Below are 59,432 nucleotides of genomic sequence, written 5' to 3' on the forward strand. Positions count from 1 at the left end.
TTATGGCATCTTTTTGAGATGGAGAGGAACAGAAACTTAGGGACTTAAAGCAGGGATGGAAACCACTGTTCTTGCACTTCATTTCCATAAGCGAAAAGCCTATTGCTGCTGTACAGTGTTATACAATGAACTGCCACAGTTCTCACGTCACTAGTCCATAGAAAACGTGTTGCAACTATCATGTTTATGCCTGCATGCCGAAAGAATGTACAAAGTTTCACTAAGCTCTTTTTTTCTTCCACTTTTTTTTTTTTTTAATATTTTTAAACTTGGACTTTTAAAGCATTGCAGACACTTCTGTGTGTAATCAGGTACCGCACACCATCCTGGCTATGGAAGTTCGTTGCCTCAGATTGGAAAAATCAAATGCTATGCATCTCTCAACCCATCATCAGAAATGTAAACCCCCAAGAAAACTTACTCTCTTAAGTAACTTTGGAAAAAAAAAGTCTTTAAAAAGTCTATGGACAAGGAGATGTTGCTACCAACAGGGTTTTCAAAATGGCATGAGTTGTTTCTGGGAGTTGTCCAAGCATTTTCTCTTCACTCAATTTCTGTTTTTTATAAAGCTAATTCTGTATAAAAGGGCTTTTGAACTGTGTGGCCTTCATTTTGCCATTAAAAAATGAAGAAAAAAAAGGAATTAATTTAGAAACATTTTGATCTATTATGGAAAATAGCTGTCTTACAACAGAACTGCTTTGCTTCTTATATTTTCAGTATGAAAGACATGTAAATAAGAGACCCTGCATCTTCACAGTCTGGCACTCATTGGAGCCACTTAAACCCATGCAAAGTAGGTACAAAATACTAGGGGCCTTCCTGCTTGGGTAGTATTTTAGCTCCCCTCTGCAGGAGTGGAAATGCCCAGATCAGCTCAAAGGCCCAGTGTGAGGAAAAAGTCCAGCATAACATTAAGAGCCAGATGCTGGTTTATACCCTTATGGCTTCCAAGTTAAGTTGCACTTCAACTGGCAATGCTGCAAGATTTACGTAATAATTTACCGGTGTTTTAAAAACAATGAAGCTTAAAGTTGGTTTTCATGCACAAGTGGGATATGCAATGGCTGATTTAATTGATCAAATTTGTATAAAAACAGTATTTGGCTTTTGGGTTATATGGTGTGAGACTACCCAGGTTCATTATGATGTGTACTGTTGATACCAGAGCTCTAATTACTCCCAGTTATTAATCCAATCACTTGTAAACTCAGGTGTCAGTAAAATGACATTAACACATCTGACAAAAAATACTCCCTTGGATTTCCCACTTCCCATCATTTTTGTCGAGCCTTCATGTGCACTTCTGCAGTACTGACCACTATTAAACTAAATTTTTTTTTCAGGAGAAACCTCTCAAAGTTTGGTGCTCTGTCTGGTAGTAGAGAGTCAAAAATCATAGCTGTTAAACTAAAAAGCAAAGCGTGGCTTGCATCTACTCTCTGCACCGATTTCCCCCGAGAGGTTACGTGTGAGTACTCAGCACCCCAGCCCCATGGTTCCTACATTCAAAGTACCCTACATTCGTGTCAGTGAATGTTACTCTCGAACACAAATCAAGGAGACAGTCAGCAACGAAACTACTTCTAGACTGGCAATGGCAGAATGCTACCAAGACAACTCCATAGAAACCCCACTCAAGCAGGAGCAAAATTCAGGTCGCTTCTTAGCAAAGCTCATCACAGATTATTATTATTTCTTAAAAAAAAAAAAGTAAAACTTTTATCCTGGGAGCCAGATATCCCCATGTAATGTGCTAGATCAAACAGGCTAGCGTGGGACCACCTGATCCCACCTGGTACCAAAAGATTCCCCATTTTTCAGCTTCTCTGAAAATTACTGCTGACTGACACCCATTTGTTGGTGATCGGCTTCTGGTTCCTCTTCTTCCACATCTGCATTATATTCTTCAAATGCATCATCATCAACATCTGGAAGCCCAAGTAGCTACAAAGAAGAGAAAATACCGTGTAATAGCGAGTTACCCACTCATGCAGTTTCGCTTTAAATCTTCCCACAATACCTAGATGTCACTTCTTGGAAACCTCAGATCCTAGAATAACAGCATTACATAACAATCTCAACTCTCTTTCTCTCCCTCATGTGATAGAGAAAGGTTTGAAAATGCATCCTCACACCAAATTAAGTGCTCAGAGACCAGAAGATAAATAAAACCAAAGCAAAGCACTTTCAAAAAGCTCTGCCTTTGTCCCTGAGGTCATATCACAATTTTTTGAGTGTTTAGACCTGGCAGTGGTTTAACTTCAGAACAAACCATGATTATACTGTAGCAGTAGTTAACTTGATTTAAGATTGTGTTGAGTAACCATCCTTAGTCCAAAAAATAAAGCGTCCTCATGCAGAACTGGCTAGTGGGGAGTAGGCAGTGTCCCTAAAATCCTAAGGATCTCACCATGTTAATTGCTTTTTCCTGAACTCTTCACTCCACCACACCAGATGAAGACTTGCATGCTGGGTGAAGCAATCTCTGTAACAAATACTGTGTGTTCAAACGAAAGTTGCCCAAATCCCTTTACATTTCTGCAAATTAGATTTGGGCTTCTGAAGAACTGCCAGTTCATCTTCCTTGGACCATGTTTGGATGCCTCCATCTGACGTCTCAGATCACTGCCATGGCATTTGTCTGCCACAGGAGAAGGAGCAAATAACAGTGCTTGAACTTCTTCCATCTCCTCCAAAAGGTTGCCAAGCCAACAGAAGTCAAGAAGACAGACAAACCAAATAATAACCAAAATAATGTATCTGTTCTGGAAATCTCATATTAGAATCCTATACTACCAGCTGCTAATATCCACAAGCAAAACCACATGCCAGTCATTACTGGGAATACTATGTATTTAGCTTGCCAGGGCTGGAAGAGCAGCACAGACACGTGTGTGCAACACCCTGTTTGGAGTGCAACACAGCTGCTATCTCTCAAAGGAGACAAAACCAGAAAAATCACAAGAGTGATGCTTGCTCGGTGGTAGTATGAAAAAGGTTGTGACGAGGCAGATTTTTAGAGATCTAAACTAATTCAGTCCATGATTAACATTCAAAATTATCTGGTAGACAATTACAGAGAATTAGCTTCCAGGTCCATGTATTCTTCACCATCACTGTGAGAAAAACAGTTTTTTAGTTGCAGGGTTTCTCAGCAGCAAAATGGAAGGAGAATTTGCTGACTACATCCCTCCTTCGCATTTTAAAAATACTTACAGAGAGACCCCAGCTGAAGTGTTCTTGTCTTCTGAGCAGAACAAACAGAAAAAAATACTCCCATGCATACGCATTTTTCAAATCTTATGTTGAACTGCATAATGTGAAATGACACGGTTCATTTTCAGGATGTGGGGGCTTTCTTTCATTTTTAAGCTAAAATTAAAACAGTTTTTAAAATGTAAAAGCAAGGCCTCTAGACTTCTCTCTTTTTCCCTCAGTATTATTTTCGCTCAACTGATTTGGTATATTCAAATTAGATTTGTGTGTCGTACTGCTCCGTTTACATCAACCGGCAGAAAGAGCTTTGATCACTTTTTTTTTTGCCCAGCTCCACTAATAATTCCTCCCTGATTTGCAGGGAAATGAGCCACAGGATTGAGAGCCCCATTTTCATTTTATGGGATGCTGGAAGCCTTTTATGTGCAAAACTAGCACACACACAAAAAAAATCCACAACATACACCGCAAGAACCAAAAAGATTCTCAAGCCTACAGGTCTCTGTTTTCCACACATCCCCCTTACTTTCACTCTCAGGACACGCAGCTCTCCTCTCCCTGGCATGGCGAACATCAGGATCAAAGCCAACACCCACCTCAGGTAAGTTTTACGGAGAGTAGGATGGATGGGGACAGGGTGAGATGCTCCTCCAAGGGAGGCACAGTTTTGCTCTCTCGTGGATGCTTTCAAGGTAGGATTTTCCAAGACACCTGGCACCTCTGCCATCCCTCACCACCCTTAAACACTTACTGGTCTCTGCACTGCAGTGGCAAATCAGCCAAGATCTTGACCCCAAGGTGGAAGGATCAGGTGCAGAGAGAGCTCTGCAAACATTTGGGTCAAAACAGGAGGAGGTAAGATAAAAGTTGGGGACAAAATAAGATGATGAAGGTGTGAGCTGACCCCAGACCAGCTCTCATGTCTACTTCTAGTCCATATCTACTTTGTACACTGAAGTATCATCTCTGTGGCAGACTGGAAAGGACTTTAATAGAAAGAAAAGAGAGAGCTGATCCATTAGCCAAATAGGCAAAGGGAACAAAACTGGCAGGTGGGGATGCGGTGAGAAGGACAACAGGAGGGTGGTGGGGAGGGAAGAAGGACAACCAGCAGCTGCACAGCGTGAACTACATCTCCTTATTCCTGCTGGCCAAACTACCCATCTGCTAGGTATTGTTAGAAGTAAAGGGAGGCCAATGGGACATATATGAATCCAATGAACTTGGGGTAAATGGCTTTTACACTGCAGACTCCCCACTTTGGATACAGGCTTTTAGACCAGAGGTAAACTCAGTGCAGGAATCCTGCTAAGTTTTATGACTCACTTTCTGGTTCTCTGCAAACTCTTAAGGTTAGTGCCATTTCCCTCAGGCATTTTTTATTTTTATGTCTTTCTTAACTCTTTCAAAGTGCCCTGATACAAATAACCTAGTACTTTCAAAGTCACAGACTCATGAAACCAGTGTGTCAATGCCTCCTACCAAAAGCTGACATACAAACACACTGAAAAATAAACCAAGTCCAAGACAGAGCTTCAGCAGCTGATGAGATACCATATGAGAGGTGATATGCTGTCATATCTCGGTGTGACAGGATTTGTCTCCAAGCAGATATGCTTAGAAGCATGGACACCTCTGCCTGCTTCCAGGCACAGACATGGCACCACTGAGACAAGGGCGTTGGAGGAGCTGGGATGCTCTGAGGAAAACAGTGTTAATTCTTCAAGAGGCACCAAAAGCCATTAAAGGAGTTAGTTTGGATGGAAGATGGGGGGTGTTCACCAGAGCCAGGTTCAAAAGTTGGCTGGGCTGTGCATCCAGGTGAGGGGCAGCCTCAAAATCAACATCGCTGGCATTTACCCTTTCGGTGTCTGGTAGTTTTGGAAATCCCCAAATAAACAGATGACAAGGCAAATGGCACATCTTGGTGGAAACCAACATTTCCTGTGCTGCCTCCAGCAAAAAAACAGCTTGACCTTGTCTAGAGCAGGGTTTAGAGGTGCAGTTTAGCCGTCATGGGTAAACCAATGCTTTTTGAAAGTCTTGTCTAGACTTTTCTCTCACAGTAGGTTTGTTTGGATAGTGGGGAAGAAATGTCCTGCAATTGCACTATTATCTCCACGCTCACAGCAAGGTTATTTCATTAACAAAACAAGTCTAGCACAGAAAGGACAGTGCAATGGAGTTCCAAGGAAATAATTTCCCAATACTGATCAAGAGTGGTTTTGTTCTGATAAACGCATGATGGTGTAAAATAACAGTTTCTATATATCTACTGTACCACTCTCCACTTCTTAAAATCTATCCTACCATGTGTGAGCTGTTTTGAATAATTACAATACAGGAAAAATGTCAATACGTTTCTCATTAGACTTGTCAACACACAACCATACACTGAATGATAAAACCAGCTTCATTACAACCAATGCAAACCCCTCGGTACTAAGTCAAAGGAGACTCTCATAAGCTATCTTTGTGGTACCTCTAAGAGAAAATGAAGAGGAACTTTGCGGTCTGCAGGAGGGCTCTGATAATTGAGGATGCTATTCTTGAGCAGACAAAAGCACAATGAAATTCAACAGATTAGAAGCAAAACAAGAAAAAATATAAATAAAGTTGTAAATAAAAGAGTTTTCCAGAAGAGTGTAACTAATGATTTGAAGAAAAACTGCCCAGTAGTGTTCTACTCTTCAAGTCATCTGAGGCCTTCACATCCAGACTGGATGTCTTTGGTAAAGATATGTTCCAGCTCAACCACAGCTTGTGTGCTTGGTTACAGGAATCATTGTGTGGAATCTGACATGTTAACGAAGCGCCCAGACTGAATTAGCATAATGGTTCCCCTGGCTTTGAACCTTTTTATCCTGAAGTAGCTTAACTTGGTTTGACTGAAGCCAATTTCTCAGCAACGTAAGCTACACTGAAATAAATGCGGTTTAAAATGAAGTAAGTGATCTGTACCAATTTAATTAAGTCTTTTTGAAGTCCTCTTTACTTAGACCAATGGAAGTCTCTCCTCAAAGACACAGCTTTTCTGAGTGGGAGAAAACAGCTATGAAGATCCATGAGCCGAATATTGTTCTGGGAAGCATATTTATATTTTTGTATGTTTTCACAATTACAAGCAGCTGTTCTGAAGGATCAGATTTCCAGACTTTTCTAAGAAAAGTGTGCATCTGTTCTATTTATTTCCAGTCTCTCAGAGGATTTTTAAAATTATGTTCTTTCATGTCGACCAGCTGCGGCTTTCTGTGGCAACGCAAGGGTGCAACGTGGGGAGGCCCGGTGTTTTCATATCACCACTCCCTTTCACTCCAAATACTTGGGATAAATTTTCAGCCTTCGTGATTAGTCAGCCAGAAAAACACAGGAGGAGAAGCTGTCTGCATGTTCACTTAAGTTTTTGGTCAGCTTTGCCACAGGCATCAAGGGAGATGCAGGGAAGAAGCATGGGCCTAGTGATGAAGCTCCGCTCTCCTCTGCACCAGCCTGTCCGTCCAGCCCGGGTCATGTCAAAAAATTAATGAATTACGAGCAGTCAAGCTTCAGTTATTGTATTTGACTATTGCATTTACTGTAATTATTGCATTTTAGTAGTCCTTTCCAAAGGAGAGGCTGTGCAAGAGGAGGCTTTGGCAAACCAGATGGAGCACAATGGCCAGCCCAACAAAGTCACCTCACCCTGACAAAAAACAGGTTTCCACCCAAATCTTAGTGTAAAACAAGGACAGAGAAAGCTAAGCAGCCACAAAACAGTGAAAGGCAAGAATATAAGCCCCCCTCCCCACCAAATCCAGGTTTGGCTCTGTCCTCTTCCCAAGCTTTAACTAAAATGGTGTTAGCAAGTATCAGGCGGCAGCCATCCTAAGAGCAAAAGCTGAACCACCACCGGGGTCCTTGCAAAATTCCCAACTTACAGCACCGGGAAATCACTCTGGTGCAAAGTCCTGACTCGTGTCACATTCCTGGGAGGCAGCGATGCCATCCCCATGCAGAGACTGTGTGCCACCGGCTACAGCACCAGTTGGCTTCCCACCCCAGGCAGGCATCTCATTCTCTCACATGCATAGCTGGAAATAAGAAGGCAGCTGGCCTCTAAGAAGCAATCTGCAAATGCCTGATAGAGACTGATGTGCTAACACCCCTGCACATGGGCAACTGATTGCAGAAGTAAGGAGAAGAACTGCTTTGCCCCATCCAGTACTACTGTAGTGACAGTCACAGACAACTGACAGCATTTAGAAGTAAAAAAGAAGCACTTACGGGTCTGAAGGACTTGAAGACTTTTTCCAGTATTTCATGGAGCGTCTTTTTCCCACAGGAGGAGATGTAGTCCTGCGCGAGCTGCAGGAAAGGTAAGCAGTCCTCGCTTTCACTCCACACGTGCTGAAAGCCAACAGCAACACAAGAAAGAGAAGGTGTTAACAGGAACCCACGCTGACCTCTCCACATGGTTTTATAAGGTGACAGGTTGTAAACATCTGCCAAAGTACACTGGGCCCCCTTAGGTTCGGACTCGCACTGTGGGCTGTTTCAGAGGCCAAGCTTCTGAGGAGGAACTTTGATGTTACTGACACCATGAAACGGAAGGCAGGGAGGGAAATCACATGCACGTTTTACAAGTAGAGGTGTTTTTGTTTGATACTGGCCCTGCTTAGACCTGGAAGTCACGTTGGGTTTTCTTTCCTTCTGCATCATCTGCTGCCATAAAGCCCTCAGGAAGAGCTAAAGCATCTCTTTGTCCTCCCAGTGTTGGTGCAAGTGCTATGTGAACCTGGAGGTGGAATTTGGTGTCTAACTCTGCTGATGATGTAGAAGAAAACACGATGGAAAATATAACCATGGAGTGGACACAGAGCCAAGGAGAGACATTTGGGCACCCACAACATCCGGACATTTCACACTTCCCTCCCTTCCTCTCTCTGTTTTGAGGTTTGCTCCTCCTAGACCTTGGCAGCCACAAGTAAACTCATTTGGGATATTTCCTCTCATCTTGCTCTTGCTTGAGAGAGGCCATTTCCCCAGCCTGACTCTGGGAAGCCTCTCCCCAAAATGATGCTTCTTCTGCTGGCATGATGTTGTTTGAAACAGGGAGCTGGTGAGCAATGGGGGAAGATAACAGATAACTCAGATAACACTGCTTCTTGCACAGAAGGGCAGCACACAGCACAATTTAACATGCACTTTTAAAGACCTTCTTTTTGGAGACATGGTGCACAGGACTGTCTTAGACAGCCTGCTAAACAGAAAAGCCTAATGCTGCAAGAATGGTTAGAGACTCTTATACCTCTGTTTTTGCACAGCAATTCTTTTCCCCAAAGTGCTGTGCAGCTTTTTACTGTGCTATAAACAGCAAGTTATGCTTCAACAGGGACAGGGGAGGGTTACCCTGAAGCTTAACTAACATTCAGGAAAAGAGTAAGAATAACAGACATTTCCATTCCCAACATAAGGCTTCCACGTTGCCTGCCTGCTCAGTGGTGAACACCTGCCAGTGATGCAGTTTTACATCTGGCTAAAGGAAACACTACTTAATACCACCTAAGTTGTGTCTTTAAGACAAAAACTGTCACTGATGCTCTACTAACCTCACTTAACCTGCATTTTCTTTGCTGCTTGTTGCATTTACAAGCATAACCATAGCAAAATGTTTTGCTCAGAAAAAGCCCTGTCTTACTGAGCAGGTTCTGCTCTTTCCATGTACCCAGAGTAATCTCTTACCAGTCTGGAAATAAAAAGGGGTTCTTTACAGCCTTGCCAACTCTGAAAGACACATACCACAAGTCTCATGGTATTTCATGCCATCTTACAGCCATGGGCCTCGTAATCCTATAAATATACAACCAAATCTCGGCTTCTCTTTAAAAAAATAAATAAATCTGGCTTCATGATTTTTATGGCCTAAAAAGGCAGAAGGTACATCAAATGGACTCAAATGAACCCCCTTTAAAATACCAGATGAACTCTCTTCAAAATCGCAGCGTTGTAAGAACAGCCTCAAGATTTTGGAGGTCTGGCCCATGATCTCTTAATAAGCAGGGTCAGCAATAACCTTTTTATTACTTCTAATCTTTGTGCCAAACTTAAGGGCTGGATGTTACAGATTGGCAATTCATGACTCATGCTAATCCTGCGTTAATTGTTTATATGTATGAAATGACCATGAGTGTTAACATCCTGATTCTTGTTTAAATTGTGGCCTCTTTCGACTATCAGAGCTATACACAGGGGCTTCCTTGCAAATGAAAATCAGCCTCTGAATGGCTTGACAACATCTCCTCGCCCCAAGGAAACACGTCACCTGTAATAATGGCCAGCGTTATAACACCTATAAATTCAGCTGCATCTTCAGATTGCTGTGGACGTTCAGTGCTGCCCTGAGGCAGCACAGGAGCTGCAAAAGGAATTTTGGATTCTCAAAATCAAACAAGGAAAACAACTTGAGGGTTCAGCTCCTGCTTAGAAAGCCAGAGCAGGCAGTGAGACTGCACGTACGGAGATGCTTTTCCTGGAAAAACCCTGGCGCCTGAGAACCTCTTTGCAGCAGGCTGCTGGCACTCTGGTGGACCACAGCACTCGTCCGTGGCCATGCAATTAAAAAAAAACATATTAACCTCATCACTAGAGTATGTGTTTTCCAAGCTTGCCCAGTTTTGCTCATGGTTGCTTTGTGTCACTACAAAAGCCCATGCAGTCACCAGCATCCACCTCGGCTGACCCCGGGTCGTGGCTGAGTTACTTCGTTCAGCATCTGTGCACAGCACAGCGCTGAGGCTATCCACGGGGCTGCACCTCGAGGGGCTTGTTTCCCCTCGTGTCCTTGGATGATTCGGTGATGCTGGATGACACAGCCACTTGCTGGACCACCTTGTTCTAGCCTGTGGAACATGCCAGCAGAGCTTTCTTTTTTCTTTCTTTTTTTTTTTTTTTTAATGGAAAGTATTCAGATTCACTACCTCTGTTATAAAATATTTTGCAGGAAATCTTGCAACAAGGTGTCATAGTATTTTTATTTGCCTTATTGATTACTTTGAATACCAGCAATAACAAGATGACAAAACAAACGACAGGCTGTAAAGAATAGCACCTCAACCCTCACTGGCTATGGCTATACAAATCCAATTAATCCTTTGGGATTATGAACCTCCATGAACCTCAGGATCTAACCTATACATAATTCAGCTATCCAAAATGCTGATTCAAAGAGTTTTAGTGTCCAGGTGGTGCTGAAAATGGCAGTAGTCATCTAGACGGGTCTTCTGCATTTTAAAAGACCTGGCCCAAAGACACCTTCTCAGGAAATTAATATTATATGATTGTTGTGATCTGGAATCTCTGGTATTATACAAAATTCATTTTTTATCTCCCAGATTACTTCTTGGCAACCTTTCTCAGTCTTTCTCCTCCTCCCTTTTAAACTCACCATGCTCATCATTTCCTCCTTACGAGGGAGTTATCATGGACTACTCTGGCACCTCCTACATGGTTTTTTTAAGTCACATTATTATGAAATAGGACATAAAGAAAGAGAACAGGGTACCAGGCACCAGATGCTTATTAAATGTGAGGCTCCTTTATAAGACTTACAGGGTGCAAAAAGACCATAAAGTGTGCCACTCTGAATTCTAGTTACATTTCCTTTTACCTTCACTCTCCTCCATGTTAACAGGGCCACACAACAAGGCTCAAGTGCAAAGGAGAATCGGTCCCTTGGCTTGCATTAAGTCTCCTTAAAATAAACTTTAGCCTGTAATTGCATGTAGAAAGTAAACTTATCTTCTAAGGAAATTAAAAAAAAAAGGGAAAAAGAAAATGACTGCATAAAACAAGATAGCCAAGCTGGGACCATACATGAAGCCTCACAGTGCACTAGGAGCAGAAAAGATGATGCTGGTGAACCAGTTCATTAGTAGTTCTTAATCACATTAGAGACACCTTCAACAGGAAAAGAATTAAGAACGACACCTACCTGCCTATCTTCAAAGTCTTATCACTAGAGAAAAGTGCCTCAAATAATAATGCCCCAAAGGACAGAAGTTGGCCCTTCTACTCAGTTTTATTACTGGTGGCTTTGGGTGGGGAGTCCTTCCCGCAGCAACCCTGGAATGAAAGTATTTGCCAAACAAAAAAGGGAAAACATGGTTGCAAACCCACAGAAATTGGCCTGTGATGGAAGCATGGGTGCAGGGTCTGAAACTGCTTGAGCTTTTGGTTTTTTTTTATCTAACTAGGTTTTGTTTTGAGAGGGTTCTCTCGGTTACCAAGCAGTATAGAATGAAACAAGGTACGTCTAAGAAAAATAATGAGCTTGCTTTGCAATTTCCAACACCATTAGCACCCAACGACAACTTCAGCCTAGTCCTGCAGGTGGCTTCACGCGCATCCCTGCCCAAGGGTCCAGCGGGCACAGCCCTGTCTGGGCAGGGGCATCTCCAGAAGGGAATGAGCGTGGGGTTTGGTGCAGGGATGCGGGTACTGGGCTGTCCCCCTTGCCCCGAGGTGTCCCCCTGGCACATCCAGGCCTGTGGCTGAAGGTCTTGTGTATCCCTGGGCAGGTGTGTAAGCCAGCTGCGGATCCCTTCCTTCATAACTCAGCCTGACACAACAAACGAATGTCCCGCTCGCTGGGATTCATGGTCTCGGGGTTGTCCCTTTGCTGCTCTTTGTTCCCATTAGCCCAGCTCTCAAATTGCCCTCCGCTCACCTGCCATGAAGGGAATTACGAGGCACATTTCGAGCGGGTCCAGGGATGGAAGTTGCTGCAGGAAGGGCGCGAGCCACAACGCCCCAGCCATCACCGATGAAGGAAAGCCTTCACCAGCACTTCACCAGTGCTTTGCTCCTGCAGCCCCCATGGCGAGGGGCCACTTTTGGACTCGCTGCCCTCCTGCTGCCCACGGGGGCAAGGGGAGAGACACCCCCCCCCCTTGCTTCCTTCTGCACAAACTTGCTGCTCAACTCCTCCAGGAGCCCAGCGGGGAGGGCACCGGCACCTGCCCACTCCCCCCTGCCACAGGGGGGGCCGCCGGCCGGGTCCCCCCCTCCCTGGCCCTGTGTGGAGCTGCGCGGGGGGCCCCTGCTGTCATCCCGACTCCATTTTATCCCTGCCCATTCTCCATTTGCCGTGACAGCCCTGCAAGCCCCCAGCCCCCGGGGGGAGGCTGGGGGGAGGCAGCAGGAGCGGCGAGGCGGGGAGCATCGCGCCCTCCTCCCCCCGGCCTCACCGGGCCGGGTGATGGGGGACAGAGGAAAAGGGGGGTCCGGGGATGGGAGGGGGGTCCATCGGCGGCTCCTGCCCGCGGGGCCGCCCCGCACCGGCCGCGGACTCCATTTTGCGGCTCTCCCTGCGCGCAGGGGAGGCTCCGGGCCCCGCAGCCTCCGGGGCCGCCCCCAGCCCCCCGGAGCCCCGTCCCGAAGCCGGCAGGACTTCCAGCGGGGGGATCCCCACTCCCCTCCGTGACACCCCCCCCCCACACCCCCCCCGCTCCCCAAGCACCCTCCCCACGCCCCCGCGGGTCACTCACGAAATTGTCGCCGCAGGCGGCCTCCGGGCAGAGGACGTAGAAGGAGACCCCGGGCTCGGCGTAGAAGTCCATGCGCCGCTCCGTCTCCTCGGCGGCGATGAGCTGGAAGGGCGTGCGGGCGCACCACCGCTCCGCAGCCTCCGCCAGCGCCTCGAAAGCCATCGCCAGCGACCCGAGACCCGCGGAGGAGATCCGCGGAGGAGATCCGCACCCCCGCCCCGCGCCCCCGCCCCCGCCGCGCCCCCGCCCCGGCCGAGGGGACCGGGGTGGCCCCCGGAGGCAACGAGCAGCTGGGGGGGGGGGGCACCCCCAAAAACAGCCCTGGGTGGAGAAGGAGAACGCCCGGAAAGCCGCTTCCTTGCTCTTTTCCTTTTTTTTTTTTCTTTCTGTCGTTCCAGATTTTTTTTTTTCTTCCCCTTTCTGTGTTTTAAAGAGAAAGCCAGTGGAGCGGTCCCCCCGTGCGCCCAGCAGATCTGCGCTCCTGGCTGCGAGTTGCTGGGAAGCCACCCGAGCGCGACACGCCGTCCGTCCCGTGACGTGGGGAAGCCTCGGTGCCTTGGCGATGAGGTTGGGTTCCCCTCGCCAACCCCTAGCCGGTCCCAGGTGGCCGTCTGCACGTCTGGCGAGGCGCACGAGATGCGAGAGCTGAGCTGCGTGTTGGAGAGCGGCCTTCGGTTTGCATCGCAGCCGACTGCGCCGCGAGGAAGAACGAATCCCCGCAGCACTGGGTGGGTTTTTGGCTCGGGGAGGTGACCTGGCAGCACGGAGCCCGGACCCGGCAGCAGGTAGACGTGTCTGCACCGGCGAAGGCAACGCCACCTTCTAAATACCGCCCAGCGGCTGCTGTTTGTCCCTGGAGTGGTGTTTAACTGCTTTTCATAGTGGGTACCCAACGCCGAGCCAACGGGGTCGGTGTCACGCACCACACGCATCGGTTAGGTGACAAATACATCATACAACCACTGCAAAATCAACTGATGAGGCCAAGCAAGGCAGCAAAACCCAGCACTGGCACTTTCGTGAGGATGCTCTGAGGCACTATGGATGTCTCTCCCTGGGTAGAAGGCGCCAAGCGCTTCTCGTCCACCTGGAGCTGTGCTCCAGGCCTCCAAAGTGTGGTGAAAGCACTAAATCTCCCCAAACTCCTGGCCTGGGTGTCAGCTTGCCTGCAACCTGTGGGCAGGGTGCCACCACCGCAGACCTCATTTTGGGTCCCGCCCAAAGGTTGTGGATGCAGGGTGCGAGCAATGCTTGGCCTTGCCCCTGCATGGTGTTAGCACCTGTGATTTATGTGCATTTTCAAAGCCCCTCGTGAATGTCTTTTTAGCCCTTAAAATGCCTCTTCGAAGAATGCATTGTGTGTTATCTCCCTTCTGTGGGGTAGGGAAGCTGGCAGGTTTCGAATGAGGCTTTAAGTATCTTATTGCAGCAGATTCTGCAGAAGCCTTTGTCACGTCTGCCAGCATAGCCACTCGAATCCAGTGGCCTTGCTTATTTATTTATGTACGTGTGACAGCTCTCGCTGCCCTTCCCACCTGTACCCCAGCAGCAGGCTGTACAAATAATGATGCTAGGAGGAGGCCTGCGAAGGTGCTGGACTGCGGAGAGGTGGCAAAAGTATGGTGGAAAGTATTTCCCCCCACACTACAGGGACACACGGCCACTTCCACCTCCCTCCAGGATGCAGCAGCCCCAGGGCTTTCTATCACCCCGCGCCAGGCCTTCGTGAAGTCAGGGCAATGCTGCGAGGTTGTCCTAAAAGGATGCTGCTCACCAGTAACTATCTCCTGCTGGAAACAGCATTTCGCCCTTCAACAGCGTGTGGACAGTATTAGGAAGGACGAGCATGGGACTGCTATAGCCATGCCAGTTGGATCAGAAATATAAATACTTGCATTTTATTGGTGAATTTTGGTAATGCACAGGTTTGGTGTCTCTACAAAACACTGAGCCACTGCTCTCCTTTACGGCAGGTCTGAAATCTGACAAATTTCGCCTGCAGACTGGCCACCTTCAAGATTATTTTTCTTTCTTTCTCTCTCTCTCTCTCTCTCTCTTTTTTTTTTTTCCTCCTGAAGAGCCCTCTTTGGTCTGCTTTTGGTGAACTGCCAAGTAATTCACTTTAATTCACTTGACCAGCTCTAAGAACCCGATTGTCCTCCTGTGGCCCTCATTATGCACCCTTCTGCTGATCTAAATGCAGAAAGGGCAGTAGGGCGAGCTCCAGTAAATTATTAGAGATGGGACCCATAATTGCTGTGCTGTGTCAGATTGTTCTCATATATCTTTACGCTGCCTCTGCAGTTTGGTCTCTTAAGGAAAGACTGCTACCCTTGCTCCAAAAGAGAAAATCCCATGGGGAAAAAAAGTTGGTAAGGGAGGCTGGTCCCATTATGGCTCATGGCTAACCCCTCACAGATCTTGTTCACACCACGGACCTTGAAAAACAAAAAGTTCCTTACTGTCGCTGCTACAAACTCATTCTCAACATGGTTTTCCTATGTCCAGAGTCTCATTCACCATCACAAACACATTTGCATCAAGTCTGTAAGAGCATTAAATGTCTTACTGCAGCAATGCAGTGGGTCTTCCAAGGGTTCAAGCTGAGTATTGCCCAACAGATTGCTTTTTAGCTGGTGTGCATCTAGCAGCAACAGCCAACATCAAGGTAAAAAGTGAAAAATCCCTGGCTGGTGTCTTGCGGATTGTTTCCCACCTGATTTCCCTGCTCCTGAGGACACCCAGCTTTCCAGAGCATCTAGACAGTGGTTTGTGATTTTCTTTCCTTATCCCATCGCCATGGTAAATGGAGTTGAGGAAAGAGCAAGAAAACTGTGAAGAGTGATCCGAGCCAAGAAGCTGTTGTGGAGGGAAAGTGAATTAGAAATGCATGGTTTCCCAATTAGGTTTTAAACTACCCAAAAATGTTAGTTAAAAAGCTGTATGGAATAAAGATCCTGCTGCTCCCATGAGTCCTGACATCCTCCTTTTGAAGTCAGTGGCTGAACTTCTTACTGCTTTGGCATTAAGAAATCAACATGTAAATAGTGAAGAAGGTCTGGGCTATGAACAATCCACTTGCTAGTTAGAAGCTCTCCCCAGTGGTATTGCCTTTTCCAGGACAAAAACTTAAATTAAAAAAAAATCATCAAACCCCCAAATCTGTCCTCATCCAAGTCCCTGTTTTTCAGGACTAGGAAGATCGTGTGCTAAATATGAGAGAGAATGCGATGTGATGCATTGTTATCTTCCTGGCCCTGCAGGCAGGCAGTTTTCAAGGCTCTGCTGCCCTTGACATCCAGACCAGCAGTACCATGGTAAAAAAAACCCGCTGATTTTAAAGGCATTCATTTTCCTTGAAACTTTCCAGAGCACAGGCTTCACGCATTTAATGCTCATGACAATATGACTGTCATCTCAAATATGAACGTGACAGTAGGAACGAAGTGCTGAGTTTTGTTTCAGGCTGAGGGTCAGCAGGCAGCCAGCTGGATGTGGCCAGAGATCCGTCCCAGCCTGGAGGCAGGGACAGGAGAAACCAGGCAGAGAGCACTGGACAGCCTCTGCCCTTGCATCTTGTCTTGCTCTCTCTTACTGTTGGACCTGTGTGGCTATGTGTAGGTCGTGTGGCCAGGCAAGCCAAACGGGGTTATATTATCATTGCTTTGTTAAGAGCTGGAAGTTGATTTTGTAAAGACCTGAATGTCATAAGACACCGTAACCTCCTCAGGCAAACAAATAGGATTTCTTGTCGATTTGCTGTCCTTTATGATATTGAAAGGGCACAGAGATGCGCACTGTCCCTGTTTTTCAGATGAATTGCTCCACTAGTATAAAAGATATTCTCATAACAGTCCCAAATTAGTTGATTGCTTGAAGTGCCAGAATACTTAATGCTCTGCTATTTTAAACATATGGAAATTGATTCAACACTTATCATCTATTTAGAGATGTAAATTTATTGAAAAAGATGCCACTTCTTCCTAAGCTTCAGGCAAGCTCCGACGCTTAGCTTTCTCGGCACAAGCAGGTTTTTACGAGGACTTGTGATTTTAACTACAGAGATTTATTTTCCTTCTAAAGGCTGGCAGAAGCAGAGGAAAACTGGCTGCATTGTCTACAGAGGGAAAAAAAAAAAAAAGATACCGATATGAACACTGGTGTGAACTGACACAGATACAGCAGGATCTGGCACATTGTACCCTGAGGGTCTCCTCCCAAGCACAGATGCTGGCCCAGACCTTGGCCAAACTTGGGTTGCTGTTGCTCTGCCAGCAGGGTGATGCTAGAAATAACATCGAGGGCACGGGCATTTGCTTTAGAGGAGGAGCAATGGAAAACCGAGCACCAGCAGCGACTGCCATTAAATTTGGCCAGGTGAAGACAGGGCACCCCATGGAAAAAGGAGTTGCGTCCCCCCACAACATAGCCTCAGCTGCTGAAAGCAAAAACCATCCATCATTTATCTGTAATTGAAAGCTCTTCTCTTAAAGTCAGACAGGTTTGGTAACTTAACTCTGTTTGGAAACCGTCCTGCGCGGGCCAGCCCTGTGCTGATGTCAAGGGCACGAGGCTGGCATTGGGATGAGAAAACCTGCAGCCTGGTCCTAGCTCTGCCTTTTGATTTGCCACAGTCACTTCAGGTCTTACTTAACCGTCAGATGGAGATTTATTTGTGTGTACTACATAGGAACGCTGTTCATGCCTTAACATTTGTGGAAATATGAGCTTCTCAGCTCGTTGATGGTGTGCTATTATTCAGCATGATTCATATATTAATGCCATAGCTATAAAGCTTAACATTATGCTCATAGGATTAAGCCGTATTTCTTAACGTGCTTCTTATCCTGGTATTTTTGCAGAGAAGCTGGAAGGGGGCCAGTTCACAGAGGGTGCCTACACATTAGTGTTCAGCTCAGGTCAGCAGAGCACTTACCCCATGAATGCCCCAATCATCCCCACTTACCCTGCTTTGGTTTGCATCACGGAAAGGGCACACAAAGTGGATTCCTCTCGGGTGAAATGCACACGGTGTGAGCAGTGCAAACTCAGCACCCTTCTGCGTTATGGTTCCACTCCCGGGCTGTGCTACTTGCTAACATAGGCACAGCTACAGCACATTTACTGCACCTCAAAATCTCTTGTGGTATCTGGGGAGTGATTGGACTGGCTGGATTAATTAACCACCAAACCTGGTATCTTGACTGGTTAATATTTAATTAGAGGCTTTATTTTCTTGTTGACACCAGTTTATATATGATCCTGCCTCCAGCCTCAGTAGGTCACGCTGAATCTGTCTCTTGTCTTAAGGCAAGGCAGAGCACCAGTTCCTCCTGGGGGAAAAGATACCCATTGAATCTGACTCTCAGAACAGTCCCTTCCAAAAGACAGCTCTATGGTAACCCTGGTTTACTGCACAGATTAATTCATTCAGATTTATGCAAAAGACAAAGATGCTTTACGTATATGCTTACAAAATTTTGGCCACCTTTGTTAGGTGTGATGAGTGCCTAGGTCTTGTATGGCCAGAGCCTGACAGAAGCTAGGACACACTGTGTGTTCCTAGCAGACCGTGACAATCCTCAGACTGACCCGAACGTGCTGCTGACAATGGTATTTGGTAGCTGTTTTCCTGAGCATGTGCTTGGTTGTTTTTGTTAATGATTATGAAGTGTGACGGTAGGAAAATGCTAAGGAAGTATCGGAGCTGTGGAGGAAAAAGCCAAGCCCCAAGTTACGAAGGGGTGATGGCAGAGTTCAGAGGCTGGCTGGGGCTGCGCAGAAGTGGATGTTATATCATATTTGCAGTGTGCAGGGAAAGCTTTCCTTCAGCCCAGGCCCTGTACAACAGTGCCTCAAAGGTTTTCATGTAGGGACCTACCACAAAGCTAGCTGGTCTGGAAAGAAATTCAGGTCAAAATTTTCATGCAAGATTCATGCATGAATCAACATTATATTTAGTGCATTTCTACTCTCCAACGTTCGGAAAGCCCTGTTTTTACAGAAGTTCAGGAGAATTAAATAATAGAGGAAATACATCCAAATTAATTTTCTGAATGGAAATGCTTCTCAAGAGACACAGAGTGAGATGGTCAAGAGTGCCCAAATGAATTGGAAGCCCACATTTCTCTGAGTGTCATATACTCTTAACTTGCTGTTTCCAAATGGTACCCAGGCTTTGTTCATGAGGCCATGAGGCCAGAAGATACAGGCTCCTGGGTACTAACCTCAAAGCTGCTATGAAGTGCAAATGCCACACCCCCTTAGCAAGATATTTTTAATGACTTTCTCCAGACTTCACTTCTCTCCTCCCAGCCACAGCACAGTATTAGTAACGAGTTTTATTTACAACAATGACACTTGGTGAGAGAGCACACTCAATACAAGCAACAGCAGCTTGAGGTATTTCCCCCTCACACCTTGCCACTTTTTTGTTGGTTGTCCAGCATAACACTGTTTAGTCCTCATAAAGGCAAAGCCAACAAGGGGGAAGAAGATGGGTCCATTCATGAAGTCTTGGTCATACACATTTAATTTAGAGCAGGCGTAAATACAGCTAATGCATTGGTAACACTTCAACATCCACCCCTTTTCCTGCAAAATTCCTGCAGGACTTTGGCTGCAGAAAACACACGTGCTAGAAATAATGGAATTACAAAACCAGGAAAGGGAGTGTAAGCAGCTGGAATAGGAAGAAATAGCTAAACAGATGCCTTCCAATTTATATGCCCACCCTTCTCACGTAAACCAGAGCTAGGATTCAGTCAGCTTATCTTGAGAACAGGATCTGGGTGTACAATGTGCACTGACGTTCAGCTACTTTACATTTATATGCCTGTCCCAATGGTTCCCCAACATCTCAGCTTCTGTTTTTAAGGCAAACAACACCACTTTCATTTTTCCTTTCCTATTTATGCATTTGTGTGTGTAGAAAAAAAAAGTGAATAAGCAGGTAGATTTAATGTTAATCATTCATCATTACCAGCTGAACACGAGACCCTCGGAGTTGCTAGCACAAGCCTTCATCCCATCAAGATCGCAACTCGGCAGCTGCATTATCCATGCAAACTCCATGACTCAGCTGCTAGCAGGAAATGCATAACACACTGAACAATGAAGCACAGGCAATTACTGAAAATAAGTGTTCTCCATTACAAGTAATTCCAAGCTACATTTCTCTTAGCTTCCAAATTAAAAAAATAAAATAAAATAAAAGCACACATGGGTTGTTGAACTTCATTTTTATTCAGATAAATGGACTTTGAAGGAGGGGGAAAAAAAAGTTTATAAAGATTTGCAGAGCAAATTAATTTTATACATAACTACAAACAGGCATATGGCCAGTCTGTGATAAAGCAAACTGTGCAAATCAACCTGGGCAAAATAACTTCAGAATAGGTGTATCACTCATTAGTGAAGCTTGGAGCTATTCCGAGCAATGCTCAACAAAACTGACCTTCTCCCATCAGCCTGCCGCCTCAACAAAATTGGCACAGCCAAGACTTGTGATGGCAGGGGGATGCTCTGGTGGAACAAGCAAGGGTGATGTTGCATGTTCTTTCAAATTCATGGCTCTCAGCTGGGGCCTGGGACACGTTTTGCCCAGAGTTCAGCTGCAGGGACTGCAGCCGTGTCTGCTGGGCTGGGCGGCTTGGCCCTCAGGGGGACAAGGGCAGGTGGAAGCCTTTCTGTCCATGACATGAGGTTGGATGCTGGTGCGATCATATTTTAGGGCATCTGAGATGGATGAGATGAGTGAAGTTGTCCCCTTGTAAGCCCAACTTTTATATTAAAAAAATAGTAACTATATTGTAAATTATGACAATCTAATTGAACCACTTTAAGTCATTATTGACTATTAATACAAAAGCAATTGTAAATACGGGAGAAATCATAAGCAGGCCGTGTTTGCTGGTGGAGCTTTAAGGCAAGTCAAACCACTGCACTGGATGAAGTCACTGAAGAAGAAACCATCACAAACCAAAGCTGTCCTGAACCACTAACCTCACCGCAGCCAGCAGGCAGCTTTCCCTTGAATGTGAAATATTTACTTAGTTCCAGTTCATTCTGATAATTGCATTCCACACGCACTGTTTATTCCCATTTAAACTAATTGGCATATAAAAAGTGTTCCTACTTTGTGTGTAAAAAAAAAATTAGCCTAAGGTGGTTAAGATCAGCCAGCGCTAAAATCCTGCAGGAGTAGAAGGTACCAGAAACTCAGGAACGCTTAGTTTCATTAAGAGGTTTTATCAAAATATATTTTAGTCAACTTATTTCTCCAGCATGTTAAAGATACTGCCAGTCAACTAATTAAAAGAATTCTAAATAACTGCTTTTCTGCAAGTTATTTCAATTCCCATTTCCATCTGAATAGAACTTGCTGCAAATCATGAACAACAACGAAGTAACATTTATAATTTCTCAGCATACAAAACATCAAATTTCAGGAGCCCCCAGTCAAAACTTCAGGCTGGCAATGGCTTTACCACACACTCACATTTGTTAAGAAAAAACGTAATGGAGAGGCAGCCAGACTTTGTGACTCTACGAGTTGCCTACTGGTCTCCACATGGCTGACCTTCACCAAACATGCACCACGTACCTGCGAGAAGGGCAGAGATCCCAGAAAGCTTTTCATGGAGGATGCCAAGAGCCACTCGTGTCACAGCGGCAAGGAGGGGACAGGCTGGTCACACACAGGGACTGGCTTGCTTATGCCCACGAGCAGGCTGCAGGACACCATGTTACTCACCAGCCCCATGCCAGAGCCTGGGTGAGCAACACGTGGCTGAAGAGCTCACAAACCAGAGGTTGGCCACCCCTGACACGACGCCTCTCCAGGGGGCACAAAGGATGACCAAATGTCCTTTAGAAGCGATATGCAATCACATAAAAGTTGGTTCATTTGGTCACCAACAGATGTGGAAGGGAAGAAATCTTTTAGGGGGGGATAGCAGGGAAGCATGACCTCAGTACAAACAAGGCAGAAACTTACTGTGTGAACAAAGCTTGCCCACTTGCTGATTTAAACCATAATTCACATGGTGATTTGAATCAACGTAGCCTGGTGTTGTCTTATCCTCTTAAGAATATTCTGTATATTTTATTTACACAGAATTAGTAACCTTCCTATGACTTGTCCTGGCATTCAGAATGCATGTGAAGCCAGTGAAGGAAGCAATGAAAACATTACACTGCTGCTTTTCCATTTAAGCTCAAGTAATAATGTCAGCAGAACTCAGCAATAAGCTTCAGTAATGGGGAAATGGTAACAGAAACGCCTCCCTACTCATTCTAATCTTAAACTGGGAAGTCAGGAGCAGTAGTAGCATTAATTAGACTGCCAACTACCATGCACATCTCCTGCACCAAAGTGTAAAATCCCAGAGTGGTACAAGCTTGTTAGAGCACAGCACTTTCACTCTCAGAGAAGGAATGGGGAAAAAACCAACGCAAACAACACAAAAGAGATCAATTGTGGCTTTATAGCAAGTATATTTCATAATTGTATGTTAAAATATGTACCCACATCATAAAACACTTTAAAAAAAGAAGTATTTTTAAATGTATGTACAATAATGCAAAAATATGCCTAAATATGTATCGAATGCAAAAAAAATAAACCATTTAATAAAATCTCCCTTCCAATGTCCCCCTGCTCTTCAATACCTTAAAAAAAGGAAAGTTTCCTGTTTCTTTTCCTCATTAAAGAAACAGGAGCTAAAACACAAATGATCAGACGGACTAAAGCAGTGCAAAGCAGACACTTAAGAATGGAGAGGCATCCAATTCAGCTTCACGTCCCCCCGGATTACACCACAACTGCGGTGTCACTTGGCCTATGTCACTTAATTTGGGGTTTAAAAAGTCAGCCTTGTGTTCAACCTTAAGAGGCTGCCTGTGGCACTCATTTTCCATTAGAGCAAAAAAATAAGTTAATGATAATCCAGCTAAGCACCCTTTAAACCCCCTTAAACAGGGGTGAATTTCATCGTAGGCAAATATTTCTTGTTCTGTGTCATCCTGCCAAGCATGGAGATCACATCCAACAAACGATACGGACTGAAGTCTACCTGGACAACTGTGGTGGGAGAGAGACTTCTGCTGTTACACAGTTGCTTAGTCATCTCTTCTTTCTGCATCCTTTAGGAAACTGCAAACAAGGCTCTGGTCCTACAATTTCATTCAGTCCAATATCTCGTATTTGTGACCTTGCAATTTCACTGGCAATCAGGCTCCTAAAATTTCTGAAGATCTAGGTCTGAAGGTCTGGATTAAATGAGATGCTTCATTTGCATGAGAAAATGCTGATTTGGTTCCTGTTCGGTATGTTCAGGTGACTGATGTAGATCCTTTATCTTACTGGAGTAACTGCCCTCAGAGTACAGTTGGCCCGTACGTGAAATATAGCTCTTCTCTGAGAAAGCAATCTGAAGGGGTTTCGGTATTGCTCCCCTTACAAAAGATGGCAGGAATTGAAGCTCTGTTTCAAAAAACTGCTTATAAGGCACTGGTGCAGCAAGGTTTGTGACAAACATGGTTTTATGATTTCTCCTTTCCAACTGTTTAAAAGCATGTCCATTAAATCAATCATAAATAGCAATAAAAACACATTAGAAAAGTCCCAAATCAAATAAATCAACTTAGTGTTGAAACTTAATTTATAACAGTCCCACTTCAGTGCACACTCTAGCTCCTGCATTATTATTTTTTTAAATCTCACTGTTGGCTCATGCTCACCCTATATACAACCCCCTCGCCCCCCTCCCCCCTCCCTGAAGACACACTGGGCTGATTATCTTCTGAATATCTTCTATAAACAAAAAATTTTTAGATGACATGATGAAGTTACACATTAAAGCTTACAGATGATGAACAGACTGGAACATAGCGCCATGTATTGGCTTACCTACTGTACATACCTATTTAAAGCTTTTAAAGAATAAGAATATGGACAAAATATACACTTGATTCACAAAGTAAAACAGACCTCGACATCCCATATTTTGCAGGGTTATACATTCCTTCTACTAAAATTCCACGCGTGGAATTATTCCTGTGCCAGATCCTCTTTGTAAGCAATTTGATCACTTCAAAGTAAATTAGTTCTTCCATGTATAAAACAGCAAAAGTTCAGCCTCTAGTCATCACTGTCGCTCCCAGACTCACTTAACTGCAAGTCATTTCCTTCGGAAAACAAAAAAACAACAAAACACAAGAAGCAGGTAGGCGTTAATTCACATTTCACTGCAATGAAACCAAAGAACAGTCGCATGTACGCTGGAAGATTTAAGAACAACACAAGAACTGAATGCAAGTGTCACCTCAGTCTAATGGAATTGCTCTCCATGCCCAAGAGCACCAAGAGCTGCATCATGGCCTGATCCAGGCCAGACGGAGCCTCCTTGGCTCCACAGTCACTGAGGCTGCTCCCTGTGGGAGGGCAGCACTCCCCTTGCTAACAGCTGCAGGAGGAGTTCACGGCCTCCACCCGGCCAAGCTCCTGTGCATGGCTCCAGGATGAGGCACTGGGGAATTCCCTGGCTTTCTTGACCCTATTAAAATAGATTTTTGTTGTTGTTGTTGTTTTAAGGAGGATTGGGTAGCCAAGGCAAGGCCTCCATGTGTCTATAAGGCAGCAGGAATGTTAAATCTATTGCAACTCAAGGCTGCTGGCTGAACTGAGCTGACACAGGGTGTGAAGGTAAAGGAAGGCCAAGGGCACCCCTCCAAAGTGCAGAGAGGACTGGATGTGGACCAAACCTCCAGTCTCAGAGCCCATCCTGCAGAGCATTTGTGATTTGGGGATAAAGAGGATGTAAAAGGGTGCAATAATCGTGTTTGTGTGCTGGTAACCGAACCTAGCCCCTTGAGTGCTCTCCCCTGACCCTGCCTCAAACACAGATCCTTGACAGAGCAGGTATGCAACAGCTACGCCCTGGATTTCTTAATCTCTTCTCCCCTCCTGGGGAAATTTGGGTTAGGGTCACCAGTGACTTGAATACTCAAGGTCAGGCAGAAATCACTGCCTAAAAAGAGAAGTAGCTACCTCAGGAGCTACCTCAACAGCTCCCAAATCCTCCTGGGGTCAAAGGTTTCTTGAAATTTAGTGACCTATGCAGTATTGCAGTCATGGCGAAAAGAAGCAGGGTAGGCGCAGCTCACACTCAGAAACAGGGACATGAAAAGAGTCCCACTGACGCTGCTGAACTTTGGAATTCACCCAAGGGTCTCCTCTAGCATACATTACTGATGGAAACACTGACTGGCCCCTCCAGTTTTCCAGCAAGCCTTTTCAGTATTGTCCATATAACATCTGAACTTGTCCTCTGGAAGCTTGAAACCCTCTATTTATCTGCATTTAAACTCCACCAGTTCACTGAGCGTGGATGCCAAGAGATGTACTCAAAAATGCCTCAGGAGGAATTAAGAACAATTTATGATAACTAAGTTCTAGTTTCATGTAAATGCACTGACCTGATCTAGCAAAAGGGAAGAGCAACACAGATGTATACCGTCTGCCCAGAGGGAGTCCAATATGACAGAAATACTTTTTAAACGATGGAGTGAGTTTGTAGTGATTCAGTGCCTTCAAACATTAGAGCTGTGATGTTTTTAAGTGATTATTTGGCAAACATTCAAAATATTCAAAATGTGGTATTCGTGAAAACACAACTGAAACCAGCACATTATAGAGCAAATACTCTGACAAAGCAACACTGCTAATAGCAAAGCCAGAGAGTCTGTGCATTTGCGATCACAGGACAGCCTTGTGTCATTCACAATTCTCCACAGGCCTTTCACTGACACATGTGGCAATCCCACTATTTATACCTAATCTGTGTTTTCACACTAAAGTAATTCCCATCCTCCAGTGCCCCATATCCCCTGCACTGATGCTCTGCTAACCACTCTTTGCAGCTGGAGGCCTGAATCAAGGCTCAGCATGGTCGATGGGGGCCATCACACTGGTGCCCACAGGCTCTAGATCAGACTGAAGCAACCTCCACACCTTCAGATAGGTCTCAGCCTTCTGTTCAAAAAATCTGTCCACATATTTCAGCCAGCGCACCTCCCTGGGACTACTGTTTGGCCAGCTGCACTTCACGGAGTTAGCTTAACGTGCTAAGAAAATGAGTGCTCTCAAGCAGCTTCAGCAGCGATAGGACGCAAGCCTTTACTTACGGAGCGTGTTCATGAGCTGATTGCTTCCTTGTGGCCTGCTGGTGCCGTTAGCAACAGCATTCCTGTTGTTATACTGCTGGTGCGGTGGCTGGGAAGGGGAAACATGTGCTGGCTCTTCCCCCTCACTGCTGGAGCTTTCATCTTCGCTCCCCGATGAGCTTTCTGAATCCGATGAGCTGCTTCCACTGCTGCTGCTCATCTGCTCGATAATTTCAACCTCTGCTCTCAGCTCTGAAAGAAAAGGACATTCATCTGGTTCAAACCATGAATAGGGCCCCATGGAATTTGGGCAAAGAATGTGAAAATGCAAGAGTTTTCTTGAGCATAATTTATCACATCAAATACCTCACATGAAAGAGCACATTTAAAGAGCAGCAAAGGTTAGTATTGTAAAACCTTCACTTACTATCTATATACTTTACGCTCATGAAAGCGCTTCCTGCTTCATTATTTTCCACAAGTTATATGCTCTAAATACAAAGTAAATAAATTTTCTGATTGAGTTTTATAGGCCAACAGCAAGCCCCTTCTTTTTTAAAAAAAAAAGAACAAAAAACTTTTAAACATGCAGGAATCTAAATTCTGTTAGACATCACTGACATTTAGGCTTTTGGAAAATGCAATGAGAGAGAGAGGCCACAACAGAAGCTGCCTTAAGATAATGTATGAAACTGCTCCAGCACAAAGTCACACAACTCATTCTAAGCAAACTTGAGAAACAGATAACATCAGATACACTTTGCAGTGGAGCAGATGAGAATACATGAGAATATTCACATGTTGGACTGGTAACAATACCATAACCTGTTACAGAGCTTACATGTAGCCAGGAAAAACAGACTATTCTGAAACTGGGAAGTCATTCAAGTCAGCCACACCTCACTTTAGGGTTGCCAGTGCAAAGAAATAGTGGAATACCACGACAGCCTCATCAGCAACAGTTGATGCTGGCTGAACAACCAGTTACCAAACAGCCATTAAGGTAAGTCACTCCAAACCAATCCACATTGTTAAATTTGTCATAATTACAAGTGTCCCAGACACTATTAGAGGACATTTTTTGTATCCACCCAAAAAGTCAGGTATCTAATGACTCAGTTCACCTAGGCAGGTTTCCAAGAGGGAACCATATCCACACGCATGCCATACAAAGTATGAGAAACACTCAAAATGTAGCCCGTCATTGTGGCAGTAGCTCTAAACCCACATGGCAAGAACTCAGTGCTTGCCCTGGAGAACCCACAGGCCAAAGAGACAAGAATGAGAGAAGTGAGAGACAACACGTGTACTATCGTCTCTACCCAACAAATGGGGAACTGACACCAGGCAAAATTCACCTTAGATCTGGCCTGCGAGTTATTCAGAGTGAGATGAACCCCAGCTTCTCAACTGGGGATATCCTTCTTGATATGGCATAACCAGATCCCTACAAAACAAATTCTTCCTTTATATAAAAATGGCACCAATTTCATTCTTATCATCTTCAGTTTGTCCAGGAGCAAGTCTGAGCAACTGGAACTGGAACTTTTTTTGTTCTTTTTTTTTTAAAAAGATCTGTTTTCCTTGGGCTGCTTAACACTTGGGAGTAACAAGAGAGTTTTCAGCCTCCACATTGGAGAGAGTTCCTCTAGCTTAGCATGTATTGGTTTGAGAAATGAAGTTTTCTTTTGCCAATTTTAAAACTCCAACTTTTCAATTTCAAAGTTCAGAGCTCAATTTCAAATGTTATAGTTATATTGAATGAGAGGCATATTGAAAAGGAACAACCATGTGACTAACTCTGGCTGGGTATGTAGGGATAGTGGGGCTGTTCATCCAACTTACTTCCTGAAGGTAGATCCCTGACTAGACCACCTGTGTTTTTTGTGCTTTATTAGTATGCCAGACAAAGTTTACCCTTTCATCTTTAAGACATAACATGAGAGACTACTAGAAGAGGGAGGAAGAATATATGATTAGGCCAACAGAAGATACGATTTTGTACTGTAATGCCTTTCTCCCTCTGTCCCTCCCAACACAGCCTTGCAGGCCTTAAAAAATCCATTTCATGGCTAGAATCTGATACACATACAAATGAGCACTTGTAAGTCACTGCTCTCAGCCTAACCATATCTAAGATTTAAAATTATAAACGGTCTCTGAGTTCAGGACTAAGAAAGTCATAGGAGAAAATCAACTGGGGAAAAAAAAAACTCTTTCCCTTTTTATATATATATTTTTTTATTAAAATGGTGGCGAAAGGGAAAAGATGCAACAGGAAATGCACTCCAGAGAACTAGAGGGAAAAAAAAAGTCTGAACAACAAGTTTGAACTGAATACAGTAGGTGAGGAGGTAACTGAAGGAAGTGATGCAGGCCGATGGGTGGGAAAGCAAGATTAGATTTGGGGTTATGAGGAGTAAAAGGACAATGTCTTGGAAGAATTGGTAAGGCCTACCATGCTGTAAGTGCATAGGGAAGGAAAACAGCACTATCATGAGCTTCAAGGACTAGGAAGCAAATGGTGTTGTCCAGGACAGTGGTTAGGGATGAAAACTCAGTTCTGATGCCACTTTCTAATCAACTTTTGCCTCACAGAGGCTGTTCCTTCACTTCCTTTCAGGTGTCTTGCCTCTTAAATCCTTGAGTCTAGAATTGTGAATGTCTAAACTATGGGCAGATGAGAAAAAACATAATTGTTTTCACAAGTGTTATGGTGGCTGCTGCATCATTAAAAGTCTCAGGCACAACTCCAGCAAGACCACTACGAAAGTTTGTTCAAAGCCCTCGTGTCACTGTGCCAAAGACAGTGGTTAAGCCAACAGTGACACCAAAGCCTCACAGGAAGAACACATCTGCTTTAAAACTGCCAAATTTTGCATTTCCAATTTGTCTGTTATGCTTAGTGCAGTTACAAGTATTGAAGCCTTGGCTAAATGCTTCCTTGCAGTGCCTCCAATTAAAATAGTTGTGCGTGTATGTGTTATACCCTAAGCCGAACAATGAAAAAGTCAGATCACTTTCTGCTCCACAAGATCAAACACCTTGTTGATGAACCTTTAAGGCTTAAAAGATGACAAGAGCCAGGATGTGCCATAGTTAGTTTTAAGAAAGCTTTTCATACAGTATGTTTTTGTACATTTACTTTAAATGAGTCTACATAATCTGAAAAGCCTGACATTGCCACGGGAACCTTAACTTTTGCATATTTCATGATACCACTCTAGGCTTTCTTTCAGGAAAACAAAACAGCTTACTGTCTTATACTGGCAGTCCATGCAGTTTTAGAGTAAGAAAAAAATTCAAGGTCAGAAATCATCATAGAAACACAGAATAGCCTTTCTCAACAGGGCTCTTTTTTCTATGTATTTTGTATCAGATGTCCTAATCTCTTTCAGTAATCATGTCTAAGTGTTCTTGCCTCTTCTCTCAACTCCAAAAGGCTATGCAGGATTTTTAACTAAAGCCCTAACCTTGGGCTGCAAGAATACCAAGGGCTTTTGGAAATAAAGTCATTCAGCTTTATGAAGAATAAGGCCGTATGCTCATAGCAGAATAATCACTGTTAATAATGGTATGCAGGGTGGATAGAAATCAACTTGATACTGGCATTTTGAGTATGCAGAGATGGCAGCTAGAAGATGCAGTATTTTACAGTGAAGTGCAAATTTGATTGAGAAGTCCTTGAGAGACAAATACTGTTCTATGGAATAATACTTGCAAGACTACAGCTGCGTTTTAAATAAACAAGACCTGCTCAGATTTTTAAGCACTTAATTTATAGTTTCCAAACCACAAATACACTTTGGTGTTGTTTCAGGTACCGCACAATTAAATTATGTCAATGTTATTAAAAACATTTCTGTTGAGGTCAAATACGTCTGATAAATGCCAGTAGTTTCATGAACATAAATGACTGTATTGTGGTGTATGTGTCCAAATATTCGCTGCTTAATGAAACGTGATCATATGCAGCCAAGTATTTGAACAAACAAGCTCTTACCCTCTCTGTTGTTCCCTTCAAGCAGGAGGACAATATAAAAGCTTGTACAGGAAAAGACTCTTCTAGTGTGGGACCCTAGAGACAGCCTCCCAAAGGTCTCCTGAATGGAGGAGAGTACGGGCTCAACTCCCACGTGCTCTGCTTCTGTCCTCAAGCACTGCTGTTTGGACAGCTGTGGAATGGGATGGATGAGAGGACTGACTTACCTGGAAGTTCATTTCCCAGCTCATCTGTAAGGGGAGCTGTGGGAACACACAGCTGAGGGTAGTGGAGGTAAGCAAAAGCCTGCACTGAGGTTTGCTTAAAACCGTCGTTAAACATCACAAGGGCTATGCCGTCTTCCCACACCCTTGAGTAGGGCATACTGGGAACGAAAAGAGTGCTATAGTGCCACAGAGATGTTTTCAACCACCTCCTCTGAGGACTGTAAGTTCTGTGCTGTGTCCATTGAAGAAACAACACAGAATTTCAGCTTTATGTTCATTTTTCTTTTAATAGAAAGGAGCTAATTCAACCAAAAGGAAAACCACTGCTTGACCGGAAAGAACAAAGTCTCCAGTGCCACTAATTTTCCTTTAACGTGCATCTTTATGGCCAAACACTTTTAAGTTCTGAAGAGACTATCTCACAGCATTTACATTTAAGTTTTATTATTTTCATTGTACGATGGTGCCATTTTAGTTCTACCTTTTCCAAGTAGTTTCTCATGACATAAAATCGTTTAGTAACACTGACACTGTAGATAATCAATGATTATTTTCAAGGGTACCAACAGCTTGAGGATTGCTTAGAATTAAGAAATGCTTAAAAAGTTATAAATAATATATACCATAAGCAGAAAGAAAACTACCTGGGTATTTTTGCTTTCTTCCTTTTTGGACCTTGAAGAACACTCTATGAAATGCCAACTCAACATCCTATCTTTAGTATGAGTCAGGTTTTGTTTGGCTTGATTTTGGAAACCAAATTCTACAGGTTATTTGTTTGGAAGTACTTCCCAATAAAAAACAATCGTGGAAAAAAAAATCACTACAACAGTTTTAAATGATGTGACTTATAATTTCAGACCACTAGAAAATGGTCGTTGCAGAACAGATGTTTCACCAGACAAATATAAAAATTCTGTTGTGACAACATGACCTCTATAAATTGCTGTAAGCATGTAAAAGAGTGCCCACGTGGTTAAGTAGCTTATTATACATCATGAGTAAAGACATTTAAACTTCACAACTGACTGAATTTTTAAGTTGACATATAACCTGATATCTTTCTCCTTACCTATTGCATGGAAAATAAAAATGGCAATGCAGCTAAGGGAACTGTAGCTAACAAAGTCTCAGACTTCGATTCTGTCTGCTGACCAGCATCCAGGTATTGCAAATACTACTGCTGTGAAAGTGTGAGACCAGTCAGCACCTATACAGACACACAGACAGCTTAGCTGTAAAAGTGTCACCCAGTGATTACCAAGAACTGAAAACAAAACAAAAAAACAACATCAAAACCTGCTAAGCTCTTAACATAGGCTGGAAAATTAATATAGGTTAAGTCTGCAGGCAAAAATAGCTATATGGGACAAGGGAAGAGACCCAGAAAGAAACTACTAGACAGAAAGAACAATCTTAAAATACACTAATTGTGTCTGATGCCAGACAAGAAATCCAAGAGAACCAAACAAAAATTTAAATTTAAAATTATCCCCATTCTGACTGCATTAACCACAGCAAAATCAGGTATAACACCAGCATGAAAGGAAGGACTTGGGCAAAGAAAGTGAGCCCTGCCCACAGCGCAACACTGAAACAACGCATTGCTTGGGCAGGAGACAGAGTTGGGCCAATAATCCCTTGAAGTTCTTCAAGGCTCTTGAAGGGTAAGTACAGCAATTAAATGGCAGGTGTGATAAAAGCCAAAGAGGAGTGGTTGTGGTAATGGAAGCTGTGCAGTTGTTCTCTCTCTCATCCCTCCCCTATTAGCACTGCTTGGCATGACACAGGCTCCAGGTCTCCTGATGGGGTCTCAGCCACGGAGCCCTTACATCCCCCTAGCAAATGGCTCCAACCTCACTCCATAAAGGAACAGTTTTTTTGTTGTTTTTTTTTTTTTTAAACCAAGTTACTTGATTGCATAACAAGATCTTGGATCAGCATTTGTTGTTGTTGTTGTTACCTAAGACACCCTTTCAGCCCGTCTAGTATTCAGCTGCCCTAGCTTCCACCTTTTGAATCCACACCTATTTTCTTCTTCTCAGAACAGAGAAATAGTTTAGAAGAGAGAAAATAACCTGGAAGGAAGAAGCTCGCTCACACCAGAGAAGATTGCAGTGTAAATACCTATGCTGGCAGAAGAGAATAAATAATTCATTAAGATACTTTAAAATGAGATATAAAGACAACAAACCAGCTGCCAAGTACCAGCTTTGAATCCCTGAACGTTCTAACGTGTTTGTATAAATTGTAAGTCATAGTTTTTATACAAGAAAGAAAGCTGACCAAAGCCCAGGAAACTACAAACCCTTCTTTACCTCTCTTAATGTCATCCAGTTGAGGCTCAGGTGAAGGGTTATCTTTCAAAGGAGAAGTTTTAGGTCCAGTTGCTGGCTTGGTTGGGGCTCTGAACTGTGAAGGAGGTTGAGAGGCTCGGGCAGATTGTTGTTCTATTCGGGCTTGGATCTTACTGCTGCCCTCTGCTCTGAAACAAGAACCAGAGACATTCAGCAGGACTGTGCAACCGTGTTCAGCTTTTTTAATATCTTTGTGCTAATGCATGATGTGTGACTTCCTTTTGAACATCACTCTACATTGCTTTTTAAAGCTGAACAGTGAATGGCAGGTTTCTGTATGCAAAACATGCTTTCAACAGCAAATCTGCATACTGCATCCTTAAAAAATATATTTTCAAACCCAGATGTTTTTCAGTGTTGCCAAACTCACTAGCTGAAGAACAACGAAGGCTTTAATTTAGCAATTAATAGTTGTGTTGTTAAAAAACAATTAGCAACCTATATCAAAAAATCCACTCATAACAAAATCCTGCTTAAAACTATCCTAGCAAAAGAAACTATTTTCTCACTTGCAATTGTACGGTCTCAAACTGAACTCTCTTAGAGGTCAACCTGACTGGAGCAATCAGTTTTAGTGATAGATACAGCATGCAAGCATTTACCCCCCCATTTTTCATTCAGTTGCAAGCAAATAAAAGCGATAAAAAGTTAAAGATATTTCCTTAGTGGAAAATCCTCCACAGAATAATGTCAAGCCTAGCTGTTCAATCCAACTCAAGTGCTTCTTCATTTTTCTGAATCAATGATGTGATTCAGATTGTAGAACAGTCAATTATCCTTGGAAGAAAAACAAAGCAAAATGTATTCAGGTCCCTCTATGATACACCATAATGAGGTTAAAGTATGTAGTGTATTTGTCACAAAGCCTTTGGGAATACGTCTGTACATAGCATAGCGCACAACCAGCTCACATGGACATTAAGAGCTCAGTTTTGCTTCTAGGATGGTCCCAGATCAGTAATATGACATTTTGTGCCTGTGAGCTAATCCCACCAAGAAAAAAGTTAAACTAGCCCATGTGGAACTTCTTGGACTTCACCTAAACTACTTCTGGTACCTGAGCTAGAACATTTAGTGCTAACTCAAGCATCTCTCAGGATTCTATGATTTTTTCTCCATGCCACACTGAATGATAGATGCAACCCCAAAAACCAAACACAGAGCCACCTCTTCACTCATCATTGAAATGCTGCCTTTAGATACCACGTTAATATGCTTTACATAGTCATTTACAGTAGAAGTGGGGATTTGGGGATATACTCACTGTCTCCTGTGAAAGATAAAAATATAAAAGCAAAAGATTGTTTCCAGTATTAATCATGCTCTTGGAACTACAGAAGCCTTTATGTAGAAAAAGTGCAATTACTTCCCTGGGAATGTAATCAGGATGTTAACACTAATAACTCTGCTCCCACTGAGTGTCCACAGGTCGTTAAAGATCAAAGTAGCCATGAAAAAAATGCCACTTCTGAGCTAGAATACTGAATAACTTAAAAAAAAAAACACCATTCCTCAAAATACGAGTCTCCAATCTTTTTCTACCTTTCCTCTGCTTAAGAAAAGTTGAAATACTTTAAGCCTTGAGAAAGCCAAAACTCAATGGATCCTAAATACCCCATTGAACCCAAGTTCTCCTTGCATTTCTGTGCTTCTTTCTGACCTAAGCTTCACCCAGACAAAGTCAGCAGAACTTAAATTGTTGGCATTCCACATCTCATTTACAATGCGCTCATATCCACTGGACAAGATGCCCTGCCACTGAATGCCACATGGATGAGTTTTCACATCAATGACTCAGAGTGTTACAATCCATTTACCTTTAATTCAAGGTGGTTTTGGGCAAACTTCAGCCAACTCTTGACAACCTGCAACCCACGTTTCTATTAGCTTTAGCAGCTAAAAGCTCAACACTGCAGTAAACTGTTTTTTTTTTTTTTTTTTAAACACATCATACTTGTAAAATTGTTTAAGAGCTGCTTCTTCATGAGACATTTGAATAACTGCTTTCTCTTTAGATCTCAAAAACCTGTGGCTCAATGGTGCTGAAAGAACACTGTGCAGAATCTTCAGGCACTTGCAGAGCAGCAAGATTACTAAAAATGTTTCAACTGCTCACTTTGTAGCATTTGTGCAGTGAAGTCAGAATATTGGGTCAGAAAGGATTTCTGGCCTCAGCAATACCAGGCAAATCCTCACAACCATTATTTCCTCAGTTTTCTTTTCCTCTCTTTAACTGGAGGCTTTGGACTTTTTCTCTGCTCAGTATAGCATTGATCCAGAATGATGATGAGTGTTTCTTACACCTTAATAGCATATTATTAAAGCACCATGACTCCCACAGGAAGCTGTAGGGAACAAGCCTATAAAGTCCAACAATCCTTTTGACAGCCTAGTATTTCCATCTTCTATTTCAACTAACCAGAGACTCCTGAAACACATTCCATCTTTCAGCCAGCTTCCAAACCTTCAAATCATCAGAGGTGTTTCATTGCAAACTATAATTATGTCCTTTCAGCAGCTGAGAATTTACAAATTCTTTACTCTTGGATTCACACTCCCAACAGCTATTTGCATTTTTGGCAAGATAATGGCCACATAGAGCCGATAAAGTTTAGTAAGCAAACATTACTACAAAATAAAAGCAAACAGGGTTCAGGTTTGAAAGATGGTCTGAGCAGGAAACCAGCAAAAATTTGTCCTCTTAACTTAGCCCTGTCACCAGCTTTACCTTGTTTTCTTGACTTGAATGCTGCTACTAAGTTTTTCCAGTACATATTCCCCAGTGTCATGATTGATAATAAGCACACAGTCCTTCTGATACGGCCTTTTATTTCCTTTAAACACAGTCATTGGAGGAGTTGAACCCTGGTATCAAAGAAAGAGCACATATTTATTTGGTTACATTCCCCTAACCACAAGTTTATAAACACTAAAACAAATGTATGTATGTATTCTTCTGACTAGGAGGCTAAGTAGCTAATAATTAGCTAATAATTTCTTTCAGAAAATATTCATTCATGAAAAGGAAAAAATACAGTTAACGCAGTAGAATCAGACATTTCCTCACAGCAATATTGGTGCCTTTCATCATTTTAAGTGTCTCTGCAGTGGCAAAACATCTTCTTCTTAGTTGCCATTACTTACAGTTCTCCTTCCCAAAACGGTAACAGAACTGAATTTGCATAGCTGATTCTGACGAACGTCGGAAATTTCTGCTCAAGAAATTTTGGGTTTGGATAAGAAATAAAATTCTAATTACTCATGTAGCAGAACTACTGCCTAAAGAAATATGTGGTCAACTGAAAAATAATTTAAAATGCTTTGTATTTATTCTATCAAATTAAAAAAAGAAGGCAGTATTTTCATAGTTTTACAAGCAACTGTCACAAACTATGTAAGAGCAGCTGCCTTCTTCAAACTCAGATTAGCACGTAGAAGCTGAGCAATTACACCAAAATGTTTTTTCAAAAGCAAATGGGGTATTTGACTCCTTCCAGAAAGTCCTCAAGTCCATACAACACCGCATAGAGCCATATAAATCCAATGGCTTAGACTGAGAAGCGATAAAGAGAAATGCATGAGGTCTTCTGCACTGGCTAACAGATATTTCTGAGATTAAGCTACACTGCAGTTTATTCACACAAAGCCAGCCCGTACACCTGGCTTTGGGGTTACAGGAGGCAGAATCAGTTATGGTCTACCTGCACACAGCAGCATGGACACACATCTGACCATAACAAAATAGGATATGTTACTCTATGAAAAACACAGAAATAAGTTCTCAGCTTTGAGTCTTTCTCAGATTTCTCTGTAATGTAATGCTATTCTACAAAAGAAAAAAAATGTTTATTCGTATGCTTCTTCACACATGCAGCAGGAAGGCAACCGAAATCAGGGACAAGAGGAGTACATTTTATTCTGAGCAGAATAACAATCAAATTTTATCCACTCAGAATTAAACTCCTGTTCTCAATACTGCTAATAAATAGAGCATGTTTGAATCTGAAACAGTTTCAGAATAGTAAGGGCAAAATATCTGAATTCCCAGCAAAGAGAGCATAAGATATACAGATGTGATTCAGAAAACATCAGTCTCATGAAAGTCTAGTCTTCAAAGGCATTTTACATTTTTATCATTCCTACATTTGAGAGAGGAAAATAACATTTAAGAGAATAAAAAGCAAGCTGAAAGTCAAAGCCAGCTCCCTGTTGACAAGTAAGTCAGGAAACATAAAACACAAATTTAATGAAAAATGATCAAAGTTTGTTGGCCATCATTCTGCTACCTAGAGACCTAACTCAGAAAAGACTGCAATTTTGGCTAAAAAATAAGCAGAAATGGAAGCCCTACCTAAGCAAACTAACAGCCCCACCCTATTACTTAAAATTAAATCTTTAGTTTTTATGTTATTGCCTAAACAACACTGGCTTACAGATTCTGATGATTACAGGATAGAAGAAGGCAGATGGAACAGGTGACATTTAACCAAGTTTGTTAAAGCAGATTTAACCCTTCAAGTATAGAGTTTTTTAAAACAAACAAATCCTTCCTTTCCCCAACTACGACTGTTTATCATATGTAAAAGCCACAAGTAGAAATAGTGTTTAAGTTACCTAAGTGGCAAGGGACACAAAAACATGTCCACTGAATAAATCATCAAACAGAGATCTCCTCAGGGATCAGGCAATTTCAAAAAACAAGCCAGAATCTGAATCCTGTCCAGTTGTTAGACGGCTCAGAAGCAAAGCAGGATCCAAGAAATTCAGTAAACCTTGTAAGGATAAAACAATCTCAAAACTTTTCATGCTTCTTTACCATAACCCAGAGTTTCCCAGCTCTTTCTGCTGAACATACACACCGCTTCCATGGAACAACATACACCCAGGGGCTGCACTTAGTGCAGTTAGCTCTTACCCCTCTGGAGCACAGTACGAGCTGAAAGCCACTCATACTCAGGGGAAGACAAACAAATTAAACTCGTCAGTATAGAGATTTGGAAAGGGATGTTACTAGCGATGTTGTTCAACACAAAAGATGAATGAACAACACAGTTCCCAGTCAAAGACGAATGCCATTGCTATTAAACACTGTTGCCTGCTCCCTAATAGTACTACTGAGCTCTTCACTTTTATAGACAAATAAAAGCACACAACCTTATGCAGCACTAAACGTGACCAAAGCCATATAAAAAATAGGAGTGGGGGAAGCAGGTTAAAGCCTCATTCAGTGGGAATTACCACAGAACCATCACCTACCAATTAAAAACACCAACATGCTAGAAAAAACACCACCACGAGGATCTGACACATGGCTTCTAAACTGCCAACCGCTCCCCTGCAACCACCAAACCTATCTGCATCTGTGCATTCTGGTTTATTGGCTTGACACGTAGCATTAGCTTCAGCTAATAAACAAATCCGGTTCCAGCATGTAAGCACTTTCTTTTGTTTTGGGAAGGCAGCCACCGAGTCTTCAATTACAAAACAACTGCATCTATAAACAGTTTGAGCACTTGCTTTATTGCTGTTTGACCATCATCCTCACACAGTAGCTCTTTATGGCATAATTTGAGGAGGAAGTGAATGGGAAACCACTTCATTGTCACTCAGTAGAAAATTCCCTCTCGCTTCCATTGATAAAACTCAAGGCAGGGAATGGTCTGTGCTATCTGTACATGTTCTTGTAATCAACAAGCTCACGGGCCTACCTGTGGCTTCTGAACATCACACCTTGACTAAACCCAAAGTTACTCTGCCTTTATTCTTTAAGCTGTAGCACTAAAACAGATGGAAACCATCCTAGAGCTTCAGCTAGTAGGAAAAGTCTTCTTGTTAATCACGTAATAACAGGAAGGAAGGAATCAAAACAAATGAACAAACTGGAACCTTACAAATAAAACCCTTAACAAAGATTCAATGGTATAGTCCTTCCCTCATGTACCATGCTGCAAGTCTGGCTGCTCAAATACTGAGTCCACCCGTTTTTACAAAGATGAAAAAGAACATATACAGTAGACAATCTATGTTGCAAAGTTCTTAGAGTAAACAGGGAACAATACCACATGTAGCACACTTACTGGAATATGTGGCAAAGTAATGGTTACATCGTCTCCTTTACCAACTTGGAGCTCCCCTTCACAAGATGTATCGATCGAGGCGGGCTTAAAATCATCTAAAGAGGAAAATAATGGTGATTATGTTTCCAAGAGTCTTGAGTCCTCAAAATGCTGCCCCGTAAAAAGTCACTGCACATTCACTGTGATTACAGGGAATGCTAAAATTCATGGTAGTTTACAGCAGGAGTATAATAATGCACCGGTACAAAGCGTCTGTGCTCAGAGCCCCAGCCACGTGATGATACCAGACTCTAAATCTGCTTTTTAAAAGGAACCAGTTTCTAGACAGCGTTTGAAAGACCAGAAGAAGGCTTCTCAAAGCCCAGACTTTTGGTGATATCTGACGTTGCACACAGGTGTAAAACTGTGCCAAGCATCCTAAAGGAGTACCAACTTCAAGACCCAGGGCTCTGCGTGGCGCCTGCCAGTTTCAAACCTGGCGACTGCATCTGTGGCAAAGACTAATTTAGTGAGATCTGCTCATTTAGCCTAACTCTTATTTCTGACTACTAACAGACATCTTGCCTTCATAACACTTCCTTAAGGTTAGAGGAGACCTTGGAGGAGCTCCACACAAGGCCAAAGCCACTGTGGATGGAGAGCATGACTAAGGTGAGACAGTTAAAGCTCTAAACTAGCCCTAGTCTAAAAAATTTTGCTGCACTGTAGAGAATGCTGTTTCCCCTGAATAATGCACTTCTGTTTAGTATATTTATTTAAACTAAGAACATTTTAACTTAAGTATGTTCCCCTCAATAATCCTGTCATGCTGATGAGCCATAAAAAACAGGCAACATTTTGACAGAGGATTTAGACAAAGTGAAATAAGATCAGATACATTTTTTTTTTTTTTTTGTATTTTAAACAACCTTCCATTCAATTCTAGCATTTCTGGATACGAAGAGGTGCAACTATATTCACAACCAAGACATTTAATTACTGCATTAGTTAAGACACTAATATCTCAGGAAAAAAAAGAAAAAAAAAGTAATTCCACTATGAAAAGCATATTTGCAGGGAAAAAAAACAGCTTGAAAAAAAATTCTCATTAAGGGGATGTTAATGTCTAATTGAGTTTTACTTTGACAGCACAACAAGCAGAATTGGCCACACTTGACTTAATCTTCATGCCTTAACTGCCAGACCAAATCACATCCTTCATTTTCATCTGCACAGTCTGTTTCTAGCTATTGTCACCCACCTATTTTATGTGCAAGCTTGCTAAACAAAACAAACCAGCTGTAGGAGAGTAAGTGTCATTGCCAAAAAGGGATCTAGAGTTTCAACAGTACAGTCACTAAATGAAAAAGCTCATCATATCATGCTTCTTTCTTAGGTATCAGTAAAACAATGTTGCATATTTGCTAAGAGCAACTAATTGCTTTCATTTAGAAAGCTTATTAGGTGTGCATGGCTAATTTTGCTGTAGATGGAGCGCACATATGTCTATCCAAATGTAACCACAACCCTTTTTCCCCCAAGTCAAATGGTTTTAGATATTTTCCAATGATAACCCAGTTTTTCAGCATAGAATTTCATAAACACTACAGAAAATAATAAAGTATCTTAAGAAGGCACAAACAAATTTAGCCTGCAAAATCCTCTTACTGTAGTTTGTGTGAAGAGGATTACAGGAATAATATTGCACTTAGATCCCAGATAAATCATTCAAGATCAATGTCTAGAAAAAAAAAAAGTTTTCACCAGAAAAATCAAGAGAGATTTCACTTGAGTGTCACTGACCGAAAATACAGCTCATAAAAAACTCTTTGGAAACAGAACTGCACTCTTTCACTTGTAGTCTGGAGTGCTTTGGCTTTGCAACCCCTTAAGAACTTGATCAGAACTTGAAAGCACTGTCAATACTAGAAATACACTGGATTTCTACCTGGATACAGCTTGGGTTTAATTCATACAGTACCAGACAGCAACCTCATTTGTCTGATGGTCAGACTATTTAAAAAAACTTTAATTTATAAATGGAGATTTGCTAGTGTGTTAGTGCTGGCTAGAAGCCTTCAGTATTATGCATAAACAGCTAAATATACCATACATATAGCATGGTATTCCTTAACATGGTGTAATTATGCATATCAGAGGCGTGAACCACACGAATTTAAGTGTTGATGCATTAGATGGAGGCTCACTGTTTAGGGAAATAGCTTTGCTTCAATCATTGATCATCTTCTTGAGTAAAAGCTCAATCTAGAAAGTTGCTCTTTCCAAGTCTCGCTGGGATGAATGATCTCACTGAAACTAGGTACTCACAGTGCATTAAAACAGGCCACGACACTGTGCCTAGGATCATGCACCATATAACAAAATACCCTATTACTGACTGTATAAGTTTCCCACCTTAACACAAGGCTACTGAAATATGACTTCAGTATTGTTTTCATTTACTGTTGGTGATTAACTACTTATTTTAAATCCTGAACTCACTTAGGGTATGAAATAGCGATTTCCTGCCCACAGAATTTAAGTACAGAAACATAGTGAGCTCCCCCTGAAAACCATTTCCTAATATGAAATAAAATGCACCCATTGCTAGGAATGAGCAGTTAGAATGATATCTGGTGTCTTAAAAGAAAACACCAACAAAAACAGATTATTATTCCAAAACTCTCTTACTGCTTAAGACCTTGCCTCACGCTTCGTCTCTGCTCTTCAGAATTACCATGCATGTGGCAATACTGTATGAGCCTGAGTCATTTCTCCTCGCTTTCCTGGAAAGTGACTTAGTATCTAGATCACTAGAGCTAGCGCAGCCCGGGAGGAGGTCGCAGGGTTACGTGTCACCTCGTCATGAGCACAAACACTGAATTTCAAACTGCGGATGCTCTGGCTGTCGATGAGCCGGGCTCCTCTTCAGGCGCTCCTGCCATGCAAGATGAGCCAGGCAGAGGCCCGCGGTGACCTGTCCTACGACTGCCATTAAAAAAAATAACAAATAATAATAAAAAAAGCAAGCCAGCCAGCCCCTCACGCAGGAGGTATGGAAAACTTTGGCGGGCCTTCCCCAGCCTCCCTCAGACAAAGTTTATGGGTGCTGCTAGGTGCTTCCCTTGGGGAGAGGGGGTCTCAGGGGGAAACATGCATGGGGGGTGAGGAGAAGGTGACATGGGGGAGAGAGGGAAAGGGAGAGAGGGGAGGTGAAGCTGAGCAGGGAGAGGTGAAACAGGGGTGGCTCCAGAAGCCACAGTGGGGTCCTGGTGGGAAGGGAAGGGAAGGGAAGGGAAGGGAAGGGAAGGGAAGGGAAGGGAAGGGAAGGGAAGGGAAGGGAAGGGAAGGGAAGGGAAGGGAAGGGAAGGGAAGGGAAGGGAAGGGAAGGGAAGGGAAGGGAAGGGAAGGGAAGGGAAGGGAAGGGAAGGGAAGGGAAGGGAAGGGAAGGGAAGGGAAGGGAAGGGAAGGGAAGGGAAGGGAAGGGAAGGGAAGGGAAGGGAAGGGAAGGGAAGGGAAGGGAAGGGAAGGGAAGGGAAGGGAAGGGAAGGGAAGGGAAGGGAAGGGAAGGGAAGGGAAGGGAAGGGAAGGGAAGGGAAGGGAAGGGAAGGGAAGGGAAGGGAAGGGAAGGGAAGGGAAGGGAAGGGAAGGGAAGGGCTCGCCCGGCGCGGCGGGAGGAGAGCGGGGCGGCGCTCACAGCGGATGGTGTGGAAGGAGGCCTTGGGCCGCCGCTCGAAGCTCTCTCCCAGCTGCAGCGGGTGCTCCTCCTTGTCCAGCAGCGGGTTCGCCGAGCCGTTCATGGCCCCGCCGCTCCCTCCCTTCCTCTCCTCCGCCCCGCTGCGTGCGCCACCGCCCCGCGCCCTTCCGGGCTCCCGGTGCAGCCGGGGAAAGCGCTCCGGGGCGGCGGCGGCGGCGGCCGAGGGGGCGCGGGGCCTGCAGGGGCGGCCCCCGGAGCTCCCCGCCCTCGGCAGGCAGGGAGGGAGGGACGGCGAGGGACGAGGAGGGACGACGAGGGCGGCTGCGGCCTTCCCCGCCCGTGGTGCGTGGGGATCGGGCCCCCCTCCCGGGGGGATGCGCGCAGGGCTGGCTGCTGGGGGTCCTGGGGGTCCTGGGGGTCCTGGGGACGGGTCGAGCGCCTTGGGGTGCGCTTTGGCCTCAAAACAGGCTCTAAAAGCTCTCCTTGACATCGTGCTGGCTTATTCTGGCATGGCATGGCCAGCAGAGACTGGCTTGGCTTTATTTCGAGCTCGATCTGTGAAGAGTGGATGTTGAGCCCTTTTAGCATGCCGGGCAAATAGTGGGACTTTTGCTGGTTAAGGTTATTTTTGAGGGTATACCCACGGGGAGGCTTTCTTTCAAGAGAGCCCCTCTCTGTAACCTTCTCCATCCTTTTTGGAAGAAGAAGGGGGTGTGGTCTGACATCCGTGAATCCAGACAACGTTTTGACAGTTCTTTATCTCATTAGCACATTTGTATTATATGGCTTTGTTTGCAGTATTATGTTTGTATCGTTTATGGTAATACATCTAAATGAAGTACTGTTTTTTTTGCTTTAAGTTCTGTTGTTTTTTCTTATTTCCATTTTTTTCTCATTTCCATTTTTTCTTCATTTCCATTTTTTTCCCATTTCCAATTTTCCATTGGTAAATTGAAGTACTATTTTTTTCTCTAAGTTTATTTGTTTTTCTCTCATTTCCATTTTGGTAAATCAATGTGAATTCCCGGGTCTGGGTGCTGGTGGACATGAATGGCATGCTTTGGTTGCCTGCACATCCCTGGGAGTTACTGGGCCACGTAGGATTTAATTCGCATGTGCTGCCTTCCAGGGTCTGGATGTCTGTGGCAAGGCAGAGGTCAGAATTAGTTTAACATCAGGAAGAAGATTTGGATCCCAGACTATGAAGAGCTCTTTCATTGCTCCGTTTTTCATAACCTGTAGAAAAAAATACCTGCAACTGTTCAAACGGGTGTGGATCCTCAGGAAGAGGCAGGGGAAGGAGTGCTGATGTGGGCTGGCCACAGGCCTTCTTGCCACCGTGCAGGTTTTGCTCTGTTGCCCAAGTGACGCGGTGTTATGAATGCTGAGGGTTTCACCAGTGTTTTCTCACTGAGGTGAGAACAGGAAGGAGAAATGCTAACATGAGTACAGCTTGTTTTACCAATCTTAGTGGCACTCCATGTCATCTGGTTTTCGATTACAGTTTTTCTGAGGTGTTGCTAACTGGAGTTCACAAGAAACAAAGCCCTTCCTGTCCTTTTAAAGTCACTTTAGTGAAGAAAGTTTAGAGTTGCCACATCTTTCTCTTGGTGTTTTTTTTTTTTTTTAATTCACAATGTAGACCAGCAGGCTCTTTTAAGTACCTTCTTTAACTTTGAAATCAGTGTGATTTCATATGCAACCGTTAGTTTGGGTGGAAGATTGAAATTACAAGAAGTCAGACGGTTTTGCAGTCTGTCATGTTGGAGAGAGCACCATAAAGCCCTACTAAGTGCACGCTGTAACTCTTCCTCACTTTTTTTCTTCTGCTTCTAGATCCTTGGTTATTTTACCCAAGTTAAGTGACAGAAATGTATGTTAAAGAAAAGAAAATCACCCTTGGGTCTTTGCTATTCATATCTGTGTGAAAGACTCAAGGATGCTCCATGAAAATACATCGGCTGATTGCTTAGACACAGAAACAACAGGTACTGAAGATGGAGCTTTCCAAAGAAAAGGCCATAGTACAAGAATCCTTCTCCCAGAAGAGGTTGAGAGACTGGCAAAAGATCAGGTTTTGGTGTCTGAGTTCAAGCAACTGAAACTGGAAAAAGAGGCACAGAAGAATTGGGATCTGTTTTACAAAAGAAACAGCACCAACTTCTTTAAAGACAGACATTGGACAACCAGAGAGTTTGAAGAGTTAAAAGCATGTCGGGAGGTGAGTCCTGTACACTTTCTCTGTAAGAGACAGATCGATTGTTTTCAAATGATTTAATAATACTTCTAATTAAGCCCTTAAGGTAGGAGCTCTCACACATTAAGCGTGCAGTGACCTGCGTAGTCTCTCTTAATATCAAAGATACCTCTTCAGAATCAGGTGCATCAGTTCAGTTTAAAATTGACCCATATGGATACTAAGAATGGAATCTAGAACACAGAGAGCCAAGTTGTCTATTTAGGACACATGTCTATTTAGTGATATGATGTTTAAAGATGCAAGTTGGAGCACTTCAGAACACAGCTTTAAAGAAAAGCACCCAGAATTACAGGCTAATTGCAAAACATCATTAAGGGGAATAGTCAGATGCATCTGTTGTTCTTTATATCTGAATGAGACAAGACAGAAATGGTACAGCAATCTGTTTAGTCATCTACCCCTTAAGTAAGTAATTAAGAAACATTAATACATTCTAAAAGGATTTGTAATTTTGCAAAAATCAGGATTCTTCTTCTGTAGTGTCAAGATTATCCAATGGATGGCTACTTCAGTTTCTGAATCAATGGTAATTAAACTTGATTATAGGTTTTAATATGCTGATTGAACAGTGACTCTGCTGGTATTATGAGGAAAACAAAAATGATGTGCTTTGTTTTGGATTTCTTCCTCCCCAGTTTGCAGATCAGAAACTGACCATTCTGGAAGCTGGCTGTGGGGTTGGGAACTGCTTGTTTCCGCTCTTAGAAGAAGATCGGAATATTTTTGTGTATGCCTGTGATTTTTCTCCTAGAGCTGTGGAGTATGTGAAGGTTGGTGTAGTATTTGGAACCTCTTGTAGAGTGTCCTTAGAAGCTTACGAAATTACAAATGACTGGAGTGACAGACTTCTCTTGCCTTCCTTTATGTATGAAGAGTAGACTAGATTTGCCAAAAAATTTAGAGTGATCCATTTCATAGAATTGTAGAACGATTAAGGTTGGAAAAGACCTCCAAAATCATCTGGTCCAACCATCCCCTTACCACCAATATTACCCACTAAGCCACATCCCTAAGACCAAACTTTCCTTAAACACCCCCAGGGACAGTGACTCCACCACCTCCCTGGGCAACCCGTTCCAATCTTAACCACTCTATCTGAGAAGAAGTGTCCGCTAATTTCCAACCTGAACCTACCCCGAATGACCAGTAATAAAGTCCTAATTCTGGTGTGAACAGGCAAATGAAGGCGCTACATCCCCAGGGGTGGGGGAGAGTCTGGCGAGCGATTTTGACCCTCAGTTAAACTTCCCCAAGTGGATTCAGTGTAGCACCCAAACCCATCTCACAGGACTGGAAATAAGGCCAGGCACCTCTGAGCACTCCATGGCCACAGAAGAGCCGCTGTGGGAGGCAGTCAGTGGCAGGGCCCCCATCAGCTGCCTCTGTCCCCCAGCCTGACCCGCACGGCCCTGCAGGGTGCCCCTGTACCTGGGCACCACAGCCCCCTAGCGAGCACAAATGCCATCAGCTATCACTAGGGGTGTCATGAAATCCTTCTTTTAACAGTTCTTCTATATTAAAAAAAAATAGAAGCAGCAGTAAAAGAGAAATGGTATGTTTTCTGAATTGTCATAACACACGTTCCTTCTCAACTTCCTGAGAACAGTCTCTTCCAGAAGCTGTAGTTTCACTTGCAGTATCCAGCAATGAATTTCATATTGTATTAGTCACTTAGTGGAAGTTTATGTTCTTTTGCCACCATCTTTTGTGTTGCTCTACTAATTATTTTTTTACTTTTTTGAAGTAACAAATGCTGCTAATTATAATTGAAAGTACGCTCTTTTCATTCTCCCAGAAAAATTCCTTATACAGCACTGAAAGATGCAAAGTGTTCCAGTGTGATCTTACCAAAGATGATCTTCTAGAAAATATACCAGCAGATTCCGTGGATGTTGTCACTCTTATATTTGTTCTTTCTGCAGTTCATCCTGACAAAATGCATCTTGTCTTGAAGAACATTTACAAAGCAAGTATTTTAACATCTTATTTTACAGCCTTTAAAGCACTTATATTCTTTTTAGCTTGAAAGTACGATTTTATTCTGTGAAAATAGCCCCACTTGTAATGGTGATTTGTAATTAACATTGTATTCATTGAATGTATTTATTTTGCCTAGTGTAAGGGCTAAACTAGGTTTTGCAGTGTTTTTTCTTCTCGTGGTACTGTGAGGTGGTTTGGATTCTAATCTAATGTATGTTATGAACACAAGAAAATGCTATCTTGAACCTGTGACTTGGGCTTCAAGGTTGTATGGTACAAATAATGTTTACGGATTGCTGAAATGTCTGTGTTGATAAGGTACAGATGACAGCGAACCATAATTGACTTCCAGAAGATACAGTGACTTGCAGTTGAAACATTATTGTTATTATTAAACACGCTTGACCTGTGGTCATTCAGAAATGGCGTGCTCAGAGATTAACGTTAATCTAGAGACTCAGCTCCCTGGACTGCCTTTGTTGGTTGATAGGCTAGGAAAGGCCATCACAGAGGGCAGTTTCAGAACAATCACCATTCAAATGGTTTAATTTCTCTGAGGTGAGCCTGAGTCATATATTGACTGCAGAGGGACATAGACAACTTATTTTTATGTGTGTATTTTTTTTTATATTATCAGATGTCCTGTTCATTTTATTGTCAGTAGTTTGAAAAAGGAATGTTAGATTATTTTTTTTTTCATGCAGGTGGATTTTTTCATGCAGGTGCAGGTTAGATTTTTTTTTTCTAAAGGTGGAATTGGTTCATAGCTCATGTACATGAAAAGGCTAGTTATTGTTTCTTTGTGGAGATATCTGGCTCATTTGTAGATTTCTGTACAAATTTGCAAGTGGTAAATATTCCTTTTCTCTTCCAACAAATACAGCTGGAATTTGTTGAGGTAGGAAAGTTGCATGCATCTAAAGTCTAAAGTCAGAATGGCTGATGGCTGTATATTTCTAAATACTGAACTCTTTATAGCTTGATTTCTATTAAAACAAAACAAAATAAAATCAACCTCACCTGCAAACCATTTTCCTGAAATTGGTCCTTTTTTATTTATTATATTGCAATGCCATTTTTCTGAAATTGTCCCTTTTTTATTTCTTATCATGTTGCAACTTTTTTCCTTCTCACATTAAAAAAATGTTATTGTATTCTAAATTTTATGTGGCAAAATCATGTGCTAGACTGTATGCTAGCCAGCAGAGAAAATGCCCTGTTATGGCTTCATTGTTATTGTTGAAGTGTACGTTTATTTCTTTGTTTTTGAAGAGCATTGCAAAAAGCTTATTTAGCTGATCGGCATCTAAACAGGTATCTCAGAACACTTCATACCCTAGTGTTCATGGGGAAAAAATATTTTTGTAAGAGCTAACAATCCAGTTTTTATACAACATTTTTGTTGCACAGGGAATTAATTCAAAACATGTATTGCTTATGTATTGAATGTGTTAGGATACCTTGACTTAGTTATGTGTGTGTCTATAGGGTGTAAATATACATATGTATGTTATATACATATATATATATGTGTGTGTATGTTATATATATATGGCTAAATCAATCTGCCGTATTAAAACATGGATGTATTACATGACAGGTATTAAAACCAGGCAAGTGTGTCTTGTTCAGAGACTACGGACTGTATGATCATGCAATGCTCAGATTTAAATCTGGCAGCAAACTTGGAGAAAACTTCTATGTTAGACAAGATGGGACAAGATCATATTTTTTTACTGAAGGTAAGACATACTGTAGAGTGTTTTCTCTGAATCTTCTGTTTCAGCTTGCTTCAGAGAATTCCTAACATGCCCATAGAAGTTTTGTTTTACACAGACGAGCTGTTAAATAGTGGTGTACTTCATTTGCCATCTTTTTTTGTTGTATCATATACGTGCTATAATGTGACAAGCAGCAACTTCTGAATTTGTCGGATTTCATTCAGAACTGTTACCTAAGGGAGAAAGACCGAAAAATCATCTTTGTGAAGCAAGTAAGCAGTTATCTTGCCATCATTCTTTTTGTGAGGTTATTCCTGATGTGGAAGATGGGATCTACTGATGACCTCCAAAGCAGAAACATGACTAGAACACTGAGAAGTTTGTGCAGAGATCCTGATGAGATAGCTGTGGTCATTCTGCCCTCTGTTTCTTCATAAAAATGATGCAAAAAGTATTTCCACTTGATACAGTATTTAAACAGTCTTTCATTCTGTCATTGCTCTGAATGTTTTAGGAAGGGCAGTAATTGTTGCAGTTTACTGGTGGGTAAACTGAAGCACAGAGACATGAAGGAATTTGCTTAGTCTCTCAAAATGAACTGAGATTATAGCTCGCCTCCTAACTCACAATTCCTCATGCTAAACTTTAGTGAACCATTACTTCCCCCTATCAAATATAGGGCATTGTGTCCTAAGAGCTGTGTGTTTATTTCTGTGGGCTCTTTGTTCTTTTAGTCTAAAGCTAAATACAGCCACTGAAGAGACTGATTTGAAGCCAAGTAAATGTTGTTCATATTTTATGACATAATGTATTACCTAATTGCTTCTGATTTATAAAAACCATTAATCATGTCTGAGCTCTTTCTATTCTTTATGGGACAATGATGAAATCTAAGATAATGCAGGCTGTTCTCCAGCTTCATTGAGGCATTTCTAGAACTATTATTTACTGAGTGATTTTTAGTTCTACTTAAACAATTAGCTCTTGAAAGAGAATGGATGCTAAAGGGACCAAATTGAAAAAAAAAAAAACAACCTATCAGTGGAATTTTAAAACCCATTCTTATTATGTGTTAGAATTTGTTTCTGAATGAGAAATTCTTTGCTAGTGTGAATGCGTGCTTTGGGAGAAGAATTATGGTAGGGAGGGGAGAAGAGGAAGGAAGGAAGAAGAAAGAAAACTGATCTTATATTCTGTGTGTTAGCAATTGTTTTGCCTTGGGCTGGTCTGTGACTCTCTCCTGGACCACCTCTGCTCCCGCTTCTAATCCTTTATGATCTCATTCATCTCACTGATTTTCATAAACATTTTGCTTAATGCCTGAGAATTCTTTAGTCACAAGAAATGTGACTGTCATTCTTGCAGTTTGGAACCAGTGCTTTTTTTCTTGTATTTAGCAGAGATGCTACGCTGGTACACTGGCTAATTACTGCATGGGATGATTTGAATGATGCCCATTTGCAACATATCTGGCATCAGATAACACCACTGATCTTCCATGGCAATGAATCCATTTTTCCACTGTTTGAAATAATCTTAAATTTGTGGAGAAGTGCGTGATTGTAATTCTGTTTTATAGGACACGTTCAATTTCCTCATAATGAGATTTCAAATGATGCACAATTGAGAGCTGTTTATTTTTATTTCATTGATGTGGATCTCCCATTTTAAACACACACTGTTTACAGCCAGTCCACGTTCTTTCGTGATGGGTTTAAGTTGATAAAATCCTGCATTACTGCCAAAGTGGGTGGTCTCCTTTTCCCCCTCAACACACCACATCTTCTAGTGCTGGGCTGCCTATGCCTACCTGACCAGCCATTTCATCACGCTCCTCCACCTGTGTACTGAAAAAAAGGGTGTGCTTTTATTTTCTACAAAGTAGCACAAGTTTAGCACGATTTAAATTTCTTTGGAATTATGCCTGAAATAAACGAAACAAGCTGTGGGAAAGGAAGGGTAATGAATTGCAGTTAACGTGACAAGTCAATAGTATGGGCGGCCCTCTCTGCTGCTTAGGTCACCTTGTTTGTGAGGCACTTCTGCCTTCCTGAATGAAGATATGCTTCGAGTGAAATTCTTTTGTTTATGAGAAATACTTTCAGTTCGACCTAGGAGGCTTGGTACCACCATACCCACCTTGCCATTTTGTTCCTTTTTCTATTGAGCAATGGCGTGTGAAGGTCTGGTAACCTTGGGTGATATTCGTTCTTGAGCAGAGATGCATTTGTAAGGCTGGATCACCCCTGGAGTATTTGGAGTAGGTGATGTATTCAGCTAGTGAAGGCCAGCTGCACAAAGCAAAAATATACTACTGTTGGTCATAGGGAGAATGAGGAGGCACAATAAAAAATAACAGATGTGGCAGGTTTTGGAAACTAAACTGGGTTTAGTTCCTTTCCTGAGCTTAAATCCCACTTTTGCAAGCTGTTTTGCTTAAGTTGATGTTTCCAGAGGAGTCCTGTATTGATTTTATTCAGTACAAGTGCAGCAGTCTGCTTGCATAGAACAGCTTGAAATCTGAAGGCACGTGTGATTTTTCATGCTCTAACACATAAGAACATATGCTTATATAAATGCTGAATAGTGTTTTAAAAATTGCTTAAACAGGGTTTTTAATCTATTTTTTTTTCTTTTAGAGTTCTTGTCTCAGCTCTTCAAGGCTGAGGGATATGAGCAAGTGGTCAATGAATACGTGCACCGAGAAACTGTGAATAGGAAAGAAGACTTGCGTGTTCCAAGAGTTTTTCTTCAAAGCAAATTTCAAAAGCCTTTCAGTAAGACGGAAGTTCTTGCTGATTAGCAATAGCGTTGCCAATAGCATGTAGTTTTTCCTTGTGCATGCTCATCTGTTTGGTAAACCAGAAATGACTGTATCCAGGAACTCTTGGTGGATTTTGCCCTCAGATATGAAATACGAATGTTAATTCTAATTAAAATTTAAGAGGTTTTGCAAATCAGGAAACCTGCTGAGTATCTTGTTTTTAAAGTAAATCCTATGCAGCATTGTTGGAGGATCAGGTAAAACAGACTAAACATTTTTTAACTCTAAGCTCTAGTTTTTATTATTTACTGGTACAATTGTTATTTCCATTTTTATTAAAAATGATTTTAAAATAAATATCTTTTGTTTCCTATAACTTCTTTTTGTTGTTGACTTGTTAGTGTTCCAGTATTTCATCTGCTTTCAGCACTCATAGGACTTTTGAGTGTAACTTCTCAGATACAGGAATGAAACAGGCTCAGTCACTGGTATTTTTTTTAAAAGCTGCTTCAGTATTTTAATAATAATCTTCTTAATATTCTCAGCATTTTGATATATTTACATATCAAAATATTTATTTTGAATTTATTTTAAATATGTTCCTAATTTATCTGATTTCATGCTTGGAGGAAGTTGTTAAAAGATCAGTTTGTCTTTATCCCTAATTAATTTCAGATGTTCTTCATTTGCTGAACAGAAACAGTCGAGGTTTTCCAAGTCAGTTTCCCATTTGAAACTGAAATTTGTAAGCGAGAAGTACTTCTTTTTATATGAATTGTATTCTGCTTCTCCTTTCCTGAGCAGAGGTCTTAACTCTTTTCTCTCACTATCAGGCAAGGTGTTGGTCTTTGCTGTTCCTACTACTAAAAGGCCTTGTACTGATGCTCTGCCTCAGGCTCTCACAGACTTGACTGCATGAAGAAAATTCATCCTTTCCCTGTGACATCCCCATCTGTTTGCACTGCAGAACCTCTTGTTTGTTCTTGGATGATAAAATCTCACAAACACATCTGGATCTTTCACCTGCATTTTGGACAGCTGCTCTGCAGCAGAGAAAGCTCAGAAGTATCTGGTGACTTGTGCAATGGGCAGTGCTGGTCTTGTGTAATGCACACAAGTTGCAACAAGGGTGATTTCAATGAAATACTAGGATTTGTGGGGGAGGGGGAGGGCAGGCACTGGGACAGGGCCAGAGAGGTTGTGCAACCTCTGTCATGGGAAATACTGAGAAACTGAGTGGGCAAGGCCTTGAACAACCTGTTTGAGAGTGGCTCTGTTCTGAGCAGGGAGCTGATTTCTTGCACTATAAATTGCCGTGTGATCATATGACTCAGGCTGTTGTTCCACTGGGCTTGTGTGTTGCTAGATGACCTAGTCATACTCCTCTGATACGGATCAGAGGTGTTTGCCTATGCTTGTGACAAGCTAGCTGTAATGTGATACTGCATTTTTTTCAGCACTTACACTGGCTCTGTGTATGGAGAGAAAGAAGTAATAATTTTCCAGCATAAAGCCTACTGTTGCAAAGTTAACTAGTCAGATTTTTTTTTTTAACAAATGGAAGCTGCCAGAGGTCTTATACAGTTTAGATGTTTGTAAATAAATTTGCAGCAAATAATTATTTTTTTTAAATTGATACCATGAGCCCCAAAGCTGGATTTATTGTGTCATAAAACTTGGGCCTCAGAGGAAAAAGCGATTAAGCCACACAACTCTCCTAATGACTCTTTGAGGATGGTTATTACATGACATCTCCTTAGTTTATGGAGAGTATCATCCTGGGGATTTATGTATTACTGACCCCTACTGTGCAACCCATTAGCACTTTCTGCCATATGAGTAATAAGTGTCTAGTAACATTTATAGTAAATGGAAAAATATATTAAGAAGGGGGTATAACAGTGATAGCTTTATTATAGTCTGAGCAATCATCATTTTGTAGCTTCCCTTACCAAATGTTCATCTTTAGTACAGCAGTTCTGCAATGACTGGAGGTAGCCTGAGATCTCTTGATTTTAGTGCAGTCTGGACCCTGCAACATCAAGTGTCCTACAGGGCTGGATGCTTGGTCATTTAGAGCGCACAGCATGTAAATGAGACCAAAGGATTGCCCTCTTCATCACTTTGGCATGTGACTGTCAGCATTTGCAATGGCAAGTGCACTGAAGTGAACATGCCAAAAAGGAACTGAAAAGTAGGCAAGTATTTATAAAAAAAAAAAAAACAAAAAAAAAACGGTTTGAGTCAACCCAATAGACTTAATTGCAGAATGCAATTGACTTCCTTTTTTACACTGAACTAAATGTTTTTTTGAACAATAATACACTTTTCAGTGGCTGTAGCTTGAGTGTTTCTTTATGGTTCTGCTGAGGGAACTGCCATCACTTTTTGTGTAGGACACACTCAAAGGAAAGCAGTAGTAGAATTTGTTTTTCTTCTCATTCAATCTCATTTCCAGTCAGACCTGGAAAATGAAGTACCCAGCTACTCAGAAGAAAGTCTGCCAGCTGTAGTTGTCATAAAGCAGAGGTTAGTTTGAGGTGAGTGGTCAGAAAGCTTTATTAAGTCTTTATACCTCTGCTTCTGTGAACGCCAAATCATGGTAAGCTTTTTCAACTGTGGTAAAATTCGAGGAAGTTGAGGGAGCTTGAAGAAGTCCTTGCATCATCCTGTGAGACGTGATAACTGAAGGGATGCATGTGGCTGTTGTGCTGATGAATAAAGTGTCCATACTCACCCCCACCCCTTCAACCTTTGCAAGCCCATGTTAAGCTCACCAGAGGCAGAACATGCTAAGGACAGCTCTACCTGGAATCCTCACCTGAAGAACTCTCCTTAGGGAGGCAAGGTAATCAGGGATAATAGTCTCAAAAGGACTTGGAAAAAAAAAACCACCATGCACTGAATTGTGCTCACCTTGCATGAACAAGCTAATATGCCATCGCTGTAATGAAAGTATTGATCGTTCTTTGATTTGTCTTCAATCAGTAGGGGCTGCTGAGACTGAATTAATTGTCTGCAGAAAACCTTCTTAAGCTGAGCTAGCTGCTGGTCTGGCAAGCATAATCAGTAAGTTACTTCATGCTACCACCCTGTTCTGAGCAATACTTAGAAATAACTATCTAAAGAGTGAGACTAAGAAAACCTGATTTTGTGTGTGTATGTGTGTTTAAGATTTGGTGTGCTGTGATGACATTATCTGGTGTTTAATAAAGTGTGAACTCTGGTTAAAGCTTTTCCTGCAGTCAGGGAATCCTAAAGTCTCTCTCTTCTGTGGGATTCTCGAATGTCTTCTACTGGAATTGGACAGCGTATATTAAGAGAATGTTAATGTGCCATTCTCAGTAAGGACACGATCCTTTTGGCTATTTTCATCAAATTTACAGAAATATAACATCTTTGTGTCTTCTGTCATTCTGTGACCTTTACTGTTCTGTCAAATTTGGTTGATATTGGCCAATGTGTTTGAAGACAGGCTAAGACTAGACAGAAATCCACATATGCATTGCGTTTTGTACGCATGGGTAAGCTTTGTTTCCTTAGGAACACGGGCAGCTGAGAAAAATTCACTTGAACTTTAAGTAGTAGTGCCACAGCAAGCTTTGTGTGGTTCACCTGAAAGTTAAAACACTATTTATGTCCATCTTTAATGTATCTGAATGTTTATGGGGTTCCAAAGGCATGATGTTTAAGCAGGTAATACAGCATTATCCACATGGTTGAATGTGCATCATTCCTATGTAGCAAAGTGCTATAAAATCAGGACCTGAAAATTGTAGCATCTGTAAGTATAAGCAGCCAACTGTAAAACATACAGCCTTGGTCACATGAGGAAAAAATTGGTATATCGAATCTGAAAGGTCGTGTACAGGCCTAGCTGATGTTCCCGGGTTTTGTTTGTTTGTTTTTAGTTTTGTTGTGTGGTTATGTATCTGAACATATTGAACATTGAGGGATACAAATTACCAACTAGGGAGTGTTTTTCTAGAAGAGTTGTGTGAAAGATATATATTTGAAGAAGAAGTCAGTGGTGAAAACCAGTATGTGGAGGAGGAAAAAGGTAAGATTATGTTTAAGGTTCTAGGAGGAAAAAGTTTTCTGAGCCTTACAGGCCAGCAGTGACATACAATTAAATGAGTTGCTCACCTAAAAGGTAAAATTTCAGGAATGAAAGCCTGCAGCTTCCAAAACTAGACAAAAATTACATACAGACAGAAGGGCAACATCTAATTGTGTACAATATTAGTAATACACGCAGGATATTCTGGGAAGCAGAATTTTATACCGGAAAGATGTGTGTGAAGATATGGCTATTGAAAATAGGTAAGTCTTTGTTTATGGATTTTTATCTTCCATAGTGTAGCAATAATGAATTTTTTGCTGGTTATGCTTGTTACTATTAGGAAAGATTGTGAGCCATTTTGAACATTTGGGAGCAAACATTTACCAGTTACACATTCTGCAAAAAGATATGACTCTTGGGTGCAGTTGATTCAGGATATGAGTATGTTTGTACTCTGTAATATGAGTTCGTTTATTAGAACAAAGGCAGATGGTGAGTCTTTACTGTGGGGAGGCACACAGAGGCATTGCTTGCAAAAATAAAAGCTATTAGCCAGGTAAAATGTTTCATTAGAGAACTGTTTTTCATTCCTTCTTCCCAAGCTGATGTGCACCATTCATTGTGTTTGCATTGGAGATAAAATACTGCTGCTGTGAAATTGGGGAAGACAAGGGCATAAAGAAAAGCCTGTGATTTTTCCAAAAGACAAGTGATTTTGTGTACCTCTACTTAATGATCCTAGGTTAGGAACATTTACCCTCTTTTCCAGCAACTCTCAAAACTCATCCTAGGAAAATTTTGATTGATTTTGAAGGTCCTATCAACTCCAGCTCACATTTGCAACATCTGTAGTATTCACTGAGTCTGCAACTGGAATAACTGAGGGAATATAGGAAAATTCAGAGAGCAGACAAGCCACAGCCTGCCTATTGCCTGGGCTCCACCGAGTATTTGTCTATAGTCAGCTTCTCTGGACCCTTGCTCCCTGTAGTAGACTTTAAATACCGGAAAAGATGCTCTTCAGTGAGGTAATATCTTCACACATATGGGATTGTTATACATCTGACATTTAAGGATTTTGATGCTACTTTTCATTCATTATCCTTCTTTAATTTTTTTTCCCTAGATTTGGCTTCAAGCTTTTAAGTGAAAGGTGATACTTAATTAGATTTTTTTTTTATCATCAAACAGAAGCCTTTTAAACATACCAGACCTGTTGCTGTTATGCTAAAACCCTAGTGTTCAAAGGAGAGAGGAAGGGGGGGGTGGTTGGGAGGAAAAGAGAGTTGTTTTCTGCATGAATACAATAAATGCTCTATTCCACTTGTTTTATTAGTGAAACCAACTTCGCAGGAATGTAAAATACCGTGAAGAAGCCACAAAACCACTACAACTATCCTTTTCTGAATTACATTCAGGAAGATTGTTTTGAAACTCAGCAGTGACCAGCTGGCTTCAGTATCTAAATACTCAATTTGCATTCTGGAGTGCTCTGTCATATTCATTAGGACCTGGCCCCAGGGAACATGAAATTTGTCACCTTTTGTCTGGATAAATGTGAATTACTAGTTGTAAGCTGAACATGAAGATGTTCTAGAGTCTTGACCTGTTACAGCACCATACCTCTTTGCCCCACCACTATGAGTCTTTTGCTGGCTTTGGGGCAGCTTCCAGTAACAGTTTCAGGCTTTGATTTTCTGTTTTGAAAGCACCTAATAAAGAGAGGACCAGCAACCATCAGGATATTCTTGATCTGTATTTGTCTGGGACACAATGGCCAAGAGAATGCCTATTAAAATAAGAGTAAAACTCAGAAGAGAGAAGAACCTTCTTTAAAGTAAACTGAAACAATCAAGCTGATACAGAGCCAGAGTGTATTTTAGAAATACTGAAAAATCTTCCTCTTCCAAACAGACTTTCCTCTATACACAAATATTAGCCTTTCCTTTTACTTGAGGGACCCTTCCAAGCCACTAATGAAAGGGTTAAAAAACAACCAAACAAACAAAACCAAAAACCATAACCTTAAAGGAAAAGAAAATATCACAAGCAGACTTTACAACAGAAATGACATGTATTCCTTAAAAAAGAGCAGTATTGTTCTCAAAAGCCCACTGAAGACAGGGTGAACTTCTTAAGTAATACTGAGAGTTACTACCTTGATTCCATAATGCACGCTTTGTACTTCATCTATACAAACTTATGTATGTGAGATCTTTGACTAATTTGGCCAGCTATAATAGATGAGTGAGAGAGAATGACTGCTAGTTACAACAGCTCTTGAGATGTGTGAGTACTTTTTTAAAAGAAAGGTGTCTTGTGAATGACTGAATATGTATTCCTGCAATTTCACTGACAAATTGAAGGAACAAGACTTCTTTGTCTGTGCTAGCAGCAATATGATTTATTCACATGCCAGGGCTGCCTATCTGTTGGCAGTAAATGCAATGTCAGGCAGCATTATTTAGTACTGCAATAAAAGTCCAAAGATTAATATCTTAAAAAAAAAAAAAAGTAACTTTCAAAAATTTAATGAAAAAGAGTTAGAATGTGTCTGGCAAGCTTGAAAAGCTTGCAAGTGAAACTGTAGCTGCAACAGTGGCATTACTCATGTTTACATACCAAATAAAGCTGAAGATGCGCAGCGCCAGACTTTGCTCCAGGGACATCCAAATAAATGGTTTTGCAGCACAGATAGCAGCAGTATAACTGTCTGTTACTGTGACGATACAGTTTTGTGTCATAAAGTGTTGTAGATGGTTGGAAATCTGCTGCTGTTGACTACATTCATAAATATGAATAAAGTGTGAGTCTCACTGTGAAATTTGCTTTTGTGGCTTGCCTTGACATTTCCTGGAGCCTTTAACATTGTATATCCTTAGTTTAGCTACACTTTTATTGCTATTGATTTTTATGGTGAATGTGTTGAATATTACAGGAGGTAGAAAGAAATATAAAGTGTTGAAAAGGTAGGTTGTACAGGGCTACAGGAAAGTCCCTGGAACCAGGGTGAATGGAGCCCAAATATTAAGTTTAACATAAGGATTCTTCCAAAGAAGATTCTTGTGAACAAGTTCACAATGTGAAATGTTTACTGCATTCAGCTCTGCATTCAGCTCTGGGGCCCCCGCCATGAGAAGGACATGGATGTGGACAAGGAACAAGTCCAGAGGAGGCCACAAGGATGCTCAGAGGGCTGGAGCTCCTCTCCTATGAAGAAAGGCTGAGAGAGGTGGGGATGTTCAGCCTGGAGAAGAGAAGGCTGCGGAGAGACCTCATAGTGGCCTTGCAGTACCTGAAGGAGGCCTGCAGGAAAGCTGGGGAGGGACTTAGTCAGGGAGTGTAATGATAGGGCAAGTGGTGATGGCTTTAAACTAAAAGAGAGTAGGTTTAGATTAGGTATTAAAAAGAAATTCTTCACTATTAGGGTGAGAGAAGCTGTGGATGCCCCGTCCCTAGAAATGTTAGCCCCACCCCTAGCCAGGCTGGATGGGGCTTCAAGCAACCTGGTCTGGTGGGAGGTGTCCCTGCCCATAGCAGGGGATTTGGAATGAGGTGATCTTCATGTCCCTTCCAACCCAAACCATTCATGATCCTGTTGGTTTCATGGGTCACTAAGCTTTGCCTCTCGCTTCTTGCCCTTTAGGGAGAAGAGAATGATCTAGGAGTGAAAAAATGGTGCATAGGAAACCAGTAGCTGTTTTTTGGTCTCAGTTCTGTCTTCCTATTTTTCCTCCTACTACATCAAGTTTTTCAGAGTCTAGGACTTAAAGAGGTAACCCTACAAAGTTACCTTGAAAAGGAAAGGATTGGGTGAAAGGGCAACACTGGAAAGTACTTCCCAGATTGAAAATTGACATATTTTGTTCTTCACCTGATCAACCCTGGTCTTCCCAGTCTGCTCCTGGTCAGAACTACAGCAAATACAACCTTATGGTGCCTGTAAGAAGGATGAAGAACTGTTGATCCCTGTGCTTGGAGGCCTGCTGGATTTATAGCTTTAAACCCATTTATATTTGATAGTCGCTGTTTGAAGTCCAGGCACAGAAGGAACATAGGTTTTAAAAAAGAAACTGACTTAAGAAGGGGAGGAAAGTTTGCCTGTCAGTACTGGTTAGCAAAGTATGCAGCTGGTATGATGTGTATCTTTTGAGTAAGGGTAACATTAGGTATTGTTTGCAATTCAGTGGAAAAGGAATAGCTTCTTTTACCACCAGTACAAAATAACTTCCTTCTCTGCAGGCTGTCTCCGCTTTGTTAAGGCCTGGTCAGAAGCTGTCTTATGTTTTGTGCCTAAATGTGGAGTTGTTATCACGAGGTTACTTATTTGTGCAAAAGTTGGATTTTTTTTCCCCTTCGTACCCTGCTGCGTTAGATAGACTAAAAAGGGTGGAGGAAAGGTGTTTAGAATTTTG

The 59,432-nt window shown here is 42.2% G+C and overlaps 3 protein-coding genes across 4 annotated transcripts; 1 reads left to right on the forward strand and 2 right to left on the reverse strand.

Moving 5' to 3' along the window:
* Window positions 1-233: 233 nt before the first annotated feature.
* Window positions 234-12,905, reverse strand: MTURN (maturin, neural progenitor differentiation regulator homolog). The gene is made up of 3 exons (XM_035549686.1): window positions 12,744-12,905; window positions 7,483-7,605; window positions 234-1,947 (listed from the first exon to the last, which is right to left on the reverse strand). The coding sequence occupies exons 1-3, from the start codon at window positions 12,903-12,905 to the stop codon at window positions 1,837-1,839; spliced, it is 396 nt and encodes a 131-aa protein (XP_035405579.1). The 3' UTR covers window positions 234-1,836.
* Window positions 12,906-22,221: 9,316 nt separating this feature from the next.
* On the reverse strand, window positions 22,222-42,531 carry EAF1 (ELL associated factor 1). The gene is made up of 6 exons (XM_035549684.2): window positions 42,230-42,531; window positions 38,554-38,648; window positions 35,205-35,341; window positions 32,438-32,604; window positions 25,932-26,162; window positions 22,222-23,933 (listed from the first exon to the last, which is right to left on the reverse strand). Exons 1-6 carry the CDS (start codon window positions 42,330-42,332, stop codon window positions 23,887-23,889), a joined length of 780 nt encoding a protein of 259 aa, XP_035405577.1. The 5' UTR covers window positions 42,333-42,531; the 3' UTR covers window positions 22,222-23,886.
* Window positions 41,425-51,328, forward strand: METTL6 (methyltransferase 6, methylcytidine). 2 transcript variants are annotated; one of them, XM_035549683.2, is made up of 6 exons: window positions 41,425-41,585; window positions 44,066-44,450; window positions 45,125-45,259; window positions 46,285-46,455; window positions 48,070-48,211; window positions 50,830-51,328. In XM_035549683.2, the coding sequence occupies exons 2-6, from the start codon at window positions 44,169-44,171 to the stop codon at window positions 50,991-50,993; spliced, it is 894 nt and encodes a 297-aa protein (XP_035405576.1). In that variant the 5' UTR covers window positions 41,425-41,585; window positions 44,066-44,168; the 3' UTR covers window positions 50,994-51,328. The 2 variants fall into 2 exon arrangements, with proteins under 2 accessions (XP_035405576.1, XP_035405575.1); XM_035549682.2 differs by lacking the exon at window positions 41,425-41,585 and adding an exon at window positions 42,430-42,571.
* The last annotated feature ends 8,104 nt before the right edge of the window (window positions 51,329-59,432 follow it).

This window comes from Cygnus atratus, chromosome 2 (assembly GCF_013377495.2).
Source record: "Cygnus atratus isolate AKBS03 ecotype Queensland, Australia chromosome 2, CAtr_DNAZoo_HiC_assembly, whole genome shotgun sequence".
NCBI classification, from domain to species: Eukaryota; Metazoa; Chordata; class Aves; order Anseriformes; family Anatidae; genus Cygnus; species Cygnus atratus.

What these genes read in the sequence shown, in the direction of transcription:
- METTL6 (XM_035549683.2), top strand. Translation starts at nt 44,169, where the DNA reads ATGCTCCATGAAAATACATCGGCTGATTGCTTAGACACAGAAACAACA. An exon ending in TCTTGAAGAACATTTACAAA is followed by an intron (nt 46,456 to 48,069) that starts GCAAGTATTTTA and finishes ATTACATGACAG; the next exon opens with GTATTAAAACCAGGCAAGTG. An exon ending in ATCATATTTTTTTACTGAAG is followed by an intron (nt 48,212 to 50,829) that starts GTAAGACATACT and finishes TTTTTCTTTTAG; the next exon opens with AGTTCTTGTCTCAGCTCTTC.
- EAF1 (XM_035549684.2), bottom strand. Translation starts at nt 42,332, where the DNA reads ATGAACGGCTCGGCGAACCCGCTGCTGGACAAGGAGGAGCACCCGCTG. An exon ending in ACTGGATGACATTAAGAGAG is followed by an intron (nt 26,163 to 32,437) that starts GTAAAGAAGGGT and finishes CTTTTCTTTCAG; the next exon opens with AGCTGAGAGCAGAGGTTGAA. An exon ending in TCAGCTCATGAACACGCTCC is followed by an intron (nt 23,934 to 25,931) that starts GTAAGTAAAGGC and finishes TGTTTTCCGAAG; the next exon opens with GAAATGACTTGCAGTTAAGT.
- MTURN (XM_035549686.1), bottom strand. Translation starts at nt 12,905, where the DNA reads ATGGCTTTCGAGGCGCTGGCGGAGGCTGCGGAGCGGTGGTGCGCCCGC. An exon ending in CCGCCTGCGGCGACAATTTC is followed by an intron (nt 7,606 to 12,743) that starts GTGAGTGACCCG and finishes GTTGGCTTTCAG; the next exon opens with CACGTGTGGAGTGAAAGCGA. An exon ending in TCTTCAAGTCCTTCAGACCC is followed by an intron (nt 1,948 to 7,482) that starts GTAAGTGCTTCT and finishes TCTTCTTTGTAG; the next exon opens with CTACTTGGGCTTCCAGATGT.